The 72,089-nt window shown below is 34.7% G+C and overlaps 3 protein-coding genes, 1 long non-coding RNA gene, 1 other non-coding gene and 2 pseudogenes across 6 annotated transcripts; 3 read left to right on the top strand and 4 right to left on the bottom strand.

Annotated features, from left to right (window-relative positions):
* The first annotated feature begins 23,611 nt into the window (after positions 1–23,611).
* Positions 23,612–28,785, top strand: LOC141661160 (uncharacterized). Its single transcript, XM_074468145.1, has 9 exons — positions 23,612–23,991; positions 24,641–24,908; positions 25,459–25,560; positions 26,257–26,339; positions 26,434–26,550; positions 26,820–26,922; positions 26,997–27,657; positions 27,796–28,025; positions 28,358–28,785. The coding sequence occupies exons 1-9, from the start codon at positions 23,876–23,878 to the stop codon at positions 28,472–28,474; spliced, it is 1,797 nt and encodes a 598-aa protein (XP_074324246.1). The 5' UTR covers positions 23,612–23,875; the 3' UTR covers positions 28,475–28,785.
* A 4,113-nt stretch (positions 28,786–32,898) lies between these two features.
* LOC141679788 (small nucleolar RNA R71) lies at positions 32,899–33,005 on the bottom strand. Its single transcript, XR_012558184.1, has one exon. It is a non-coding gene; the product is annotated as a small nucleolar RNA R71 (small nucleolar RNA).
* Positions 33,006–40,170: 7,165 nt separating this feature from the next.
* On the bottom strand, positions 40,171–42,593 carry LOC141661145 (uncharacterized). Of its 2 annotated transcripts, none has more exons than XM_074468136.1 (3): positions 42,553–42,593; positions 41,512–41,587; positions 40,171–40,849 (listed from the first exon to the last, which is right to left on the bottom strand). In XM_074468136.1, exons 2-3 carry the CDS (start codon positions 41,534–41,536, stop codon positions 40,365–40,367), a joined length of 510 nt encoding a protein of 169 aa, XP_074324237.1. In that variant the 5' UTR covers positions 41,537–41,587; positions 42,553–42,593; the 3' UTR covers positions 40,171–40,364. The 2 variants fall into 2 exon arrangements, with proteins under 2 accessions (XP_074324237.1, XP_074324232.1); XM_074468131.1 differs by lacking the exon at positions 42,553–42,593 and adding an exon at positions 42,309–42,517 and having other exon boundaries at positions 40,172–40,849.
* A 4,099-nt stretch (positions 42,594–46,692) lies between these two features.
* Positions 46,693–48,893, top strand: LOC141714593 (protein FAR1-RELATED SEQUENCE 5-like; annotated as a pseudogene).
* A 918-nt stretch (positions 48,894–49,811) lies between these two features.
* LOC141719309 (uncharacterized) lies at positions 49,812–53,938 on the bottom strand. Its single transcript, XM_074521682.1, has 10 exons — positions 53,322–53,938; positions 53,063–53,229; positions 52,892–52,990; positions 52,661–52,750; positions 51,929–52,555; positions 50,883–51,060; positions 50,680–50,793; positions 50,449–50,587; positions 50,155–50,355; positions 49,812–50,053 (listed from the first exon to the last, which is right to left on the bottom strand). Exons 5-8 carry the CDS (start codon positions 52,108–52,110, stop codon positions 50,561–50,563), a joined length of 501 nt encoding a protein of 166 aa, XP_074377783.1. The 5' UTR covers positions 52,111–52,555; positions 52,661–52,750; positions 52,892–52,990; positions 53,063–53,229; positions 53,322–53,938; the 3' UTR covers positions 49,812–50,053; positions 50,155–50,355; positions 50,449–50,560.
* Positions 53,939–54,057: 119 nt separating this feature from the next.
* Positions 54,058–59,281, bottom strand: LOC141719304 (uncharacterized). Its single transcript, XR_012574069.1, has 6 exons — positions 59,155–59,281; positions 55,402–55,608; positions 55,145–55,210; positions 54,793–55,048; positions 54,624–54,707; positions 54,058–54,132 (listed from the first exon to the last, which is right to left on the bottom strand). It is a non-coding gene; the product is annotated as an uncharacterized LOC141719304 (long non-coding RNA).
* On the top strand, positions 56,488–57,938 carry LOC141718884 (flotillin-like protein 4; annotated as a pseudogene).
* Positions 59,282–72,089: the final 12,808 nt, after the last annotated feature.

Below are 72,089 nucleotides of genomic sequence, written 5' to 3'. Positions count from 1 at the left end.
GAGTTCTCGGGTCCTAATGTTATGAACAAAAGCAGTCTAAAGTAAATCGGACATTACGACGGCTATGTTTACGCGATTTCCCAATTTTATACCATTCCAATTCAACCACCAATCAATCCCAATTCATTCATACAATCAACATTCATCCAAAACACACTACAACAGTCCCAACACCTCAAGTTCTTCCAATTTATGTTATTCTCATCATGAACTTAAACTATACTTAATTCCTTTAACAAATCAACAAGATTCAACATTCATACCACTACCACTCCAACCCAAACTCTAAACAAACAAGCTTCATGCTTCACATATACTATAATACTCATAACCATTCCTAAATACTCAAAACTAAAGCTAGGGTTTGGAGTTTATACCTTCTTGAAGCTTCTTAATCAATGAAAGATCCTTGGAATGCCTAACACACTTAACATAATTGTTTCGTACTTCAGTTAGTCCTTTAAGGTCTTTAACCTATGTTTCGAAGTAAGGCGAGGGGTAATGATTCGTTCGCGAAACGTCGTTACTTAAAAGGGCCGTTTCTCCTAAACCGTACATCGGAATCAAACGAACCACATATCAAAACGAAGCTCGTAACATGAACTATCTAAAAATGGCAATGATCAAAACCTAGCAGGGAGTTCTCGGGTCCTAATGTTATGAACAAAAGCAGTCTAAAGTAAATCGGACATTACGACGGCTATGTTTACGCGATTTCCCAATTTTATACCATTCCAATTCAACCACCAATCAATCCCAATTCATTCATACAATCAACATTCATCCAAAACACACTACAACAGTCCCAACACCTCAAGTTCTTCCAATTTATGTTATTCTCATCATGAACTTAAACTATACTTAATTCCTTTAACAAATCAACAAGATTCAACATTCATACCACTACCACTCCAACCCAAACTCTAAACAAACAAGCTTCATGCTTCACATATACTATAATACTCATAACCATTCCTAAATACTCAAAACTAAAGCTAGGGTTTGGAGTTTATACCTTCTTGAAGCTTCTTAATCAATGAAAGATCCTTGGAATGCCCATGGAAGCCTTGATCTATGCTTAAGCTACCTTGAACTTTCATAAAAATCAAGAAAACCAAAGTTATTTCTTGAAGGTTACTATTCACCATCTTCTTCCTTAATTTATTGGAAGAGATTGTAAAGGAATTAGAAGTTTAAACTTATAGGATATCCATATCTATGTACAAGGAACCTTAGATAATTACCTTGTGATTTAACAATGTTTGGAACTTGATTTTTGATTTTTCTTCCTTTGAAAAAGAAGAAAAGCCGAGAGCAAGATGATGAGAATGAAATGATTTTGTGTTTTTTGATTTGTTTGGCTTAGCTTGGTTGTTTTTTTGTTTTGTTTTTGGTTAATTACCTTAATAACCTTATATTTGTGTGGTTATAAACCAACCACACCTCCTCTTTCCCTATGTCATGCTTGCATCACCTTATTGTGTCATCATCTCTTACTTGCCCTCTTCTCATTGGTTGGATGACCTCATCATCCCTAACCTCCTTGATTAACCTCCTAATTGTTTTCCTAATGACCGCTGATCTGTTATACGGTTCGCTTAACTTTCGTTTTCGTTTATCGTTTGAGGGATCATACCCGGGATCTTATTACTTGGGCTTCCTTAACCTTTCTCAATATATTATAACCCTTTTATGATCCTCTCTTATAATCCTTTAATTTAAATCCTTTTTATCCTGTTACCTTATACTCAATTCTTTCCGTATCTAGTGGATTTCCGGGAAAAATCAAAGTGTTCGGAATTGGATTCTGACGATCTTTACATACACTTATATACCATATAAAGTACTAATAAAATCTCAGAATATCCATAACAGAACCCCTACATAGTGTGGCATGAAAAATTTTTTCATTCAGCATAATCTGCAAAATCACTATTTATAAGGGTTTCAAAAATTTCCAAAAATTGGGGTTATTACAGTCTCCCCTCCTTAAAAGGATTCCGTCCCGGAATCAGATAGAAAATGAATAGGGATACTCTCTTAGCATTGCACTTTCTAATTCTTGAGTAAATTTTCCCACATTGTGGTCCTATCACCAAACTCTGCCTAGTTTGATAACCCTTCTCCTAACCACTTGTTCTTTTTCACTCTATAACCCTTCCTGGTTGCTCCATATAGGTTACGTCGGGTTGCATGTCTATGCGCTCATATGCCCCTATTTATCTGGCATCCGAATTACACTTCCTTAACATTGATACGTGGAACACGTTATGACGTGCTACATGTTCAGGGGTAGGGCTAGCTCATATGCTCACTTCCCAATATGTCTTAATACCTCAAAGGGTCCAACAATTCGTGGGCTTAGCTTTCCTTTCTTTCCGAACCTCATCCATCCTTTCCAAGGGAATACCTATAACAACACTAGGTCCCCTACTTCCTATTCCTTGTCCTTTCGTGTCAAATCAACATACTTCATGTTCCCATCTTGGGCTACTACCATCCGTCCTCTGATTAGATCTATTATATCCTTGGTCCTTTGGACTACTGCGGGTCCGAGCATCTTGCGCTTTACAACTTCATCCTAACATAAGGGAGATCGACATTATCTTCCCTCAAGGATCTCATAAGGCGACATCTCGATAATGACATATGATCTATTGTCATAAAAACTCAATCCGTGTTAAGTGATCATTCCAATTTCTTTCAAGTCTATTGCACAGACTCTCATTATAACTTTTAGCATTAGAGCTTTTGCTTCTCAATACCCATTCTTTTCCAGTTCGTAATCGCTACTACCTTCCGTTCCTAATATTATACTGGTTATACTTCTGCTCGTTAGCGTTCTATAACCTTTTAATAACCACGTCAACCTTAGTATCACGAATGTGTTTCCATTCCGAATACCACCATAACTTTACTACTCCTTTTTCAGCTGTTTTTATTTTTAAAAGCTTGATCCATCATATAGAAGTAAAAGAATTCATTGAGAGATCACTATGATCATGAACACTTGTTACATTGCATAGTTAGTACAGAAGGTGGCCAACCTTTAGTACTTGACAAGCAATTAAACAATAGCCGATATACTACTCGGCTTCTATCACACAGATAGATAGTCAATCGGCAATACCTCCTCTTCTGGAAGGGTTGTTCTTCTCAGTTTATATGAAATGAAAAGAAGAGAAAAGAACGAATTGAAGAGAATTGTAAATAAAAAATATACTGCCACAAAATATCTGGCTTGGAACCTACCTCTGAACTATAGAGGTTTGTCATAGGAGAACAAAATATATATGTATTTATATCAACATCAAGTATTATAGCATCGTATTTCACATGCCTAAATATTTTTGCTATTCCGTCCATCATTCTATGGACCCATGCTCTTCCTCGAGCTTATACACAATCACCTTTGAAACTCCCTCGATATCGAAAATCGAATCTGGGATCTCATTCTAGACATCATCGTTATTAGAATTCTATGCTTGCACCGCAACCTTCCTCATATAGTAATACGACTCTCTTTTCATAAGAAGGAATAAATATTCAATAGGTAGATACTCTACTTAATTAGTCTATCAATGATAACTTATACATTACCACGACCCGATTAGTGGTACTCAATCTCAACATCCATTCCAATACAACTCTCACGGTTGTAATCAGCTCATTACTCGCAGAATCATTGCTGCATTACTATGGTCCACCACTGACCTACTATCGTCATTCACTTTCCATGAAATCTTAATATCTAAACATAAACTCATAATCACATAAACCCGACTCGTATTATTATTATACACATAAACTCGTAATCATATAGTCACGTAGTCGGAATATTGTTAGGGTAATACGTATAATATAAATAAGTACATTTTCGAATATATTTTTAGGAAATTTGGCAGCATCTTATTTATTTATAAGACTACCCGTCGATTACAATCGACGCCCTCAATCACACAATTCACAATATTACTTCATCATTTTATACAACTTACATCCCAACACCAATCACAATTAATTATTTAAGTCCGAAAATATTTTACGAGTTTTGAGTTGACTCTTCATCTATTCTATGATTTTTGTTGACTTCAGCTTCATCCTCAGAATCATTATCAATATTGAGATTTTTAAAATTTAGGGCCTCGGCTTCATTTTCACCAAGGCATTCCAAGCCTGGACACTTGTCATCATCAAAAGTTACATCTGTGTCTTCCATAATTTTCTTTTGTTCAAGCACATAGACTTTGTAGGCAGTTCTCTCCAATGAATATCCCAGAAAAATTGCTTCTAACACTTTAGAGTCAAATTTTCCCACATATTCAGAGTTATCTTTCAAAATATATCACTTGCTTCCAAACACATGAAGATGCTTCACAGTATGCTTTCTTTTGGATAAGAATGAGTAGGGTGATTTGCCAAGATTCTTGTTAATGTATCTATTTTGAGTATAGCATGCAGTGTTGACAACTTCTTCCCAAAAAGTAGTTGGCAATTTGGCATCTTGCAGCATTGTTCTAGCATCCTCCACTAATGTTCTATTTTTCCTTTCAACAACACCAATTTGTTGAGGTGTCCTAGATGTTGAGAATTCTTGTACAATGCCCTTGTCTTTGCAGAATTCAGTTAAGATTGCATTTCTGAATTTTGTGCCATTGTCACTCCTCAATTTTTTCACATAATTCTAATCTTCATCATATTTCTCAATTTTCTTGATGTGTTCAATTATTATGTGTGGAATTTCATCTTTAGAGTGCATAAATTCTATCCATGTGTATCTTGAGTAGTCATTCACCATCACAAGTGCATATTTCTTTCTTGAGATTGATAAGACATTAACTGGTCCAAATAAGTCCATGTGAATAAGTTGCAAAGGTGCACTTGTGGAATTCACAGTTTTACTCTTGTGACTTGATTTCTTCATTTTCCCTTTTTGATAAACCTCACAGGCCTCATTATGTGCAAACTCCATATTTGGCATATCTTTCACTAACTCCTTTTTTATTAGAGTATTGATTGCTTTAAAATTTAATAGAGAGGTTTATATGCCACAACTTGCTTTGTTCTTCAGATGCCTTGGTGTAGAAGCAACAAATTCCATCCTTACTTGCTGAGTCCAGGTCTGTAACAAATAAGCTTCCTTTTCTTACTCCTTTAAGAGCAACTTCATTAGTCTTTTTGCTGATGATTAAGCATCCTCCTTTGTCAAATTTAACATTGAATCCTCTATCAGTGAATTGACTGACACTTAGGAGATTTACTTCCAAACCAACAACCAATGCTACATCTTCTATGACAACATTTTCAGAAATCAATTTGCCATATCCCATGGTGAAACCTTGGATGTTGTCTCCAAAAGTTACTAGTGAACCAACCAGCTCCTCAAACTGTGATAGTAGGGTCATATCACCTGTCATATGTCTTGAGCATCCACTGTCTATGATCCATATGCCTTTATTCATTTTGCCCTGCACACAATGAGGATTAAGTATTTTTAGATACCCAAGCAGTATTGGGTACTTTCATCTTGTTAACAGAATGTGCAGAATTGGAATGAGTTTATTCAGAAATAATGGTATTCATTGCTTGATTTGCATGTTCCTTTCTGGCTGCAGACCCAATGTCAATTTCTTTGAGGTCTACTCTCAGCTTATGGTAACTTGTCATTACTTTCATGTTGCAAGGAATACAATCAAACTTATCACAAAAGGAATAGGGATCTTCAGTCTTTGCTTCACCATACGTGCATGCTACCAATCTTGCCTCACTAACAACCTTTATACAAAGGTGAGTTAGATGATTTGTGGAGCTACATTTCTAACATTTCTTTCTAGGAGCATCAACAACAAATGCAAATTTCCATTTTTGTTTTTCTTCATCTTTCTTGCATCTTCAGTTTTAACTTCCTTAATTGGCTTCTTGGGAGTTTGATCAACTATGGGCTTCTTCTCAGCTTTAGAAGTTGGATTTGTTTCTATACATTTCTTTTCATTGTCCTCATCAACAGTTCTTGCTTTATGATCAACTTTTCTTTACTGAAATTTACTTCACGTGCTTTGAAATTAGGTCAACCAACCTTTCTCAGCATATCTGGGACATCTTCACTTATAGTTGATTTTCCTTTGTCACCTTCAACTTTCTTGTTTATGTTCAATGCATCATAATCCAATCCAATAGCTATGTTAACACATGGCTTATTTTTCTCATGGTATTGACCAACTAACTGAGATGTATTTCTGAATGATTTCAGTTTTACTTCATTCTTCACTAGCTTCTCCCTCAACAAAGCTTCTATCTCAGTAGAACACTTTAGCTTGTTCTGTAGATATTCATTTTCTTGCTTGGTTGTCTCAATCTCCACAAGCAGTAGATCAAACTTTTATTTCTCACTCTCAAGCTTCTCATTAGCTTTAGATAACCTACTGACCTCCTCAGTAGCTGCTACCATGCTAGTATGAATGTGGAACATTTCTATGCTCATCTTTTCAACAGTTTCCTTATATTGACTTTCATTTAAATCAATTGTGGTAAGAGTTGGTACCTTTGTTTTTGATGAGGATGACTCTCCCTGCTCCAAAGCCATGGGTGCGTAGTTTCCTACTTCCTCATCTTCATCATTTTCAGAATCATCCCAACTCTTTCCTTCTGTAATATAAGCTTTACTCTGTTGCTTTCTTTGAAGAGCCTCATACTTTGCCTCCAATTCAAGATAAGCCTTTTCCTTTTTCACTTTCTTTGACTTCCAGCATTCTGTAGAAAAATGGCCCAATTTATCACAATTGAAGCACCTGATCTTTGATCTGTCAACAGACTTCGTTTTGTAACCATTTTTGCTTCCAGAGTTATACTGTGTTTTTCCTTTCCAGTTGTTGTCCTCGTTGGATGTTTGTCCCTTATTTTTGAAGAACTTTAGCTTCTTTACTCTAATGTTACAAAATTTTCTTGCTAAATAAGCCATGGACTTATCTAACTTATCCAGTTCATCTAAGGTATAAAATTCATCCTCTTCAAGTTCAAGAATAACTTGTTTCTGTGGTTCCTTATTCTTTTGCTCATTGCTTGAGACAACTGGAGTCTGGATTTCCTGTTCATCATTAGATGACTGGATGTCATTAACCACTAGAGCACTTGATCCATCAACAATGTGCCCTTGACCAGCTCTTAAAGACTTTCTTTGAATCATTTCCAGTTCATAGGTTTTCAAGATACCATATAAAACTTCCAGTGTCATTCTGCTCAAGTCTCTCCCTTCTCTTATAGCTGAAATCTTCTGTTCTAAATGGTCAGGAAGGGTGAGCAAAAACTTCAAATTAACCTCCCCAACTTCATATTATTTGTCATGAAGCTGCAAGTCATTAATCATCTTATTGAATTTTTCAAAAACATCAGTTATACTCTCATTTGGTTTAGCCATAAAACCCTCATAATGAGATACCAAAATTCTCCTTTGATTTGACCTAACTTCCTCTATTCTCTCACATATAATTTCTATCTTCCCTCATATCTGTTTGGTTGTGTCACAGTTGATAATGTTATTGTACATTACATTGTCAAGTGACTCTATTAAGATCAGTTGCAAGCCATTATCCTGAGAGATTTTCTCCATTTTAGGTTCAGTATATTGTGAGGGATCTTTAGGAGCATAATGAGCTGGAATGACCATGTCTCCATCTGTAGATTCCTCAACTCTTTCCATGGGGTGAAAGGGTCATTCTTGAGAATCTGAATATATAATGGGATGACCATCTTTATAAACAACAACATTTTCTTTTTCCATAATGTGTAGTTAGATCTGTCAAATGCATTAATTTTGATACTGCTAATTTTATGTGTATTCATTCTTCCAGGATCTTTAATCTATTTGCTTTCAGATTCAACTCGGATACCACTTGTTAGGTAATGAATACAACATAGGGGGGTGAATGTGTTTTAGATATTTTAAAGATTTTTTGAGTGTTTGTTTGTTGGTGAACAAAGCAAATAAAAAATGCAGCAATATTATGTTAACTGAAAATAAACAGTGCAAATAATATTTCAAAACTCATTAATTTTGTATTAAAATCAAGCTAGTGTTTTGCTACAAATCCTGGGTTCATTGTAAGTAAAGAACTTAGCTTCTTTCTTGAGAGACTTACAAGAAATTCTAGATCTGTTTGATACAATTTAAAATTAAAGGACCAGTGTTTACTTTATAGATTAGTAAACACAGGTTTACACAACATTCGATATAATGTACTAAACCCTACTTTAAGTTATCTCTAAAGATTTCAATTTTTAGCTTAGTGTATCTTTGCAAATCCTGTGAATCTGTGACTTTCCTTTGTCAGTTAATCTTGGCCTTTGATCTTGTACTCTTCAAGCTGCTTTTGTAGACTTTTCAATCTAACTGATTAGATCGTTTGTTGATTGATAATCTTGAATATTTAACTTGTCTGCATTCTGTACTTGAGCTTCATATCGAGATCTCTAGTTTGATCTATAGAGAAATAACATCTCGATAAGTATAATGGCTTATCGAGATCTCTTAGTTCTCTATAAGTGTTTTGACTTGTCGAGGTCTCCATATGTATGCATGTGAAAGTGACTTGTCGATATCTCTGAGATCTCTATAAGCATATTGACTTATCGATATCTCTGAGATCTCTAATGAGAAAATTGACTTGTCGATATCTCCAATTTTCATATCTTCATTTTGACTTATCGATATTTCTGAGTTCTCTAATGCATAAATGACTTGTCGATATCTCATAGATCTCTATATGCATTTTGACTTGTAGATATCTCTGTGATCTCTAATGATAATTTGACTTGTCGATATCTCCAATCTTCATGTCTTCATTTGGCTTGTCGATATATCTGAGACGTCTCTATAAGCTGTTTTGGACTTCTTAATAAGTCATTCTGGAGTTCTCGAATGACTTCTCTATATGACTTGATCCATGACTTGTAGATATTTTGACTTAGAATATTTTTTCTAAAACAGATTTATCAACTCCAAACTTTTTTCACAATTTCTCTAAGGCATGATCTTCTTAATCTTCTTCCAAAGTTTATTCTTAGGCTTGAGACTGTTACAGAAAAATACTCTAGTATAATCTTTGACATTTTTACAGACTCAAGAAATACAATACAAAATACAAATTTAGATTATCATACAACCAATTCCTAAGATTGTCAATTTAACTTAGTCTTGTTATAGTACATGCATGTATTTCACAACATAATAGTAAACAATCACTCGATACAAATTTAATCCATTTAAGACATTTTTCAAAAATGAATTAATAGTGAGATTTTAAGATTTGACACTCCAATTTGTTTCCATGAATCTCTTTTATACGACACCTTCAACCTTGTAACCTTCAATATATATCTTGTTAATTCAATATATATGTACTAGTTTTTATCTAGTAGCAATCTCTGTTATTGGACAAAATATAGCCATGTCCCTTCATCTGAATATGAAAACTAACAGTCTTTCTGTGTAAATCGGTTTCACCTACGTTCGGGGAGAGTGAAGAGCCTTCTGTCGTATTCCTTATAATAGTATTCCTTTAAACCTTATCAATCTCATGAAATGCATATGATGGAAATGGAGCTAGAGAAGATACATGAGAGTGCGATGAAATAGCATGGGGAATGTGATGTCTTAGAAGGACTATCCCTCTAATCTTCTTGCCTAATGGGTGATGATAAATCAGTCATAGTCCTATCATCATCCAACGTTGTACTTTCCTCTCTATCAACAACATTGAATATTGGACCTTTATGAGCTTCTTAAATATCTTTTAGACCATGACCAATGCCCTTGGTCTTATACATATGCCATGCTATCAAGAAAAAAATTATAATTGCTAAATGATGGTGTGCAATATCGGTTAGCTATATACCCCCAATGGATCTAATCCTCCACAAAAATTAAGAAAGTCTGATTGAACAATTCAATTTTTAATTGTATGAATTTTGAATTTATTAATTATATGTGTTTTTTTATTATTTATGTATGTAAATATATGTCACTTACTGTATTGTATTATTGTGCACATAAAGAGGGTTTTCACAAAAACAACCACCTTACTTTTCCACTGGTAATATATCAATGATATGAACCTGTTAGGAATATGTGTATTAGTTTGATGATAAGTTAAGCAAAACACTTAAGTAGAAATCTAGTGTTTGTAGCCTCAACGGATAAGACCATCTTGGCTATCCATTGAAGGAGTAGCCTTACTTAGTAATAAGTTTGGTATTGTAGCACATTTCACTCTCTGGTTTCAAGCTGTAATTCTTAGATGTTGTTAGGAAATAATCAGTCATGTTGACTACTAATGGATGTACAAATAGGAGGGCTAATTGTAAATATTTCATGCCTTGTAATTTTGTATAAGTGAAGAAGTGTCAACGGATATTGAAGACCTTCAACGGATAAGAAACAAAGCTTCAACGGATGTCTCTAATGCTTCAACGGATAATATCCATCAACGGATAAGTGCTTCAACGGATAAAGCTTCAACTGCTAGAGCATCAACGGATAAAGCCATCAACGGATGAAAGCTTCAACGGATGCTCAGTCTCATAGCAGTTGATAGTGACAGTTAACAAAGCTGACAGAGGCACATGGATTGGCAGAGATGTGGTAGCCTATTTCAGGAACAGCATAAAAAGCAGCCGTTTTTAGTCTGGTTCAAAATGGAAAGTCAACAGATAATTCCACATTACACTGGATAAAAATGGAATAGAAACAAGTGGATAACTATTTTCTTATTGTACTTTATCTTTGTCTTCACTTGTAAACTTGGTGATATATAAACCAAGTAGTAGCTAGTAATTAGATGTGAATTTTCCCTGAGCTGTTTAGAAATATCAAGAGAGAAAATCATCTAGTTTGTACTAGGAAGCAACTGTGATTTAATTTTGAATCACAGATTTTCTGAAATAACACATCTCTAGTGGAACAACAAATCCACCAGAAAAGTTTTTAAGTTCTTTATGTTCATTACATTTGTGTTTGAATATATATCTGTCTGCATCAGCTCCAAGCAATTCACACACATTTGATCACTCAAACACTTAGCCTTACAAACTGCTCAAAACTTGAAAAAGTTTTGAGATTTACATTCAACCCCCCTTCTGTAAATCTCATTGTTAGTCCACTGGGAATAACAATTGGTATCAGAGCAAGCTCTTAACATATAAAGAGTTTAAAGATCTATTCTGCTAACATCATGAGTGCATAGAAGAACTCTCCTGTTACCATCATGAATAGGAAGGATATTGGTGTAAAGATTCCAGTCCTGGAAAAAGGATAATTATCATCACTGGAAAGTGAAGATGCATTTACATCTTCTTTCTCAAGATGAAAGCTACATCAACTGTATTGAAAATGGTCCTCACATCCCTCACAAGGTAGCCACAGCTGCTACTGCAACAGTTGCTGTTGGACAGTCTATTCCCAAGCCAAGAGCAGAATGGACTATTAAAGACATGGAAGAAATCCGCAAGGATAAGAGAGCCATGAACATTTTGTTTAATGGCTTAGATCAAGATATGTTTGACAATGTCATCAATTGCCAAACTGCAAAGGAAGTTTGCGACACTGTACAAATCATCTGTGAAGGTACTGAGCAGGTCAGAGAGAACAAAATGCAGCTTCTTATTCAACAGTATGAATATTTTCACTTTGAAGAAGGTGAATCATTAAATGATACCTTTAACAGGTTTCAGAAACTGTTGAATGGATTGAAGCTGTATGGTAGAGTGTACCAAGTCAAGGATTCCAACTTAAAATTTCTTAGGTCTCTGCCAAAGGAATGGAAGCCCATGACTGTCTCTTTGAGAAACTCTCAAGATTATAAGAACTTCACACTTGAAAGATTATATGGAATTTTGAAGACTTATGAACTTGAAATGGAGCAGGATGAGCTGTTGGAAAAGGGAAAGAGAAAAGGAGGAACAGTTGCTCTTGTAGCTGACTGTGAGAAGATGGAAGCCAGGAATGAGGAGAAGACAATGCCAAGTCTCAAAGTTGGCACAAGCAAATCAGAATCAAGCAAGGGTAAAGAGAAAGTTGCTGAGGATGAAGACAATTCCAGTCAGGATGAATCTGATGATATTGAAGAACATTTGGCCTTTCTGTCCAGGAGGTTTGCAAAGATGAAGTTCAGGAAAAACACAAAGTTCACTAAGCCAAACAAAAACATGGTGGACAAATCAAAGTTCAAATGTTACAACTGTGGCATTAGTGGACACTTTGCAAGTGAGTGTAGGAAGCCAAATTCTGAGAAAAAGAAATTTGAGCAAGTTGATTACAAAAAGAAGTATTTTGATTTGCTCAAACAAAAGGAAAGAGCATTTCTCACTCAAGATGATTGGGCAGCAGATGGGGCAAACGAAGATGATGATGTGGAATATGTCAACCTAGCCCTGATGGCTAATTCTGATGAAAATGAAACTAGTTCATCAAGCAACCAGGTAATTACTACTGATCTCTCTCAGCTCTCTAAACATGAATGCAATGAAGCCATAAATGATATGACCAATGAATTATATCATTTGCGTGTTTCCCTTAAATCTCTAGCAAAAGAAAACACTAAGATCAAGGAGAATAATGTGTTTTTAAGTGATAGGAATGCTGTGTTAGAGGATCAGGTAATTGAGCTTGAAAAGATAAAACTTAAATGCCTGACTATTGAGAGTGAACTAGCAGAAGCTGTTAAGAAAGTGGAAATTCTTTCTAAACAGTTAGAAAGTGAGCAAGAGGTAATCAAGGCCCGGAAAACATCTAGGGATGTCAGTGTTCAGATTGCAAAGGTCCAGGGAATTGAATCATTTTGTGAGGATGCCTGGAAGAAAAACAAAAAGAAGTTAGAATTAATTGATGGATTGTCAACGGATGTGGAATCAACGGATGATGAAAGTTATCCGTTGAAGAAAGAAAATGAGCATCTGTTGAAGGCTCATCAATTAAAACAGGCAAGTTCTTTTAAAAATAAAAATCTAAATAAAAAGAATGATTCAACTCTCAAGAACTTTGTCAAAGAAGGAGCTAGCACATCCAGAGATGTTAGTAAGGTGAATATAGGACATATGACTTTAGATCAGCTAAAAGATCGACTTAAGTTGGTTGAGGATAAGAAGGAAACTAAAAGAAAATCTAAAAGAAATGGGAAGGTAGGGATCAATAAACATAACAATTACACACCTGATAGGTATGCTCCTAGAAAAAGCTGTGTGCATTGTAAAAGTGTCAATCACCTATCTGATAATTGCAAATCTGTTAAAAATGCTCCCATGCCTTCAAATTCCTCCATGTCTAACATGTCTATGTCACCTCTGCATGCTATGCCTGTTATGTCTCACCAGAATCCCCATGCACATTTTGCAAACATGCCATACATTAACAATCCTTACTTTACTGCATTTAGTATGCCTCAAATGCCATACAATATGCCTATATGGAATAACATGTTTGCACAACCTATGCCTTATCAAATTCAATCAAATGTGTTAAATGATTCTGTGACTAACCCTACACTTCAACCAACCACATCTGAGACCAAGGTTGACCTAAAGTTACCTAAGTCAAAAGATGCAGGAGGAATGAAGTCTAGGAAAAAGACTAACAAGGGTGGACCCAAGGAAACTTGGGTACCAAAATCAACTTGATTGATTTTGTTGTGTGCAGGGACAAAGAAGGAATCTATGGTACTTGGACAGTGGTTGTTCAAGACACATGACAGGAGATTTCACCCTGCTCACAGAGTTTAAGGAGAGAGCTGGCCCTAGCATAACCTTTGGAGATGACAACAAAGGATTCACTATGGGATATGGCTTGATTTCAAGAGAAAATGTCATCATTGATGAAGTTGCATTGGTTGATGGTCTCAAACACAATTTATTGAGCATCAGTCAACTATGTGACAGAGGGAATACTGTTTCCTTCAATTCTGAAGCCTGTATTGTCACAAGTAAAAAGGACAATAAAGTGGTTCTAACTGGAGTTAGAAAAGGGAATGTGTACTTAGCTGATTTCAACTCTACAGATGCAGAATCCATTACTTGTCTTCTCAGCAAAGCAAGTCCAGTTGAAAGTTGGCTATGGCACAAGAAGCTGTCCCATTTGAATTTCAAGACAATGAATGATCTAGTCAAAAAGGACTTAGTTAGAGGAATGCCTCTAGTGGATTTCACAAGGGATGGACTGTGTGATGCTTGTCAGAAAGGAAAGCAAAAGAAAGCATCATTCAGTAAGAAGCTTGAATCTGCAATTGATGAACCACTGCAACTTCTACACATGGATCTTTTTGGACCAGTCAATGTATTGTCAATTTCAAGGAAAAGATACTGCCTAGTGATTGTAGATGATTTCTCAAAGTTTTCATGAGTTTATTTTCTTGGATCAAAGGATGAAGCTAGTGAAATCATCATCAATCATATCAAGCAAGTCAACAATCATCCTGATTTCAAAGTAAGGAATATTAGGAGTGACAATGGTACTGAGTTCAAGAATTCAACCATGAAGTTGTTCAGTAAAGAAAATGGGATCATGCATGAGTTCTCAGCTCCAAGAACTCCACAACAAAATGGTGTGGTGGAAAGGAAGAACAGATCACTAATTGAAGCTGCAAGGACAATGCTTGAGGAGTCAAAACTCCCAACTTATTTTTGGGCTGAGGCTGTTAACTGTGCATGTTACACTCAGAATATTTCTCTAATCAATCAGGCAAAATGCATGACTCCCTATCAATTATTCAAGAGAAGAAAACCAACTTTAAACTTTCTACATGTCTTTGGTTGCAAATGCTACATCTTAAGGAATCAATCTGATCACAAAGGAAAGTTTGATGCAAAGGTTGATGAAGGAATATTTGTTGGTTATTCTGCTGGAAAATCATATAGGGTCTACAATCTAAGAACCAACATTGTCATGGAATCTGTACATGTTGTGTTTGATGATAAAAAGATTGATGGACTAACAAATGAGGGACATCATGAAGGACTCAAATTTGACAATATTGAGATATATTGTGATGATAGTGAAGATGAGAATGATGAAGAAGGCATCTCAAGAAGAAACCAGAGTCTGCCTTTGGATAATGCACAGAATGCTGCATCCATTGAAAGTCATAATTCAGCTTCCGTTGAAAGAAGCAATGCAGCATCCGTTGAAAGACAAAGTGCATCATCCGTTGAAGTTCATAACGAAGCATCCGTTGATCACAGTCTGTCAACGGATAATCAATTCACCTCATCAGTTGATAGAACTCCCAATTCCTTTCAAAGGATCAGCAACTCAGGGGGAGTTTCAACAAATCAACATTCTATCTCACATCATGACAATACTGAGGAAACCTCATCAAGGGCTAATCTACCACCTCAAAGGAAATGGACCAAGAATCACCCTTTTGAACTGATCATTGGTGATGCTACATCAAAAGTACAAACTAGAAGGGCTACTCAAGATGAATGTCTGTATAGTAGCTTTCTATCACAGGAGGAACCTAAGCGAGTGGAAGAAGCTCTTTTGGATCCAGATTGGATTTTAGCAATGCAAGAGGAGCTAAACCAATTTGAGAGGAACAAAGTATGGAAGCTGGTACCCAAGCCAAAGAACAAGAGTTCTATTGACACAAAATGGGTATTCAGAAACAAGATGGATGAAAATGGCATTGTCATAAGGAATAAAGCCAGATTGGTTGCTAAAGGCTACTCTCAACAAGAGAGAATAGATTTTGATGAAACATTTGCTCCAGTTGCCAGACTTGAAGCCATCAGAATCTTTCTAGCCTATGCAGCTAATGCCAATTTCAAAGTCTATCAGATGGATGTCAAGAGTGCATTTCTAAATGGGGAATTGGAGGAAGAAGTTTATGTAAGCCAACCTCCAGGTTTTGAAGATCCAAATTTTCCAGACCATGTGTATTATTTGTTGAAAGCACTCTATGGACTAAAGCAAGCACCTAGAGCCTGGTATGAGACTTTATCAAAGTTCCTTCTAGATAATCACTTCACAAGAGGTACTGTTGACAAAACTCTCTTCTTTAGAAATGTTAATGGCTCTAAGATACTTGTACAAATTTATGTAGATGATATTATATTTGGATCTACAGATGATAAACTTTGTAAAAAGTTTGCTAAATTAATGCAAAGTAAATATGAAATGAGCATGATGGGAGAGCTAACTTACTTTCTTGGTTTACAAGTTAAACAAGTTAGTGGTGGAATTTTCATTAGTCAAACTAAATATATTTATGATCTTTTAAAGAAGTTTGACTTAATGGATTGTTCACCTGCAAAAACTCCCATGGCCACTGCCACCAAGCTTGAATTAAAAAAGGCTGAAAAGTCTGTGGATATTACAAGTTATAGAGGCATGGTTGGCTCACTTTTATATTTAACTGCCAGTAGACCTGATATTATGTTTTCTACATGTCTCTGTGCTAGATTTTAAGCTGACCCTAAAGAATCTCACTTAGTGACTATTAAAAGAATTTTCAGATATCTCAAGGGGACTCCAAATCTAGGAATTTGGTACCCTAGAGAGTCTGGTTTTGATCTAATTGGCTACTCAGATGCAGATTATGCAGGTTGCAAAATAGACAGGAAAAGCACAACAGGCACCTGTCAATTTCTAGGGAACAAGCTTGTATCATGGTTCAGCAAGAAGCAGAATTCTGTTTCCACATCAACAGCTGAAGCTGAGTACATTGCTGCTGGTAGTTGCTGTGCACAAATACTATGGATGAGGAACCAATTATTTGACTATGGTATGACTGTTGACAAAATTCCAATATTTTGTGACAACACGAGTGCCATTGCCATTACTGAAAATCCAGTGCAACACTCAAGAACCAAGCACATTGATATCAAGTACCACTTCATTAGGGAACATGTGATGAAAGGTACAGTGGAACTTCATTTTGTTCCAAGTGAAAAATAGATTGCAGACATATTTACCAAGCCACTTGATGAATCAACATTCACAAGATTAGTAAGTGAGTTAGGTATGCTCAACTATTCATAATCTATGTCATCTATATAATCTGTCTTGTAGCCTGAAATGAATTTGCTGCAAGAACAAAGTTGGCTTTAATCAAGACTTATCCTATCAACGGATATTCCCTATCCGTTGAAAGCCAAAATTGTTCTATCAACGAATATTCATTATCCGTTGAAAGACAAATACATTTCTGGTAATTTTATCCTTCAACGGATAAAATAGTGTTGTTCATCAATGGATAACTATTTACCTTATCCGTTGATGTGTCGCGTCAGTTACTATAAGTGAGTCACAGCCGTTGATTTTTTTAATCAACCGTTGATATAGATATACAGTGTTGTATGTATTTGTATTTACGGTAGTTTTCAGAATCTCTACAGTTTTATTTATTCCTGAATGGCTATCACTTACTTAAAAGTATCATTTAATTATTTTATTTATGTTTTAATTCAAGAAAGTATAAAAGCCCAATTGAATTCTTATTTTCACTTTACGCTTTCTTGCAATTATCATTCTCTTTCTCTCTCAATTCTCAAGTTCTTCTCTGCAATCTCTACTCACAACAATGTCACTAGTAGTCAAAATTATGTCTCAAACAGGATTTGTTTATGAAAAGAATAATTTCATAGTCTTGGTTGAAAAGAATGAAGCCCATTCTGATTATCACAAGATGATGGACTTCATCAAGAACTGCAAACTGAGCTATGCAATGCTGGAAGCCCCAACCATCTACTGTGAAGTGATTGAGGAAATTTGGACAACTGCAGAGTTCAACTCCACAGATATGACTATTGCCTTCTCTCTCAAAGGTAAGGACTATTGCATTAATTGTGATGATATACAATTTTGCTTTAAGTTGCCTGAGAATAATGCCATGACACCACATACTGATAAAGATGTCTCTGCAATGCTAGATTCCATAGGCTATGCTTTTGATTCTGCTAGTTTAGGTAGTATTAGAAGGAAAGGCCTTAGGAAAGAATGAAGTTTTCTTGGAGATGCCTTTATTAAGGTTTTCTCTGGGAAGATTAGCAATTTTGATGCTATCACTTCATCTCTTGTTAATATGCTCTATATGCTAGTTTCTGATAGGTACTTTAATTTTAGCAACTGTGTTATGCTAGAATTAGGTTCCAGATTAGGCAACAAAGCTAATAGACCACATAACATCTACTTTGCTAGATTCTTTATGTTATTGGCTAACCATGTTGCTGAAGGTTTGGTTATATCCAATGAGAATAATAAACTCAAATGCGGGGCACAAGAGAAAAGGGTCCTTGCAGACCTTTTGAGAATGAACCTCAACAGCCAGGTGCCATTGGTATACTTGCCAATCATGAATGCACCACAGGTAAGTGAGGTAAATGTTTCTATAACTCCTACTATTTCCAACCCCAATGTTTCTTTGCCTTCTAGTGTGGCTATGGAACCTGTGTCTTTGTCCAAACAGGCTCCTACCAAAGCCACCAAATCTAAAGTTTCCAAAGTCAAGTCAAAGAAACCTACCTCTGTTGTTTCTCAAAAGACAACAGTTGTAACAACTACCATAAACCCTGAAGGGAGTGAACAGGGTGTGAGTGGTGAGGGGAGGGGTGAACATCAAAAAGCCCCCCAAGATAAGGTGGAAGAGGTGAGTGGTACCCAAACCAGCCAAGCCACAGTCTCTCAAAAGACTGTGGTGGTTCAAAAGGAGTCCAGCACATCCCTAGTTGCATCCTCCCAAAATGATGTAACTATTGAAAATAGTCCCCAACCAGGGACACAGAACAAAAGAGGGAGGGACACTGAAGCTACACATTCACCAATTAAAGCTTTTTCAAGGAAGAAGAAGGCCAAAACCCTAGTTTCCACACAAGGGACACACACAGCACAGATACATCCACCAGTATCTGTGCCTTCTCAAATTCAGCTTGATGTGATTCCAGCAAATGTGGAATCACAACCCCATTCTCTTAATATAGAAACACACCATTCATCAAGATCTCCAACACCCTCTCTGGATGTGGATATGATATTCACATCAATTCCTGATTCTCCCTCATTAAAACTCAGGGAGGCGCCCCACTCAAAACCTGATGATCATCATCTTTTAGATGATTTGTTGGATCATCAGCCAATTCTTTCAGATGTAGTTGAAGAATCTGTGTTACCTCACTTAAAATCAATTCCCACAGATTCAACAATTATATCACTTTCTATCTCCACATCATTTCCTTCTTCAACGGATATCTCTCATCCGTTGACAAGTGGTTGTTCTTCAACGGATAAGCTTAACAGCAGTTATCCGTTGATACCATCAGTTTCTACTTCAACGGATACTCCCTATCCGTTGATGGCCTCTACACACTTAACATAAACAATTCCAACTGTAGAGGACATGGCAACTGTACAATCACTTTTAGGCTTGAGGGAAGGGAGTGATTTTTTGAGTGAGAGGCTGGGTTGCTCCCAGGCAAAAGGAGAGGTTGAGAGTCACCAAATGCATGCTATTTCTTCCAGCATGGCAAAAGTAAGTAAGAGGAGTGCCACCTTAGAAGGTGAAGGTGAGGGTGTGAGGGTGTGTGTGAGCCAGGGGGAGCCCCTGATGCAAGAACAGAGAGAAATTGAGAGAAAGGCAGGTACAGAAGCTATAAGGGTGGATCCAGCCATTGCTAGTGAGTTAATGAAAGTGGATGATGCAGATAAGGAAAGACAATTTCAGCAACATTACAAAGCTGTCATTGATAACATTTCCTTGGATGCTGACACTTTTACTCACCCTGTTTCAGCCTTTCAATTTTTGGCTGCTCAGGGCAATGTGGAGGCATAACAGACACTACACATTGTACACACTTGAGAATCTCTTCTCAGAGACAAAGTTGCTGTCAATAGGCTGCCTTCTCAAGCTGGTGAGCCATCTGAAGAATTTGGAGTAAATTCTAATGATGATGACTCTAATTCTTTGAATGAGAGCATGAACTTAGGGGGAGTAGAAGGCCCAAGTTCTGCTCCTGCTCTTCCTGAATGGGCACTGGCCAAATCACCAACACCAGGAGAATTTGGTGTCACTTTGGTCAGACAAGACATGACAATTCAGAAGGCCTTTCAGGAGACTCAAGATGCTGGTACCAAGGCAATTCTTCAAGCTCATCTGGAATCTCTGCATCTCTTGCAGTTGCAGCATTACCAGCAAAATCTAAGTGTGGATGAGCTCAAGCAGGACATTGCTGATCTGAAATCCTACAATGCTGAGAAATTGGATTCAGTTATACCCTATGGTACTATGCAAGATTTGTTGGGGAGACTGAGGAAAGCAACTGATGCTGACAAGAGGCTGGCCAGATTGGAAGATAGGGTTCAAATCATTGAAGACTCTATGGTCACCATTCTTCAGAATCAACAAACTCAAACAAATCTACTCATGCAGCTGGCAAAAGCACAAGGCTTGACCCCTACCCTTGATGATAACAAAAAGGGGGAGAATAAAGGGGAAGGGGAAGGAGAGCCATCTACAACAGTTCAGATTTCTCAAGTGCTAGTTCCTGTCATCACAACTTCTCCACCAATTCAAGTCAAAGGAAAGCTAGATGGAATTGATCTAATCCAGATAGCAGCAGCTGAATTGCAAGTCAAAGAGCAAAGGAAGAAGATTGATGAAAAGATGCAACTAATATTTGGTTCTACAACTTCTCAATCACAATCTGTATAGCATAGCACAAAAGTGGAATCAATTATTATGGAACTCAAGCCAGTAGGGAGGCATAAGGATGGGGAAACTTCTTCCAAAGATCTGCAACCTATGGTTCTCAAGCCCAACAACAGCTTCAACAAGGACTCTACAAAGAACCCTCTAAGCCTTGCTCAAATGAAAGGAGTGGATTTTCCTCTTCCAAAGCCTGATGAAGACAAGATTTTGGGTAGAAGTATCATAAAGCTCAAAGAGAACATGGATGAGGCTGTAAGGAGGAACATGGCTGTTATCTTTAGAGAGGGAAAGAGCATCTATGTGATGCAAGGACATCCCAAATTCTCAATAGCCAAGAAGGAAGAAACCAAGAGGTTGAAGGAAGAAGCCAAACAGCTAAAGGCTAACAAAAGAGCACAAGCAAAGCTTGAAAAATAGCTAAAGTTAAGTCAGACTGAAGAACAGAAAGAAATTGAAGACAAAGGTGAAGATAGAGCTATGGGGGACATGGTTGGTACTGAGATGGAGGAAAGAAGTAAGGAAGAATGGCAGAAAGGGAATAGAAAGAAGGTCAATACAAAGAGAAAGATGGTAGATGAGACTGAAGAAAACCAATCAATATCCAAACCACTACCCTCTATTCCTGAACCCATTGTGCTTGACCCCTTCATAAACATTCATGATGAACCAATCATTCCTAAGGAGGAACCAATTGATTGGGACACCATCAAATTGCCCACCTTCCTAACCTCTTTTACACCATCAAAGAAGCAGAAAAGAAGAATCAAATTAACACCCCCTAAAGCCTCAATCAAATTCACACAGAAGCCTAAGCCTAAACCTCAAACCTCTAAAGATGATTATGTTCACATCTGTGACATAAAAGAATTTTCAGACATTGAACTCTATCTGGATGAGCTGGAGGATGTAAGGGGAATAGCTGCCTACAGACAGCTACCAGAAAGACTAGTGTTCAAATACAAAGGAGCTGGGGAAAGAACATGGCCTCTTCACAAAATTCTGAATGAAGGCTACTCTACCTTGATTAGAGTCTACTCAGCCATACAAAAGGATTCTGGCTTTACCAGGACTGCCAGGACTGAGATTCTCAACAAGATTGCCAACATAAGGAAAACTTGGAGGGAGCCCAATGCCTTGCCTAGAACTTTACTCATTCAAGAGAGAGGTATTACAATTCACAAATCACCTCATTGGTTGATGGAGTTCAGAGACAACAAAGGAGTCAGAAGATTTTTCAGAATTGAAGATCAGCTAAAGATTACCAGTAATGAAACTCTCAAGGATATGCAGTCTAAGTTAGATATCAATGAAGAAGATGAAGCTGAATTCTACAGACAACTTCAACTTCAAATAGAGGAGAATGACAGGAGGCTAGGAAAGAAAACCAGGGATCAAAGGAAAAGAAAGTAATTTTCTCAGGCTAAAGGAGCACCCTTGGAAACAATGTATTTCTTCAATTTCATCTCAGCATATACACTTTTGTAGCACTTTTGAATTTCTGCTTTGTTACAGTTTATATATTTGTTAAGTGTTTTGTTATCATCAAGCTAAACCCAAATTTATGCCTACAGTTCTAGTAGACATAAATAGGGGGAGATTGTTAGGAATATGTGTATTAGTTTGATGATAAGTTAAGCAAAACACTTAAGTAGAAATCTAGTGTTTGTAGCCTCAACGGATAAGACCATCTTGGCTATCAGTTGAAGGAGTAGCCTTACTTAGCAATAAGTTTGGTATTGTAGCACATTTCACTCTCTGGTTTCAAGCTGTAATTCTTAGATGTTGTTAGGAAATAATCAGTCATGTTGACTACTAATGGATGTACAAATAGGAGGGCTAATTATAAATATTTCATGCCTTGTAATTTTGTATAAGTGAAGAAGTGTCAACGGATATTGAAGACCTTCAACGGATAAGAAACAAAGCTTCAACGGATGTCTCTAATGCTTCAACGGATAATATCCATCAACGGATAAGTGCTTCAACGGATAAAGCTTCAACTGCTAGAGCATCAACGGATAAAGCCATCAACGGATGAAAGCTTCAACGGATGCTCAGTCTCATAGCAGTTGATAGTGACAGTTAACAAAGCTGACAGAGGCACATGGATTGACAGAGATGTGGTAGCCTATTTCAGGAACAGCAGAAAAAGCAGCCGCTTTTAGTCTGGTTCAAAATAGAAAGTCAACAGATAATTTCATATTACACTGGATAAAAATGGAATAGAAACAAGTGGAGAACTATTTTCTTATTGTACTTTATCTTTGTCTTCACTTGTAAACTTGGTGATATATAAACCAAGTAGTAGCTAGTAATTAGATGTGAATTTTCCCTGAGCTGTTTAGAAATATCAAGAGAGAAAATCATCTAGTTTGTACTAGGAAGCAGCTGTGATTTAATTTTGAATCACAGATTTTCTGAAATAACACATCTCTGGTGGAACAACAAATCCACCAGAAAAGTTTTTAAGTTCTTTGTGTTCATTACATTTGTGTTTGAATATATATCTGTCTGCATCAGCTTCAAGCAATTCACACACATTTGATCACTCAAACACTTAGCCTTACAAACTGCTCAAAACTTGAAAAAGTTTTGAGATTTACATTCAACCCCCCTTCTGTAAATCTCATTGTTAGTCCACTGGGAATAACAGAACCTCCCTAGCAGCCGCTCCCATCGTGTCAAAAAAATAATCTAAATTCATTTTTAGTTTAGGGGTTATTATAAACATATTGGTTGATGTTAAATCCCTTCTTCGTTATTTTTCTCTCGATTTTATATTGTTTACCAATAAATCCCTATCGTTATGAGAAATTAGTATCCCGTTGGTGGGGTTTTTACTTATATTGGTGGGGTTTTCTACCTATATAACGGGTTTCCTTCTTTTTCCTCGTGGGAGTCGTTTTGTGTTTGTTTTAATATTCAGTATCGTAGATCTCCATGATTTCATTGATTCATTAATTTGGATTGTATGAGATTAAAATTGTCAATTGTTCGAAAACGTAATGACAAGTGAGGTATATATGTTTATCTAAAAAGAGGAGTAAAAATCAAATTTATTTTCCCTCTGGGACTTCCCGCCTTTGCAACTTTGTGCAGAATTAGCCTCCATTTATCCAGCACCGCATATCAAACACACACAGTTCCCGAGGCTCGGAGTGCCGTGCGTCGCCGGAGAAAACAATTATAAAATGAATAATAATCCGTTCGCGAAGATGATTTGTACTATCTGCTTCGAAGATCTGAAGCCAAACGTCGAAGATCTTCAATCTATCTCAATCTGCGGTCATGTTTTTCACGAGCTATGGTCAGCCACTCTATTATAATTTATTCTTATTACTCATATAAATGTTATGTATATTTTAATCTTTTGTCGCCAATTCGATATAATTGTTTTATATTTTTCAGTTTGAAATTGTCGTGACATAATCTATATGGATGTTGTTAGATTAATTTGAATTTATTAATTTATCAATTGTAGTTGTATAATTGTTTGCACAAATTGTAATCGTCTGCCCTAACCCCAATTTCACAGAGTATCTGCGCGCGTATGAATGAATCAATTTAAGTTTCTGTCTAATTATGGGGTCTTATTTGCGAATTAGGCGTACAATTCAGTTACTAGACGAGTTTGAATCAGAAATGTTAAAGTTTTGTTTTTTTTTTTTAATTTTGGCCAACACATTTACATTTTTATGTTAAATTCCGGTCATATACAATTATACATTGCTCGAAGACAGTAAAATTAGTTCCTAACTGAAGCTCTGTGTCTCGTTTATGTTGAATTTTTATGTATGCTTGTCCGAGTATGTCAAATGTGTTCTCAGTAGACTTTCATCACAATGGTTATCTTGATAAATAAAATACAAACATATATAAAGTTATCTAGTTTGTCACTATTAAATGATAATCAGGAGGTTGTGATAATGTAGTGTGGTATGTTTTTGACAATCTAGTATACAACAATGGTTCGAGTATTGTACAAATGGAAAGAAGAAGAATTGTCCTGTATGCAAACAAACGTGTTCAGAGAAAAATGTGAGTCGCCTGTATTTCCAGTCAGTTGGCGATCCCCATGATCAAAGCCTTAGTCAGAAATTGCAGAACTGTGAAGAAAATCCTGAAGAATTGCGTCAAGAGGCTACAAGATTGGAGGGAAAGGTATCTGCCTTAAGCTCAGCCTTGGAGCTACAAAAGAAAGATCTTAAGGAGATCAATGTCGAGGTATTTAACTAATCTATCGTACATTTTGTTAGTTAAAATATTTTAGTTGGTTAATGTTTAAAAAAATGCAATTAAACTGAAGTTGCTTTCTAATATAATACCAAGGAAATTAAGATACTCATAAGATTTTATCACATGCATTTAATTGCTTCTGCAGAGAATCACAGATACTAGTTATTTCATTTGCTTTCTAAAGTCTAAAGCAAACTACATGTTTCTTAACTTGGTTAAAATGAAGAAAAATAAAAAATTTTGATGCTTGATCATTTTCTGTGCTGGTCAATGGTAGTTTCGTCAAGATGCTGATATATATTTTACTTTTGGACCCTACTGCACATTATTACATGCATGTCGAGTCAATGATTTTTCTTCAAGAAACCAAAATCAAATTTAAACAAAAAGAAATTACTTATTACAAGAATGAGTGGAAATGCTCCCCTCCTCAAATTTACATGTTAATGGATTTGGTTTAGCAAAAGGAGCAGTTATACATTATAGTTTCTATCTATATCCTACTCTATTCACTTCGAACCGGCTCTACATTGTACAGCTGTCTACGTGCAAGGAGCAGTTGAAGAAAGAAGCAGCCATGAAAGATGATGCTTTAAAGCAAAAAACATTTACTCAACAATTGCTTCATATAAAGTCCAAGGTACATGGTCACCAATTTTGTGCTTGCCGCCATTAACTATATAAAGAACTACATATAATCAATACAGGTAATTCACTCTTGATTACGTGGCTAGATGTGGGAGATTATGAATTTGTAGGTGTATACTCTAGGAAGCAGGGACACTTAGGTAATCTGCCTTATCCCCGTGTCGGATTCTTGTTGGACACGGGGATTCTTCTACAATCGTACTTTCAAATTTGTTTCAGTAATTGTAGTCAAAATTTGTGTTAACGAACTACTTTATTAAATTAAGTATCAATGATTATATAAGCAAATACCAAAGTATTACAAAAGTATTGATCCTCATGTTCATTTTTGCATAAATGAAAAGACAATACTTATATTTTTGTGTTTTGGATGGAATTATGCATTTGATTCAAATTGCACACAGTTTTTGGTTCTGTTAGTTGTTTCAATATTTGTAACATATAAATGCAAAAATTTATATTTATGTATGTGTGTCCCCCGCGCCTGTATTCCCATATTTTCAAATTTGCCGAATCTGCGTGTCCCTACACTATGCACCCGCAACCGCACCCCCTCCCCCGTACCCGTGTTCTTGCTTCCTAGTGTAAGAATTTTATAATTGTGTTTTTTTTCCAAAATGAATCATAACTGTGGCTTACAAAAGCTAATTAAGAAGGTTTTAAATTTCTTCAACCAATTGCATGACAGGAACTTGATAAAGCAACTTCCGAGTGTTTGAGACTGCAAGAAAGGAGTATTGCTTTAGCCAAAGAACTTGCTGCTCTCAAGTTGTAAGTGGAGCATTTAAGGCGGAAGCAAACTGCTTTAGTATCTGTTCATAATTTGCTTATCGTGCTCAATATGTAAATTTTTGTTGGTGATTAGGGTGTGTGATTTGGATTTGGACGAAGAGGAGGTTCTGAAGCTCGCTTCTTTAGGCAAGGAGACCAACAATAAGGAAACAATAGATGTCCTAAAGAGGTCCCTGGTCATTCGCAACAAGTATGGCATTCTTAATTAGCTTTAGAATTCAGGTGGAATCTTTTGATTCAGTATGTTTAAGCAATGTTTTGGAGCTAAAATTTAACCTGTGGCCTGTGTGCTACAATTTCGTGAACTCAACAAATACATATGCTTGACCTATCAATCCTGCCGTTACAATAACTTCTTTGGTTGTCTATTATCTGCAGTTTTATGTGATCCTTGTAGTTGATATCACTTGTGTCTAGTTTTGCAGATCTTTAACGGTTTTCTGCTTATGATATCTACAGGAGTTATAAAGAATTAATGGCAAAGTGCAATGCTCTTGGTAGAGGAGATGCTCGCTCTTTAAAAAAACTCGAGAAGGCCAAAGAAAAGATACAAAATTTGAAAGTAAGTAGGCTAAATTTAAGATGTTTATCTTATGATACGGTTAAAATGTCTAACAGAATATTTTCTTTTATCAGACAAGGGTCCAAGAACTTGAGTCAGCTATTGAAGCAAAAGAGAATGATGCTTTGAGATCTTTGAAAGGTCTTAAGGAATCTAATATTGTAACGGAAGCTCCAGCTGGTGCAGATCGTGATTCAAGATTCTCATTTATTAACAAATGTTCTTTAAAGGACCAAATTAAGGAATGTGCTGCACCAAAAATTAGTACGAACAAAATGGAAAGTGCGCCATATAATTTATTCTCTTCCAGCCCCAGAAGAACAGAAGATCTCAGAACTTCCAGTGAGAAGTTTATTAAAAGTAGTGACTATGTTGTTATAGACGATGATGAGCCTATACTTTCCACATCTGTGCGTGATTTCAAGTTTGTCTCAACACCTATAGTTGCCGAGACTAAAGCTGCCAACAAAGACCCAGGTGCTGAGGCTAAAGCTGCAGACAAAGACTCAAGGCAAAGGAATGCTTTTGATGAAAAATACAATGTCAAACCACATATATTAGGTAAAGAATACTGTGATACAGGCTCAAGGAGTACTACTCACTGTAAAACTACTGAGACTATAATCCCGAACAGAAATGAAGACTCGGTTATACTTTTAGATGATAGTACCTATGACAAGCCGTTGCTTAATATTGGAAAAGATGCTACTTCAAAACTTCTGGAGTCCCTGTCAGGTATTTTATATGGTGGATAAGGAGTAACCGAGTATTTATATTATTTATGGAAGCTCTCCTTTTCAGTAGATTGAATATATTGATTAATAAATATCATATATATTATTAAGTGTCATCTGTTTTTTAAATGTTAAACAGAACCTTCCAAGCGACAGATAGAAAGCTGCTTCTCTGGCGGGTTAATAGGTCCTGATGGAAACAAATGGCACCTGGGAAAGTGGTGCAGACGAAGCCAAAATAAGGGGTCAATGGTAGGCTCGACGGGTGTGCAAGGATCAAGTCCAAGCACGGGTAATTTGATTGCTGTTGGAGCTGATGGTAGAGGGGGTAAAATAAAGGTTCTGCGATCGTTAAATCAATCTTCAGCGGTATGTCTCTGTTCTTTCTATAAGTATGTGTTTGAGTTGTAGTTCCTGACTTCCGGTACTTAAAACCCCTATTCTTAACCATTTAAGGCTTCTGTAATGTAAACCTGGTTTCTGAGTTCTTTTTTAATAGCTTTCCATCATACTACACTTTTTTTTTGTTTTGCTGATGTGTCATTGCTATAATAGACAAAAAAGTTGTTATCTTAGCACATTTATTGATTGGAGCTAGAAACTTTTGCTTAACTTGTTTTTACAGCAAAAGATATTCATGCCAAACATTTCACCACTTATATTGTAATGGTTCATTTAGCTCCTTATACTTTTGTAAGCAGGAAGACAGAGAAACTTCATCGGTGGCAAAGAAGTGCAAGACTGGGGTAAAAACAAGCACTTTGCAGTCTCGAGGATGCTTGCAAATAGATCATTACTTTGGAAGAACAAGGCAATAATTGCTGAGCTTCTTGTGTTCTCAGTACATTAATGACTTGAGGAAAGTAAAACCACAAGATTACAACTAATCAGAGAAATGCAAAAGATTGAAACGAGTAGCAGAAACTTACATTCTACACAGAAAACTCCAGGGAAATTTTGCGTGTGTTTATATACTTCCAGTTCCAGGTCTTGGATCAAAGTCTGTCATTATAGAATTGCTAAACTGTATGTGAATGATGACATCTTTTAATCCTCATATTGCTGAGATGATCCACGTGTGAGTACATCGAACACCATTAATTTCATATAATCACAATTTTCATGTGTATTTGAAAGTATTTGAAAGTAGGTTTTAAAGATTACGAGGTTTATACACCAACCTACAGTGAAATGGAGTGGTTAGATATTCTCGAACAGTTCCTTCACTAAAGTTCAGTATAGCAAAATGTTTACTTCTAAAAACAATATGACTGTAGATATTATCTGAATATTAATATGAGATTCTTGTGATCCTACCCCCGGATTGGATGAGAACTTGGAGCTTTGTGTTGATGGATGTTACAAGTTTGACTCTTTGTCATAGTCAATATTCTCATAATTAATTAATTATGATTACAACCGGCAATTTTTTATATAACACGATAATACGACACGAAAATAATAAGTTTGGTTTGATATTTTTGATATACGAACACGAAAATACATGTATATGAAAGTACACGGATAAATTTAGCATCAGTTTTGATTTATACTTGGATACACGAAATGAAATGAAAGTATAAGAAATAAATAAATATTTATTTTTTTTTCAAAATTATATGAATACATGTACCTTATAATAAAATTTTACATAAAATATTTACAGAAAATAGATATAAAATAGATTCAAATTTAAATTTTATAAGATTTGAGTTTTTATGACTTATTGACTTAACATTCGACTAGTAAAAATTTAATATATAAATATATATTTTATTTATCTTTATTTTTATTATTAATTTTAAACTATACAAAACACGATACGAAACGTACACGGAATAAAGGTATACGAACACGAAACGAATTCTTAACAGTTCGATTTTGGGTTAGGCATTCATGACACAAACTACAAAAGCACACGAAACGAACAAATTATCAGCTCTAATTAGTGCAGTATCTCTATAGTAATGCTTCAACCGCTGTCCATTCACCTTGAACACTTGGCCTGGATCATTCTAAAAAATCTCCACCGCTCCATGTGGAAAAATAATTTTGATAACAAACAACCCTAACCATCTTGACTTCAACTTTCCAGGAAAAAGGCGGAGACGAGAGTTGAACAAATGAACTTGTTGCCCCGACATAAATGATTTGAGCACAAGACCCCTATCGTGCCACCTCTTGACTTTCTCCTTATACATTTTGTTGTTCTCATACGCTTGAAATCGAAACTCATCGAGTTCGTTCAATTGAAGCATCCTTTTTCTTACCAGCTGCATCCATATCAAGGTTCAATTTCTTCAAAGCCCAATACGCTTTATGCTCTAACTCCACCGGCAAATGACATCCATTAACATAAACCAATTGAAACGGTGACATATCTAGCGGAGTCTTGTATGCTGTTCGATACGCCCATACAGCTTCATCCAGCTTCAAAGACCAATCCTTCCTTGATGGACATACAACTTCCTCTAGAATACACTTGATCTCTCTGTTAGATACCTCAACTTGACCATTAGTCTGAGGATGGTAGGCTGTAGCAATGCGATGATTCACATTATATCGCTGCATCATAGCAATGAACTTGTGATTGCAGAAATGCGATCCCTCGTCACTGATTATGACTCTTGGAGTCCCAAATCTTGTGAATATCTGCTTATGAAGAAAATTAAGCACTACCTTTGCATCATTCGTCGGTAAAGCCTTGACTTCAACCCATTTCGAGACATAATCAACTGCCAACAAGATATACTGATTATTGCAAGATGAGACAAATGGCCCCATGAAGTCAATTCTCCAAACATCGAAGACTTCAGCCTCGAGAAGCACATTAAGAGGCATCTCATCCTTCTTAGACATATTACCCACACCCTGGTAGCGATCACACTTCAAAACGAACCGATGCGCATCCTTAAACAAAGTAGGCCAGAAGAATCCCGCTTGAAGGATACGAGCTGCTGTCTTCTCTCCATCATAGTGGCCTCCATAAACAGTCGAATGACAGTCTTGCAAGATACCCTCCGTCTCGCTGTACGGAATACATCTCCTGATGATTTGGTCAGCTCCTTGCCTAAACAAAAATGGCTCATCCCACATGTACCACTTCACCTCATGAAAAAACTTCTTCCTTTGAGTAGAAAAAAAATCTGGAGGCATAATATTGCTCACAAGGTAGTTCACAATGTCTGCGAACCACGGTTCTTCCTCTTTCACCCCAAACAACTGCTCATCGGGAAAAGACTCATTAATCAATGTCATATCCTGTGAAGTCGTACTCAGATCATCCAACCGAGATAAATGATCAGCGACTTGATTCTCAGTACCTTTCCTATCCTTGATCTCCAAATCAAACTCCTGAAGTAAAAGAACCCATCGAATTAGTCTAGGCTTCAAGTCCTTTTTCGAGACGAGATAGCGAATATCAGTGTGATCAGTGAAAACTGTCACTTTCGTCCCAAGCAAATAAGATCAAAACTTCTCAAAACCATAGACAATGGCTAATAGTTCTTTCTCAATAGTAGTATAGCTCAGTTGAGCAACATTGAGGGTCTTACTAGCAAAATAGATCACATGAAGTATATTGTTCTTCCTCTTCCCAAGAACTGCTCCAACTGCATAGTCACTTGTATCGCACATCATTTCAAAAGGTTTATTCCAATCAGGTGTAGTTATGACAGATGCTGTGATTAAACTCTTCTTTAGGATCTCAAAAGCAGCTAGACATTCATCATCAAACTTGAAAGGGACATCTTTCTCTAGAAAATTGCACAACGGTTTAGAGATTTTAGAGAAGTCCTTGATTAACCGCCTATAGAAATCCGCATGGCCAAGAAAGATGCGGACTCCCTTAATAGATATTAGTGGAGGAACGATTTCAATAACCCCCGCCTTGGCTTTATACACCTCAAGACCTTTAATAGAGACCTTGTGCCCAAGAATGATGCCATGTTGCACCATAAAGTAATATTTCTCCCAGCTGAGAACCAGATTGGTCTCAACACACCTTTTAAGAACCGCGCCAAGATTTTGCAAGCACTCGTCAAAAGAATCACCGAACATAAAGAAATATTCCATGAACACCTCCACATTCTGACCAATTATATCTACTTGGAACGCTTCATTACAAGCTTAAGTTGGTGTTTTGGACTCAAGTTGGTATTTTTGATGTGTTTTTTGTGTTTTAGGCACTAGTTGGAGGAATAATGGAGTTTTTGTTGAATGCTGAAAAGAGCCAAGAATCTTAAGTCAAGGCCATTCCCAAATTGTAGAGGATCTCGAGAGCTTCGTGTGGACTGCTTATTCATCAAATTCTGACGAGTGGCGCAAAAGTTACAACAAAAAGAAGAAAATTCAGAATTCCAACTACAGTAGCATGGCGCGCCCGCGCGCAAGGCGGGGCGGCTGCGCCAGACTTCCAGAAACAGCGCGCACCCGCGCTGGTATGCGGGGCGGCCGCGCTGGTCCGTTCGGCCAGATTCCTGTTTTGAGTCTGTTTTGGAGAATTTGAAACCCATGTCTACCAGAAGTCTATATATACTCAATAATAAGTCATTTTTAATAACAAGGAGCGAGAGGAGAGCAATAAGAAGACTTATAGAGCACGAGACGGCTACAGAGAAGAAGATTTTTGTATTTTTCAATATAGATGATACTTGGATGCTTGTTTTCTATTTTTCTATGAACCCTAGTACTCTTATATTGTTTATTATCATGCTTTCATTGGAACCCATGGTGATGATGAGTTCGGTTATGAACTAATCATTATCACGGGGTTCCAACGGATTTACTTATGGATTTCTATAGTTAATTTGTTCCAATATCTTGGTGTTTGGTGATTGATTGATATTCTAGTATTGGTTTTGCTTATTCGTCTTATGTGCGTAGCTAACATATAAGATAACGTGTTAATCTTTATTGAAGCGACAGTGAATATAGAGATTTAGACGCTTCAATAAAGATTTAGAACTTGCCATGCTAGCATAGGTTCATGTATTTATTATGCATGATTCATAGGTAATTTTAACCATCTTACTTGCCCTATATAATCAAGATAGATAAGATCCGTGACACCTTCAAGTTCAACAATATTTCTGAAGATGCTGTGAAGCTGAGACTTTTCCCTTTTTCTCTGAGGGATAAATCTAAGTGCTGGTTACACTCTCTACCGGCATGTTCTATCACTACTTGGGAGGATCTCGCTCGGAAAATTCTTACTAAATTCTTTCCTATGGCGAAGATAGATGCAATGAGGAATGCTCTTACTCAATTTACGCAGCAATCGGGAGAAACTGTATGTGAAGCTTGGGAGTGCTACAAGGAGATGCTTAGGATGTGTCCTCATTATGGAATTCCTGATTGGATGATCATCAATTTCTTTTATAATGGTTTGGGAGCACAGTCTAGACCCATGCTCGATGCAGCATCAGGTGGATCATTATGGGCAAAGAGCTATGAGGAAGCTTATGCTCTAATTGAGATGATGGTTGTGAATGAATATCAGTATCCAACCCAGAGATTGCCACAAAGCAAGGTAGCAGGAGTTCTTGAAGTGGATACAGTTTCAGCTATAGATGCTCAGCTAAAGGCGTTATCTATAAAGATCGATTCTCTGGCTAACTATGGAGTTCATCAGAGGATCAGTGTTTGTGAGCTGTGTGCAGGTTCACATGCGATGGAGCAATGCGCTATATCTAGTGAATCAGCTCAGTTTGTGAGCAACTTTTAGAGATCACAGCAACCAGTTCCAGACACTTATCATCTTGGCAACTGGAATCATCCTAACTTCAGCTGGAGCAACAATCAGAATGCGGTGCAACAGCCTTATCAGCAGTGTGCAGCAAAGCAATTCAACTCTCCTGGTTTTCAACAACCGAAATATGCACCAAGACAATAACTCCAACTTAAACAACAAACTCATGATGCAGGTTAATCTTCGAATGAAAAATATGAATTGGAGGAGTTGCGGCTTATGTGCAAAAACCAGGCTCTTATATGCCAATGTCAGGTTGTTTCTATCAAGACTCTGGAGAACCAAATAGGGCAAATTGCTAACGCCTTATTGAATCGACTACCAGGAACGGTTTCTAGTGATACAGACGTAAATCCAGGCAAGAGGGAAGTTAACGAATAGGTGAACGCCATCACCTTGAGATCCGGAAAGGTCGCAAGCCCCCAAATTCAGCAAGACGAAGTGTATGAAAATTATGTCCAGAATGCAGGTACGTCTGCACCCTTGCCAATTCCAGAAAATGAGATTGTAGCTGAAAAAGTGGTGCAGAAGGATGACGAGGTGGAATCAAGGAAGAAAACTGTGGAACACACTCCTCATGAGGGTAATACAGGGGGAAACAGGTCTATCCTCCACCTCTTTTTCCTAAGAGGCTTCAAAAGCATAAGTTCGACAAGCAATTTTCCAAGTTTTTGGAAGTTTTCAAGAAGCTGCATATCAACATACCTTTTGCTGAAGCTCTAGAACAGATGTCGAGCTATGCTAAGTTCATGAAGGGTATTCAATCTCGGAAGCTAAAACTTGAGGAGTTGGAAACCGTTGCTCTAACGGAAGAGTGCAGTGTTGTGCTGCAACAGAAACTTCCTCCTAAGCTTAAAAATCCAGGAAGATTCACGATACCTTGCACCATTGGCAATCTGTCATTTGACAAGTGTTTGTGTGACTTGGGAGCTAGCATCAATCTGACGCCCTTGTCAGTTTTCAAGAAACTTGGACTACCTGATCCGAAACTGACATACATGTCATTACAACTAGCTGATCGTTCCATCACTTATCCGCGAGGAGTAGTGGAGGATATCTTGGTTAAGGTGGATAAGCTCATCTTCCCTACTGATTTTGTCATTCTAGACTTTGAGGAGGATAAGAAGATTCCCATTATCTTGGAAAGACCATTCTTGGCTACATGACGAACTATGATTGATGTGCAAAAAGGAGAGGTTATAATGAAGGTTCAAGATCAGAAGGTCACTTTTAGTGTGTTCAAGGCAATAAAGTTACCCGTAGATAAAGAGCAGTGCTTTAAAGTAGAGTGGGTCGATTCTGTCGTGAATTCAGAGCTTGAGCAATTGCCAAAGTCAGATATCTTAGAGAGATCCTTCATATAGAATTCAGTTATTGAAGATGAAGAATGAGCAGAGCAACTGTAGGTTTTGAATGCACCTCCGTGAAAGAGGAAGTTGGATATGCCATTCGATTCTCTTGGGTTAGCAGAGCTTAAAATTTCTCAGGAGTGTCTCGAACCGTCGATTGAAGAAGCTCCCACACTTGAGCTCAACCCACTGCCAGATCACTTGAATTATGCATTCTTAGGTGCACCCCCTGACAAGGGGTTGGAATATATCTATGATAATCTAAAGGGTGACCGGCCGGTTCCTCCCGTGCTTACAGATGGTCCCTATCGTGCACCACATACAGTTGATAGTTTGGTCTTGGTGATGCGCAGTATAAAATGTTGATTCAGCGTATTGAGGCCATGCATGATATCCACCGACGTTTTGCTGAAGATTTGACACACGCTCTCGGTACTGTTTTCCGAGACACTGGTGTCGAGGTTGATTGGCCACCTGATCCCCCACCCAAAGAGGGTGATCCTCCCGACGACTAGGTATGCCTAATATCCTTATTATTACCTGCAATGAGGACATTGAAAATTTTAAGTTTAGGGGTGATAATGTAAGGATTAGATTGTGTGTGTCCATATAGATTCATATTACATGTATATTTGTTAAGTCATTCGTATTTTTGCATGATAGTTCATATAGGTCATATTTGTTTGCATTTTTATTTGTGTTTTTATGCGAGTTCATATAGTTGCATGTGCATGCATATACCATGATCCCTTAGGTTGAGCTATTTCTGATTGATTGGTTGATGTTGATGTGAGTGTAGTGATGACGAATAGAGGGATGTTTAAGTCTTAATGAATTGATTTGCATGCCAGGAATTTTTTTTCACAAAGTCTTATAGGATTGCTTTTGAGCTAGATCATGATCATATTTGTTTAGTTGTTGAGATTTAATCACTTGGTTATATCTAAATTTTTTGGTATATTCGTAATGACAAAAGAACACTGAATTTTTAAACTGGAGAAAAACTTGGATTTCATCGCTAGTGAATAAGGCTAGGCGTCAAATGGCTAGTAGCCAACTCATATTTTTATGAGTAGTCCAGGGTTGAATGAGATGGAGCGAAACACACTCATTCAGAAATTGTTGAAAAAGGAAAAAAAAAGAGAAAAAAAAGAAGAGAAAAAAAGAGAAAAAAAGAGAAAAAATATGTGTATATGCATAATTGATCAAGGGTGAGCTCTTTAATACTCGAGTTATTAAGTTCTTAGGGGACTTTGTGCCTAGTGACCTAAGGCTTTTATAGTCTGGGATCCGAACCCCTAACGCTCGCTATATGGATATTATTATATAAGTCTTTTGGGACCTCATTCATTGCACGGTTAAATAAACATATTTATTATGTGTTCAATAATAGCATGAATCCTTGTATACATCTAGTAGAAAGGAGGTGTTGTGAGTTATTATGCGTTTAACGTCTATACTAGTTATAAACTTGTGATTGTTTTGATGATAGATAAGTTATAGTTATTGATCTAGTTTCGAGAGCATATCTGTTAAGCATCCACACACACACATTTCTGATTTGTGAGTTGGTTTGTGGGGTTTATTCAAACTCTGTTTTAAGTTGTTGCATTCTTAGAGGCGTTGGCTTATTCATTTCGTTATGGTTATTCTGAGGGGATCGATTGCATTGTCATTTAGTCGCATTTACGTAGTTGCATTCATGCATTAGGTTTGTTTTATAGATTTGAGTCTGTTTATGCTTCAGGACAAGCATCGATTCAAGTTTGGGGGTGTGATAAGTGGATTTTATATCTACTTTAAACGCTTCATTACAAGCTTCAATTGGTGTTTTGGACTCAAGTTGTTGGTATTTTTTTATGTGTTTTTGTGTTTTTACATCTCAGGCACTAGTTGGCAAAAGAATGGAGTTTTTATTGAATGTATGTTGAAAAGAGCCAAGAATCTGAAGTCAAGGTCATTCCCAAATTGTAGAGGATCTCGAGAGCTTCGCGTGGACTGCTTATTCATCAAATTCTGACGAGCGGAGCAAAAGGTACAGTAAAAAGAAAAAAATTCAGAATTCCAACTACAGTAGCACGACGCGCCAACGCGCAAGGCGGGGCGGCCGCGCCAGACTTCCAGAAACAGCGCGCGCCCACGCTGGTATGCGGGGCGGCCGCGCTGATCCGTTCATCCAGATTCCTGTTTTGAGTCTGTTTTGGAGAATTTGAAGCCCAGGTCTACCAGAAGTCTATATATACTCAATAATAAGTCATTTTTAATAACAAGGAGCGAGGAGAGAGCAATAAGAAGACCTAGAGAGTACGAGATGACTAGAGAGAAGAAGACTTTTGTATTCTTCAATATAGTTGATACTTGGATGCTTAATTTCGATTTATCTATGAACCCGAGTACTCTTATATTGATTATTATCATGCTTTCATTGGAACCCACGGTGATGATGAGTTCGGTTATGAACTAATCGTTATCATGGGGTTCTAACGGATTTACCTATGGATTTCTATAGTTAATTTGTTCCAATATCTTGGTGTGTGGTGATTGATTGATATCCTAGTATTGGTTGTACTTATTCGTCTTATGTGCGTAGCTAACATATAAAATAGCGTGTTAATCTCAATTGAAGTGACATTGAATATAAGGATTTAAAACTTTCCATGCTAGCATAGTTTCATGTATTTATTATGCATGATTCGTAGGTAATTTTAACCATCTTACTTGCCCTATGTAATCAAGATAGATAACTTGCGCATTAAACCTTTATGTTGTCAAATTCAATAGACATATAGGGTCTCAACATAATTGGTGTCTATTCAACTTCTATCTCTTTTGTGGATGTCTGGTAGTAGGGTATTCGTACAACGAAAGTTGGCGTTTACTAGTTTTGTGTTATCTGATTAGTTGTCATCACCTTTGCATGCTAAGGTTAAGAACAATGACTTTGAATGAAGTAGTAATGAAGTTAGAATCCCATATTTGTCTCGTATAAGTAAGTCAACCCTCTTATTCTCTTAGTTAAAGTTAGTTAGTATAATTTCTTAGTTATAATCAAAACCCAATTCGTTATTGTCTTAGCATTGAGCGATAACCATACATTGTTGCATAAGTGCATAAATTGCAGTTAACCTAAACCAGTCTCTGTGGGGATGAATTTGATTTATATCTTATACTACTTGCGAATACGTATACTTGCGTGTAATTCAACGCGTGTTTTCGCACTAACATCCACCTTTGGACCAAACATGAATTTTTGAATATTAAGGTACGAGAAATATTTATAAAAGAAAAAGTAGAAAGAATTGCGACTTGAGGCTACCAACAGGACACGTAATACACTAAAAAAAATTAACTACAACCTAGTGGCTTCTACGGATAAATAATATGGGTTTGTTGATAGACAATTATTATTATAATGAGAATTGATAATAATTGTATGTGTAGACAAATAATTGTAATCGAATTGTATATTAATTGTATGGGTAAATAATTATTATTGTAATCGGATTAGGTATGTCTTTTTGGTTAAGTTTTGGATGACTATATATACATAATAATTGTTTTGAATTTTGATTATTGAAATTGTATTGGGTTGAAGGGGAGGATTGTCGGCTTTAAACTTAGTAGGTAATATGGGCTTGGTGATAGTCTATTATTACATAATGAAAATGGATAATAATTGTATGTGTAGACAAATAATTGTCATAATCGGATTGGATAATAATTATATGGGTTGATAATTATTATTATAATCGGATTAGGTATGTCTAGTTGGTTAACTTTTGGGCGACTATGTTATTATTTTGATTTATGTTAAAGAGATGTAGTCGTCCTAGATATCAGTTGAGAGATACTTGAGCATTGATTGACTTAAATATCAGTTTGGGGACACCATTGAGATGTTATGTATTGATATATTATTGATAATTATTTTGATTAATAATACAAGTTATAACATAAATTTTCCAAATAAAATATATTATTATATTTATATTCCGTATTAATAAAATTGAATCTCAACTACGTATGTTTTTTACTCAAATTCTCCCTACAAGTTCAACAAAATGTTTTCAAAACCTGCGGATTACAATTACCACGAGAAAGAAGGTGAGATGAGTTATAAACTTTGTTCTAAGAACTGACAATTTATTTAATTAATCGATTAATCAAATGTTTTTTATTAAAAATATTTATGAGTGCGTAAACAAACTTTGATATTCTTTTTTTATTAAAATATACTTTTCCTCCAACCAATACTCTAATTAGTCAATATATCGCATTTACGATTAGGAATCAAATATTAAAACTGAAATTCTGTTAATTTAGAAGGGTTCATAAATTAGCGGGGGACATTGTGCTAAAGGTTGAAGGTGCATAGTACGTGTTGATTACTAGACTAGTCCCACTCCCACTGCACCGATACAAAACGTACGATCAACTATTGAAAACCATCTGGCGTAAAGAATTTTAAGTACTATTATTGCATGCATATTAAGTACGCCAGCAACAGATTGTTTAAACACATGCTAGCAGTAGCAGCTACTGATACCAACGTAGATTCTCAAACGATATTAAGCCACAGAAATCATGTGGAATGAACTAGCAGAGCTAACTCTGCCAATTCATTATTCTTCTCAATAACCCTCCAAATCATAAATACCGACTTGTCTTATATTATTATCGTGTTCTGCAGCTCTCATAAGCTGGCAGGATGTACGAACAGGTAATCATGTATGCGCCATTATCGCAGTTATTTTACCTTGTGAGCACAAGTATACAGAATCAGAGCAGAGGGACTTGTCTCGTATCATGTATCCGAGGACCAAACTAATTAAGGGAGGGGGACGGATTAAACAAAATAGAACAAGAGATGTAGAAACTTTTAGCCATATGCTCAAAAGTCCGTGATATTCAACAACAATGGCCGTTCCAGAACGTACTTATTCAACAAACTTCACACCTTCATACTCAGAAATGCAGGTCCCGTGTGGATTGTCCGGAGATATTTACATATAATTTGTTCACCCTTCTCGTATATAGGTTTGCTTAACATCTGAATTTCATTCTGGACTTCATTACTGTAAAAGGGAAATTATTGCATATAGTATCTTTTCATTGCAGATCTCGGGGCAAGTGTAATGCAGAGCTACATTTGGTTTTATAGCTACAATATTGAACCAAATCTACACAAATCACTTTAATCCCTAGTTAAATTAAAAAAAAAATGTATATATTTAAAAATCAAGCATATTGATCATGTGGTTTAGCACAAAAAAGTCACTCTTTGTTTTCAAAATATATCAATGGGCAATGGTTAGAGCCATTTTACCTTTAGCATTGGACTTGCCCACGCACCTTAAGATTAGCGTGAAAAGGTCCGATGACACTTAGAAGGATTAAAGGAGCAAAGGAAACATGCTACTGAAATTAATAATTACATCAAAGTCTTATTTATTATTATAAGCAAAAATTCATTCTACACAAATTTAAAATAAAGCAGCAAGTTTATATACAAGGCGATGATTCTTTGTTCTTCAGACCCTTGACCATATATGATGTCTGATCCCCATCAAAATTAAAAAAACAATGCCATGTTTTCTTACCATTTATTATTTAGCATATTGTACACGTACTTGGACTCTCTTCCACTACAGGCTGAGCGTAGTAATTTGTGTTAACCGCAGGGTTGTAGTATGCGTTCATCGGAGGATAATATGTGCTCATTGAAGGATAGTATGAGCTTACTGGAGGATAATATGGTCTGTATGGCATAATAGTTGCCACCATAGGCTGTGGTGGCTCTGTCTTTTTCTCCCCTTCTTCCTTTTTAGTCTCTTCTTTTTTTCCCTCTTCCTTCTTTGGCTCCTCCTCGATGTTTTCTTTTTTCGCTTCCTCCTTCCCTTCCTCCTCCTTTTCCTCTCCCTTCTTAGGTTCTTCTTTCTTTGGCTCCTCCTTCTCAGGCTCTTTTGCTGGCCCTACTGATATTATGTCTGTTGACCTCCAAAATTTGCGTAGTTTGCTCACAACACTAACAGGATCAACTGTTCCAATCACCGTCAATTTCTTATCCTTCATGTCTATGGAGATCGTATCAATCCCTACAAAAATATGACTGTCAATTATTCTGGCATTAAAAAATGATCAACTTACGAATAGGCTTCAAAATCTTTTATTCTTCAAGTTCTTTCCTTCAATCTTAAGGTTCCTCAAATTCAAGCATAAGTTCACACTTGTAAAGATGAACGAAGACGAATGAATATAGAAAAATTACACAAAAGTACTATAAATACTATATTGAACCAGATCCATTATTCCATTCCAGTAATTTTTCAGAATGTCAGCCCTTGTAATGCTTTATGTTATGTTATTGTGGGTTACCAGCACATCCGCTGCCAATTACACTATAAAACTTTAAGGCTACATCTCACTATTCCAAAAAAAAAAAACCAGCCTTACCAGAAAAGGTAAATGCTTTTTAACTATATTTGTGTTACTGACAGTGGATGATTTTGCAAAACACAAAAGGTCTGACGAGACACCGTTCTTCCTTCACTTTTCCACCCTTAAAGTTTCTATCTTCTGAAACTCGAAAAGTAAGCAGGGTTCGGGCAAGGACCTCTACTCTTATACTCACACACATTACTCATAACTCTGCGGAGTCTTAAGCCCTCAACCTCTTGTTCCTTAACGAATTTTCAAAAGAAGTGGAAACTTTGTCACAATAATTATGGTATAATAGGAATCATAGAATATGGGATACCTGGAAGAGTGGAGACAGTCTTCATGGCCTTCCTCTTATCTTTGACATCTTGCACCTCCAATTTCAGAATGAATTTCTGGTGAAAACAAAAACAGGACAAGCTCTATCTTTATACCAGTATACAATGTACTTGCAAACAACCATCAACTCAATATCTATTATGTATTCAACCATATAAAAACAATCAAGATCACTTATTAGGATTATACAAAGGATGTAGCTAATGATTAAATTAGCAAAAGGTCTCTGGCTGTTTGCCTATATGCATGTATGTGTAACCAGATTACGAGACCAAGCAAAACATAACCAACTAAAGCCAGCTCACAGAGAGTAGGGTCTGGGATGAGTAAGATGTACGGACGATGCTTTTGCGGTATGCATCTGGGATGCATGTCTGTGTGCACACTGTATATTAATATAAGTATATGTGCACAAAACACAATCAGAAACTTGCAGGTTGGCCAGATGCCTCGAGAATTATAAATAAACAATACATAGTAGAACGCAAAAAAACATTCTAATTCTGATTACCCAAAATGTGAACCAAAGTTACTAAACTACACCATGTAATTTACTCTGACCCACAAAAAATCATTTTAACTAGAAAATCAATCCAGATAAAAACCCTACAAAAGATCATTCTCTTTATTGTACCATAAAACTTAAAAGAATAAATGTGATTATTCCAAAAGGTAGCAACTTACAAGATACAAAAAGAAAGGAATATCGATAATCAAACTGAGGAATAAAAACTGAATCAGAATCAAAGTACGCATGTATAAAAATAAGAATCAAACCTTCATTTTGAAAACTGAGCTATAGAAGCTTAAAATGGGATAAGAACTAAAAGTATAATTTCTAGAGGATAAAAAGAGGTGGATGATGATAAAGGAGGGGAAGAAAATAACAAAACGAAGTATGATTTCTCTATGAATAAAGAGATGAGCAATGAAGAGGTCCTCAGAAGTTACAAGAACAAAAGTACCAAGAAATATATGAATGAAAACAAGAAATACAGAGTAGGATAGAGAAAAAAAATACCGAGAGAGAGAGGATGATTGTGTAACAATGCGGGGGGCAATAAAAATGGATTTTGTATTTTTATTCAAAAATTTAAGTACTATATTGTGGTTATATATTCGGAAATCAGAATTATTCAGTCGAGTTATAATTTGTGATTTATTAGATAATTTTTTATAAATTAGATAATTTATTAGAATTTAGCAAATTGGTTCATATTTTTTTAACGATTTATCGATAATTTTTAAAAATAGGTCAATTTTTACAAAAAGAGCGATGAATAAAATTTTGTATCTTTTATGTTTTCATATGTAAAAACATATAATTAAAGACCTTTATTTTCTTCAATTGAAAAATTCATATATCAACCTTTAAAAAAAATAAAATAAAAATTGAAAAAAACAAAAAAAAAAGATGCTACAATAATGTTGTCATAAATTAATAATTTCAGTATGAGAGGAATATAACTACAAGTGTTACCTATGAGAACTGTAACTAATTGTTATGGACTTATGGTTACATTTACTAAACGTCTCGCACCAATTTTGTGCCTGTGAAAATATGAACGATAAAATTAGTAAAAAGTTCTTTTTCGATAAGAAAATAAAACACACCAAAAAATGATAAGAAATTAACCATAAATTACGGGGTTCCTTTGGTTTGATCAGGTTGAAATTAGTAATCAGATTAGAGTGGTATGGATATCAGGTAGGTAATCATGTGTTTGGTTGAACAATATTTTTAATTTAAAATATATTAAGTCAATAATTTTATTTTAATTAAATATATTAATTTTATTATTATTTTAATATATTTTAGGTTTATAGTTTTCTTTTAGTATTAAACATGTATATTTAATTGCTTAAATAGGAATTAAAATAGTAAAATTAAAGTTGCCTCGTATTTGGTTATAAAAAATTCATATCTCGAAAATTTGAGAAATATGTATGAAATTTAACCAAACATGAGTTGGAATGACCGAAACCTATATTTTATTTCAGAATTTGATGAACCAAAAAACCCCTTACATATTTTGCACACAACCCCGCTTTTCAAGTAACCCAAGCATTCAGACCTTTTGATGAAATTACTATATTACCTTTGATTCACATTTTTATGTTACGTATAGTAAGTTGCCTATAATTTAAAAAATAAAAAAAGGGATTAATAAGGTGTCAATTTCCTTGCAGTGTGGTAATTAGTTTCGGTGGATCTTCATAAATTTAAAAGGTTAAATCATAAATTTAAAAAGTTAAATCAATATTATTATTATGTATATATTTTTATGTTTTTGGATTATAATAGTCAAGAACAAGTTTAGGTGCTTAGTAAAAAAAAACGAGTTTAGGTGTAGGACAAAACAAAATGGACACAAAATCGATATATACACCGAAAGTTATACTTTAAATTTAAATTATGTAGATTAGGAAGTTTATTAAGAAAAATGGAACATCTAATCTTATTGTCTTTGTTTTTTGTTAGATATAATCTTATTGTTATATATTCAAAGATTTATATATATTGTCGTTAGATTAATATATATATATATAATTTTGAAGTTAAGTATTTTACATAGAAAAAGAAAATAATTTATCATAATATTGTAGAGAAAATAATTTCTCAAAACTTTCCATCCGCTTTATATTTGATGGTTATAATTATGAGATGGAATGTATGGTTGGAGTGATATATTCGGATGGCCCATCAAGTAGCCGCCCATCTAGCTTAAAAGTTGTTATATATTTGTCTGATATCTAAATATTTTTACTTTTTTCCGGTCTAGACCCATAATTTTAAATGAGGGGATTATTATGTGTCCGTTTAGGAAATCTTAAAATAAGTAACTTATGACTTAAAGTGAATAAGTAAGTAAAAAGTGATAAGTTAATAAATATTTATAAGTTATATAAGTGTTTGGATAATTTAACTTATAAGTCAGAATTGTTTTTATTTAAATGAATTAAAATAAATAATTTTTATATATAATTATCTTAATTCTTATATTTTAAGTTATATTAATATTTAAAAAAATATATTCTAAAATTAAAATTGATAAAAAAACGAAAAATCAAAAATAAGTTGTGAAAAAATACGTCGTTACCAACATTCAACTTATCAGCTTATAAGTTGTAAATTCAACTTATAAGCTGGGTCGACAAACACTCGTCAATAAGCTGTTACGGGCTTATAAGCGAATAAGCCCAGTTAACGGAATTGCCAAACGGACCCATGCCCATCTTTGTTTTCTTTTCTACCTTCTTACCGGGTCCTGCCATTTGTCAATTCTGTCTACAGATTATTTCGAAACTTCGCCAAATTTAAACCCACGGTTTTCAATTATCAAAACAAAAAGCTTACCATTCAAATATCCACTCATTTTTTAAAATATCAACATTTAAGATAAAAGATCATTGATATTCATAATGTTTAATTTAAATTGATTTATCATGCGGATATATATATATATATTATATATATATATTATATATATATATAAGGGCTACTCCAATAATAACCCATCTAGAATATAAACTAGAAATCAAATAATTTTTTTTAAAAAACTAATTCGAAATATAACACATATGGTATGCAAATCGATATTTGAGAGATGTAGAAAAATATAGTGAAATCGGATTTTAAAAAAAACTTACGGTTTGACGGGAAAAATCAAATTAAAAACGGAGGGGAAAAGCTGAAATTGGGTGCGGAGGGTGCACAGTAGTTGGGTGGGGTGATTTAGGGGGGTCATTAGATTATATAGATCTAATTGCTTACATTGGTTCCTAGTTTCTATTTTAATTTTAGTTTGTATTTGATCATTCCCCTATATATATATACAAGATTTTGCTCAAATGAGAACCCTTTTTAATATGAGATATGAGATCAGATCTCAGCCATTCAAATTTAGTGCAATCTTTAAATCTCAGCCATCCAATTATTAAATATATATTATTATACATTAACTATTATTAGACAAAGATTACGCTCATTAACTCTGCCTAACCGTTTTTTTATCTCTCATCTCCTCCTTCTCTCTCTCTAACTTCATCATTGATCACTGAGCTCCATCAAACTTTCGATTAAACTGATATTCATCGAATATTCTTAACGCCGATATCATTGAGGTCATCGTTTTCAGTTTCAATTTCGATTCGCCGGTTTTATGCTTTAGTCATGATTTCTGAGGATTTATTGAAGATTAGCTCTAATGAAGGTAAATCGAAGCTCCTGCTTTCACTTCATATTGATGTTTTGATGCAACTACCTTTCGTAGTTGTATATATTTTCTCATTATCTGATTTCTAGAAATCTTAGTAATTTTCTGGTTTTTTATAGTTTTTGGTGATTATTAGTTGTGATTATGTTATTTTTCATGTTGATACATTGATTTTCTGATATTTGTTTTTAAATTGTTATAATTTAGTGATTTTTCATTTACATCGGTGCTTTTTTGTGTTTTAGACTTAGGATTCTGTTCTATTGTATATGATAAGTGATTATGTTATTTTTTTTTTAAAATTCAATAATTTTTTAACAAGATTTAAATTTTATAATTGTTCATTAATTTTATCCTTATATCGGTGATTTTATATGTCTTACCTTTAAGTTTAGATTATTAGTCTTGATTATTATGTAGATTATTAGTGATTTTAATATGTTTGTACATTATTTATTGCAGCGGTCAGTTTTGTTGATAATACTTCTGACATTAGTCATAGTATTGAAGGTAATGAAAACGGAGAAGTTGATTCTGGTTTTTCTGTTAGTCCCGGTGGACATAAGTATTATGTTCCTTTTTCTGTTGAAGATGATGCGAAACCGTTTGTGAACAAAGTGTTTGAAAGTTTGAAATCTGGTATTGAATTTTATAAGATGTATGCAAACTTATGTGGATTTGAAGTTCGTCGTAGTACTGAGAAAACTGATGATGATGGTACTGTAATAAGTAAGTATTTGCTTTGCAACAAATCTGGTTTTAATGAAAATAATAGCAAATCAGTTAAGAAGAGGAGGACTAAGTCTTTCAGATGCGGTTGTGATGCTAAAATGATGCTAAAATTTGTGCCTGGAAAGAGGTATTATGTCTCCAATTTTGTTGAAGTACATAATCATCCATTTGTTCCCAAAGATTGTAGCCATTTCTTGAAAAGTAATCGTCAAATGTCTATATTCTCAATGAACTTTGTGTTTGATGCTAGTAAAGTGAACATTGGTAAAAGTAAATCCTTTAGATTCATAAAGGAGTTGGTTGGGGGTTATGAAAATGTTGGAGCTACGTTAAAGGATTTCAGTAATTTTGATCGAGATTTAAAATCTTATGTTGGTCCTTATGATGGTCAAATGTTAATTGAGAAATTCAAGGTGAAAAAAGAAACAGATCCTTCTTTTTTTATGACTATGAAGTCGATTCTGTTGGCCATATTACCAAACTGTTTTGGGTTGATTCGACGTCAATAAGGAATTATGAGCTTTATGGTGATGCGGTCTCATTTGATCCAACATTCAATACAAACAAGTAAGAACCATGTTTAAATTATGATTAGGGCTGCAAGTTTAGTAGTGATTTATTATTGTTTTTCTATTAACTGTCATTTTATTACTGTTATTGCTAGGTACAACATGGTTTTTGCTCCATTTACAGGTGTTGATAAACACAATAAGTGTGTTACGTTTGCATCTACTCTTCTTTCAAAAGAAGATGTAACACATTTCACTTGGGCGTTTAATATTTTTTTAAAGGCTATGGGTCGTAATCCAATTTGTTTAGTCACTGATCAATGTCCGGCTATGAAGCAGGCCATACCAGCTGTTTTTAAAGCAACCGATGATCTTCCTGCTACCAGGCACCGCTTGTGTATGTGGCATATAACTGAAAAGTTCCCTGTTAAGGTATATTTATTTTGCTTTGTTTATATTTTTTATGAGAGTGGCGATTTAGTTGTTTAATGTGATGTGGCTGTCCTTTTTAGTTGTTTATTTGTTTGACTTTTGTATTTTTAAAATTTTTGTAGCTAGGCAACTTCTTGTGCAAAGAAACTGATTTCATGGAATAGATTAAAAAGGTTATATGGTCCACAAGTATAGATATTGATGAGTTTGAAGAAGGTTGGAAATCAATTATGAAAGAATTCAAGTTGAAGATCATGTTTGGTTGTCTGATATGTATGATATGAGAGAGTCATGGATCCCTGCATATTTTCGTGATAAGCCAATGCATGGTTTAATTCGGACGACGTCTAAATCTGAAAGTGAGAATTATTTTTTTAGTCATTTTCATCAAAATGGCAGTACATTATCAGAGTTCTATATTCGCTTTGAATGTGCCATGGATAAGCAACATAACGAAATAAAAAGATTGAATCATGAATCTACATCTGGTAAACCAACTACTGTTACCAAATTCTTCCTTGAGGATGATGCCGTGGAGTTATACACGCGTGAAATTTTTTACAAAGTGCAAGATGAAATTGTGGCAGCTCGTGATGATATGCGAATTCAAACTATTGGCCCAGAGATAAATGGAATTAAGTGTTATGAAATGAGAGATGTCAAAATGAAAGACATGATTTTTAAGGTAATTTTTTAGTTCATGATATTTTTGTGATTAATCTGTATCCAGTCAAATTTTTTTTTCTCTTATCAGTGATTAATCCATTTCTTTTGGTGATTTTTTATGATTTGTTTAGTTTTGCATTGTAACTCTTTGTTTTGTGTTTTAGGTTGAAGTCAGTAAGACACATGCTAATTGTTCTTGTAAGAAGTTCCTTTTGTGCGGCATTTTATGCAGACACGCGTTTTGTGCTCTTAATCATTTTGAAGTGTTCAAGATACCTAGGCGACTTCTTCTTAATCGCTGGATGAAAAATGCTGAAAGTAAGCCTTCGTCACAAGTTGCTGTTTCAAATGAAGTTCTGAATATGGAGATTGTATCTGCGGAAGTGACAAATATATGGTTTAATTTCCATAAGTGTTTGAGTAAAGCAGGGAGTGATCTTACTAAACTCGAGCTAGTTAGAAAAACAATCACAGATTTACATTCTTCTCTGGGTGATGATGATTCTGTTTCTACCAAAAAAGATTTTTTGGCAACTTTGATAGGTAAGCAGCTAGATGGAGAAATTACTATTCATCCACCTCTCCAGTGTAAAAACAAAGGTTCCGGTCTAAAGCGGCTTCTTAGCGAAAGGGAAAAAGCCGTAGTGAAAGCCAAGAAGAGGAAGAGGCAGTGCTCATTATGTCTTTCGTATGTGCACGATAAAAGAGGTTGTCCAAAAAGGGAGCAAGTTGCAGCTTGTACCAAAAAGAAGAAACACCTGGCTGTTTGATTGGAGCAACATTGACCTATTAATATACATTTTTAGATAGCAATTATTTTCATTTTTTTGTAAGATGTTTTTGTGGATTGTAAGTGTTTCGTTTATGTAAATGACTTCATCGATATTAAAAATAGGTATATTAAAATTTTTTCTAACAGAATGTTTTTGTGAAGTATATTTCTTTTTTTGCTATATTTAGTTTTCTGAATTTGCAGAACATTTTTGTAATTTGTCACTTATGTAAATGGCATCTTTCTATTTTGACATTTAATATAGGTTTTTAATACATTATAATATTGGTGATTATTTCAGTTCTTTGTGGTGATTTTATGGAGTTATGTCTAATTTGTCATAATCAACAATACGAAAATGACATGCATTATTAAAAGTTTAAAAATCTTTGTGGTGAACTTGCACAATATGGTACAAAATAAAATGGTATCACGGTATAGTAAAAGAGATTATATTTTGTTGCATTTCAGTTTTAGTATCCAAGTGTTACAGTGGCATTCCATGAGAGAATGTTTTAAGTTTTCTCTTTGTACCTTTCCTATAATTTAAGCATATCATGTTCCAATATTTTATACATGATAAGATATATATGACCAGAAGTCCTATTATTAGAACTCCTCCAACATGAACAGATGAGAGCTTTTTATCTTATGAGGCTAAAGTGAAATGAACCTTTCTCCTGGTGATTGGGGATCCTATCTCAGTACCAACTCAAGATATGCTTATTGGATGTCTGATTTTCCTGTACGAGCGAGATTCATCAGGCATCCTTTTAATTCATCCATACAAAATGATCACAAAAATTAAGTCAATATAAATTTTGATTTTCATTTCATAGTTATAGAAAATGTCAACATCTCAGATGATGAATTTAATTTTTCAATCTTTAAACCAGATCAATATTGAAGTAGTTTTAATGATATGAAATTGATTCACATTTCAGGTGTGTCTTATTCTGGGGTGTCGTCATCTTGGAATAAAACCTTGCCTTTAATATCTTTCCTTCCGTGGATAGTTGCAATTTTGCCTTCACTTGCTGCAAACACTATGCTCATCATTTTCTCTGATGCCTTTTTGTTGTATAATTTTTTTACTTCATCCAGTACGTGGTTTCTTTTTTCGTTGAGAGAAGATGTTAGAATGGCGTGACAGTACTTTGCACGAAGCTTTAACATTTAAGCTGATTGGGCAACCTGTTTAAAGAGTAAAACCAGAAAAAAGCATTTCAGTTTAAAGAAAGAAAATACGACATTTCTCACAATGATTATGTGTTTCTATAAGAAAACGTGCTTACACTTTCAACTTTTAAATCAGTTATCCAGGTTTTTGGATCCCCTTTGTACGTTTCCATATGCCTGATCAAGAATATTCCACAATCCATGTAATTGCCTAGTGTTTGCCAGGGCATTACCATGTACTTAGGCGTGACCTTTTTCAATGAATGTGCAATGTACTCAAGCTTATTTTCCATCAAGTAATTCACAAAGTGTCGGAGCTGCATTTTATAATTAATGTTACACTTTCGATTTTAAGATTAGTAAAATTAAAGAGTTGATTTAAATAACAATCTAGTTTGACTTCAACTTACCAACATTTTAGGCTTTTGACCATACTGCTTTGAAGCAGTTCTCCCTCGCCTAATATTGTCAATTACTTCAAATGCCGGTTTCTTTAAATTGAAGCTGATCAAGTACATGTGTTCATATACAAGCACCGGGAAAAAATATCTGCATATTTTTTTGTGTTAAACAGTTAAGTCTGTAGTTCCAAAATAAAAGTTCCAAAATAAAGAATATATTTTTATGCATCAGAGACATACCAAATCAGCATTTTCTATCCTTATGCTTGGGTATCTTTCAAAATAATGCTTCATATCATTTTTAAAAAGTTCATATTGTGCTTCTCTAGTCTTTGTTTCATCCAAAAGTGCAATCTGGATATTTTTGAGATTATCAAGTTAATACATTAATATAATTATCACAGAAGCTCTCAAGAAGATAACAATAATACACAAATGCTTACCGAAAGACCAATATCCATATAGAGACGCATTGGTGATTCTGTGGATTTATAATTTTCTCTAGCATTCATCAAAATTGACCATATATCGATAACAACACATGACAACTTTTCTTTTAGCTTTAGTGTCTTGAGCACTTCTGCGAAACATGTGTAATCCCCAGAGACAAAAACTTTCGCTCTGTAAATAATAAAATGATTAATGTTGTTCTTTTAGGTGATTAATGTCTAACATGTGGTGCTTTAGTTAATTTTGTGTAAGTGATTAGTGTATTCCAGTAGGTGATTAATGTCTAACATGTAGTGCTTTACTTAATAATATATCTCATTATTAACTAGGACATATATTTTTTTCAGTGAAAATAATGAGCAAGAAAATATAATCTCTGCCTACTAAAAGTACTCATTTATAAACTAAAAGTAATTCCATGTCCTGGTGTGGCACTGATGAATTGATAATTAGGTGAGACACCTCTGTGGCGCACTCTTAAGTAAATTAGTTGTGAAATCTTGGAGATTAAGATAAAATACTTTTGACTTAGCAGACAAGGAGGAAAATTGTGGCAGAAAAGAAGAATTTTAATCATTTAAAAAGAGTGTTTAATACAGCAATTAGCAGTATTAAGATAGGCTCCTGAGTGTAAGAGTCACTTAATGTCACCTAAAATTGACATGCAGCTAGTATGAATCATTTATTTAGTGGAATTTAATAACGACTACTTTTAAGAGCTAGGATTTGAATATACTACTGATTATACTAGTTAGGTGCCATTAAGATATTATTTCATTGAAGAATATCAGGAGACTCGATGTACTAACTGTTAAGCACTACCGTTTAAGAGATGCCGGTTAATATTATAATAGCCGGATTTGTCATTGTCATTAATTGCATCGTTACATAATTAAAATAAATTTTGTGTAAGTGATTAGTGTTATTATTTTAGGTGATTAATGTCTAACATGTGGTGCTTTAGCTAATTTTGTGTAAGTGATTAGTGTAATACAATATGTGATTATTATAATACAGGTAGTGATTTGTAGAGACTTACGTGTCATCCATATTTTCATCAATCATCCACCTGTAGACGGCAATTTCTTGCCTAGAGTAACTTGAATTGATGTCAATGTTTCTCTGTATGTATGGTGACCGGAAAGCTGGTCCCACCTTGATCTCTCTTTTTGTCCGGTTCTTTTGGTGGCATTGGGTTTTTGTTTTCAATGTCGCTTCCATGTTCTTCCATCACTTCTTTGCAGACTTGACTTATTCCAAGAGAGAATGACAGACAAAATTGATCTTCATAATGTTTTTCAATCTCCAACATCCCTTCGGGAGATTTTAACCAATCTATAATATTCATATAGTCATCATGATCTGGTGGTAATTCACCTTTTTCAACTCCAGCAAATGTATCAATGGGAGCTTGCTCTTCTTGACTTGGAAATATTGGAATGCTGTCATTTTTATGAAAATCATCTTCATAACTCTCACTATCCATCCATTTATTTGCTTTGAACAAGCCTTTAATATTCATCTCGATTTCATCAATTTTCTCGTCATTTGGATGCAATTGTTTTGCTTTTTCCAATTCAGATTCATATTGACTCTTGGCTTCAATTAGTTCCATATTTGCCTCTATCAATAAAGTTGCCTTCATACTAAGTGTGTTCCATTACTCCTAAAGAACAAATTACATTGTTATATATGGTAAAATCTATTGTGTGTGGCAGTTAGTTTGACAATGCTATGATAGTATTTAAATAAAAAAAATGAATTGATATACCTCATGTGCTTCGTTCTGTCCATTAACATCTTCTACATCGTCTTTTACCATTTGGGCCACTCACGTCTCAATTTCTGAAATATCATTTTCCTAAACGAAGATGTTAAAAGTTAGCCATATATAAACCTATATGGTTAATTATCTGTCTTATGGTAGTTAAGTGTGTTTGTGGTGGTTTTGTGTGACATTGTGATGATCAATTAAAAAAAAGAATTAAATGCATGAATATACCTCATTTGGCTTGTCATTTATGTTCTGTCTATTATTGAATCTTGTATCTTTGTTTTCATTTTCAGGAACTTCTTCCTCATTTTCTGTATAAGCTTTTCTCTAAACATGCAAAAAAAAATTGTTAGAAACAAATTACATTGGATAATACACAAATATGTGTACTGTACTTACCTTCCAAAATAATCTCTCATTTTCTTCCAATTCTTCTATTGTTGCCAAATTCAAAATTACTCCAGAACCAAATGCATTGTCTTCAACTTCCATCACTTCCATTTCCTTCAATTTCTCTTTTGTCCATCCTCTAAAAGCTGGATAAAGTCTTAGGACAAGTTTTTTGCCTTGAAAACATACTCGATCAACGTACATTATTTGTCAAAAATGAACAAGTGGTCAAATAAATTTTGTAAAAGTTCAAATTCTATCTACTTACATATAAACAAAACTTACGAGCAAAACAATCATTGGTCCGGTATAGAATAATGAAGAAGTCCGCAACCACCTTTTTTTTGTGATCACTAAACTTTTTATCAAATATGCTGCCCAGTTATAATTGGCGCATTTGTCAAGGTTATCTTTGAAAGACAGAATCGTTTGGCTCACAAAATTATTAGTGTTTGATCGTATCAACACGTTTGTTATCACCACCAGAAAGTTCATCTTAAAAATTTCGTTGACCTCCCCTGTTTGTTTAATGCGATCAATCACTTCACAAGCTTTTACCAAACTCTGGCCTTCAGTGATCGGGAACTGCGATCTCCAATTATCAATTCTTTTACTAATCATTTCATCGTTTCCAAACTCAATTTCTGCTCCTCTACATGGCAGTCCAATTACATCGTGCACAGATTGCTCAGTGATTTCTATATCCCCCCTTTTCAGTATTAATGTGCAACTTCTGTCATCAAATGCTTCAAGAACCTTATAAGCTAGCCTCTGGGGGATTTCCACCAACTCAAAATTTAAGAGACTCTCAAAACCGGCATCTCTAACCCATTGTTGTTGTTCATCTGACAGTGCATATATCATGTCAGTCAGCAACCTAGGGGAGTTGCGAATTTTTGCAATGTCATCATCCCGCACAACGTAAAAAGTTACGTTTCTACATGTTGTAATATATAGTGCTGATTTTAATGTGTATTCAATTAAAAAGGTTCTCATGATTGTACCTTCTTTGCAATCTCAGTTCTTTGCTCAATTTTTCCTTTCGCTATTCTTCTTTCTGGTTTCCCTTTTACATTCCCCTTGAAATACATTTACAAGTATTAAACATATTAATACTTTTTTCATCCGATTTTATATATTTTAAAATTTATCAAATTTGTAAAAAAATTATAATATAAAATTAATTACACTCATATATATTCATAACTATTTTTCTCTACATTAATTTTATATAAAAAATATTAAATATTTCCGTCACTTTATTCACATTTCTTCATTTTTCTTGTATCATTTCATTTTTTTAATATCTCGTATCTAAAACAGATGTACACATGGTACCAAAGGAGTAGTCTTACACTCATGTACTAGCCTACCTATAAACACAACACTTTCACAGTTTCATTCATGTAAAATCTCACCATAAGTCTCTTAAATAATCACTTCTCTCTCAAAAATATGAAGACCCCAAGAACAACAAAGTACAGTGAGGTGGGTAAGCTAGCAAGCTACATAGCGCAGCATAGATACGCACCTATAACTCAATCCTAAAATTTTAAATGCTACAAATTACCTTTTTCAGATTTCTCATCTTTCCCTTCATTTCTGCTTTGTTGTTTACAATTTTTTGTTGTCCGGGAACATCTTCATCAGTTTCCTAAACAAAATATGAAGTATAAATTCAATGGTGAAATGTTTTTTACTATTAAATAATCTCTGCAAATCTAAGGTGATTTATATACCTCATCTATGATTCTTAGCTTCTTTTTTTCTTTATCATTCCCGCAATTTCCTCTTTGTTTTTTCCTTTGCTTTTCATCATTTCCCCCTATAAAATCAGACAATTAGTTAACTGGTTAATACCCAATAGATTATCTGATTTTACCTTAACTGCAAGTCTTTTGTTGACTTTTTTTGATTCACAGGCATCATTTTTCTTTTTCGACCACGGTGCTGGATTTACAAAATCATCATCCGAATTATAAACAACAACTTCCCCTGCAGAAAGCAATATTTTAAGGCAACTCAGCAGTTTAGCAGTAATATTATAACAAAATATTAGAGGATGATTTTATAAATTAAAGAAGCAAATACCTCCTGCTAGAACATCTGTTTGTACATTGATAATCATCTGCTCAGCATCATTTTCTATTTCAGGTTCTGCAACAAAATTAAGTAACACGACGGAATAAACCACACTCCACTTTTAATATCAAAGAATATCACTAAACTCTTCAAATTTATGACACTTATACTGCTAAACATCAAACCACTGTAATATAAGACAAGTACTAATATTATGGATGAATTTATAAGACAATAATTTTATACAAGAAGAAATAAGGAAATACCTCTTGCCGGTTCATCAGTTTGTATATTTCTAATCACCTTATCAACATCATTTTCTATCTCTTGTTCTACAACTATATTATCTTCTACATTATTGCCTCCCGCGTCAATAATTTCAACTTTGGCTTCTTCCAAATTAATGTAAATTGGGCCAGCAACTGGTCTGCGTAGTTTATGTAGTATAAGGCGTGCACTCCGTCTTATACTACCTGCAAATATCATAATCCAAGCATCATATAAGTCTCAATATATCCAAAAAAGATACATAAAAACATTTTTGCGTAATTCTAAGCCTATATGTAAAACAAAAGATTATCAATAATCAGAACTAATCATTACAGAATTGTAAGAATAATAAAAAATCATCTGCATAATCACCACCTCATTCTAAAAGTCATAACTACTCATACTAACAAAATCATTACTAAATCACCAAAATCCTAATCATAACATCAATAAATCACCACCTCTGATAACATTATCAAGGTGCTTATATGCAACGTGACCGATTCGTGATAACATTCTCAGTGAAAGGCGAATGTAAAAAATTAAATATGAGGAGGGCATAAGGCTGTAAATCATAAATATCTTTTCTAAGTAACATCTTACACATAAAACATACAGGAAAGAAATTAAGAGCGATGATTAGACACTTTCTTAGCACTGGTAAAGCCCGGTTAGATAGATATGTCCAAATGTCTCTTCAGTTTCCTTGTAATTTCATAAATGGAAAATCATAAATAAACGTAAAGTCACATCTCAGGTCAACAATATTTTAGAATTTACAGCATATATTAAAAAGGCTGCGTTTCAAAACCGGAAACATTAAACTGTACCAAGAAAATATAGAATTATAGTAATGAGCAATGGACTAAATTTATTCATAAAAATTAATTACCTGGTGACTATTTAGAAATAAATCAAAATTGGCCTCGAACAGCTGCTTTCTAGTTACTCCCACACAGGGATTTACACTATATTTTGTTCTATAAAAGGACTATTCTACTTTCTACTTTCATTTTATATTCATCTTGTTTTCCCAAACCTACAATTTTTTCTTTTATTTCTCCACAACTTTTCTGATCACCATGTATAGAGTTGCTAGAGCATCAGAATACCCAGTCATTCATGGCTTAGGAATCACCGACATAAAAATTTCGAAAAAAGCATGGATTCTCCCTGCTGTCTTCACCATTGGCCCGCGCCTCGACAATGACAACCTTTTAAAGTATGCCAAACTCATTTCTCCCCATGACAAGCTCTCAAACCATGTCAAAGAGATTGTTCAGGGTATTATTGACAAGCTCCCAAACCATGTCAAAATTGATGCAGAGACGAAGATTATTTCGACACAAAGGCAGGGGCAGGGGTGGAAGGAGGAGATAAGAGGAAAGGCGGAGGTGAAGGTTTTTGAGAATGAGAGGGAGGCTGAAGTAGCTGGCGAAGAGGAAGGCAGGGTGGGCGAAAGACGCACATGTGGCTGAGGTGGAGGTAAAGAAGGCAATGGCACTACGGGAGGCAGATTTGCAGAAAGAGGTGAAGATAATGAATGCATTGACTCAGACGGAGAAGCTCAAGGCTGAGTTCTTGAGCAAGGCTAGTGTTGAATATGAAACCAAGGTGATCAATATTGAACTTTTAAAAACTTGCATGACATACATATTAACCCCTTGTCATAACACCCTAATTTTAAGAGCCTAAAATCGTAGAAATTTTAACTACTTCGCACATAATCACTTTGTCAATCTAACAATTAACGTCATTTCGTACCTTTTACACCTCCGAACTTTAATATAGACAATTCACAATACCTTTTTCTTCTAGTCCTTTCTATTTTCCCCAACACTCTTTTGTCTTTTAATTACATTCACAATTCTTTATCATACATTTTTTTACATTTTCTTTCTGCAAAAGAACAAATTAGTGATCGATTTTCAGTAGTATCACTCTCAATCTATAATTAGATATTTATCACTGTAATTTCCACTTGCCATTTAATTAAAACACAGGTACAAGAAGCAAACTTGGAGTTGTACAAGAAACAAAAGGAGGCAGAAGCAATTCTATACCAAAAGGAAAAGGAAGCAGAAGCTCAAAAAACCATAGCCGATGCAACATTTTATACCCGACAACAAGTTGCAAATTATATGCAAAACAAAAGGAAGCCCAAGGACTAGTCGCGCTATCACAAGCACAAGGCACATATGTAAGCACACTTTTGAAAGCCGTAGGAGGCAATTACAATGAATTAAGAGATTACTTGATGATTAATGGGGGAATGTACCAAGAAATCGCAAAGGTTAACAGCGAAGCAGTGAGCGGATTGCAGCCTAAGATTAGCATTTGGTCTAATGGAGAAAATAAAGGAGATGGGAATAGTATAAAAGGAATTGGGGAAGTTTATAAGATGCTGCCACCTTTGTTTAAAACGGTTCATGAACAATATTATTCTAAAAATCATCTGCATAATCACCACATCATTCTTAAAACCGTAACTACTCATACTAACAAAATCATCAATAAATCACCACAAGAATAAATTACAACAATACTAAATCACCATAAATCTGATTATATGACTGTCAATACAACAAAAATTTACCACATTAATCTAAAAATCTTCTGCGTAATCATATACAACAAAAAATCACCACATTAATTTAAAATTAGTCAATAAGATTTGGTCCATAACAAATATTAAAACCAAATCAGACAGTTCAACCAAGACCATATGATGTGCTACAGAGGTGACATTGCAAACAAAGAAGCTGATCTCGACCCGTAAAATACAGAGCACATTCAAAGTTCATGTTAAATGTAAAATGTAAATTAACCATATAAATCTGTATTTTTAGAAATGCTATAAAAGGTTAAAGCGGCTACAATTATCGGTTTAAGTACATAAGAGCAAGAATCAGAAAACGAAGATGTCCTTTATATTTACTTTAATCCCGCGGTACATACATGATCCATACTAGAAATTACACAATAATTCATCATAATACATGCGAAAAATAGAACAAAAAGTATTTTTATACCAAACTAAACATAATACAGCTTCTCTGGAACCCAATTTGAAGACTCACAACTATCAGGACTCATTACACTATCTGCAAAAATCTATTCCTAATTCTTTGTTAAATAAGCCCTATTATAGCTGCTCCACAAAACATTTTTTTTTTAATAAGAAACATCCTAATTTTTTTAAACATCCTAAATCACCACAAACCTGATTATATGACTGTCAATACAACAAAAAATCACCTCATTAATCTAATAATCTCCTGCGTAAATATATACTAACAAAATCATTACTAAATCTCCACATCATTGTGTAAGCCTATATTATAAGCAAAAAATAATCTATAATCAGATCTAATCATCATACAAGTGTCAGTTAAACAAAAAATCAAGGCACTACTCTTAAATAATATTTGTAATCCTAAATAATAAAATCACCAATAAATATGGAAAAAAGAATCATCATAAGAGTGACAATATCACAAAAAATCAACAAAAATAAGTACTCTACTTTAAAAATAAAAAATATCAACAAACATATTGAAAAACAGGTTTAATAATAATAAAAAATAAGTTAAAGTTAATTTTTGCATACCTCCAGGAAATTCATCCATAATTTCCTAAAAATTACTTAGAAACAGGTCGATTTTTGAAAATAAAGAGTATAAGTACCGAATTAGACTATTAAACTTGAAGGAAAATCAGAAAATCACTTAAAATGTGTCGATTCTTACCTTTATTCGGAGTGCATCGTCGATAATTTAACAAAGAGAAGTGGGATAGAGTGAGAGAGAGAGATATTTAGTGAGAGATGCCGTTAATGGTGTGTGTATTTGTGTATCAGTTTGTTAGGCAGTAAATGCGTGTGTTCAAATGTGTCTATAGGCGCGCTGTTTTAAATATAAATGTTAGAAACTCCCACTGATTTTTGATTTATTTACAAAAAAACTACCAAATTTGTACTGCATTTTTTGCTAAGATGGATGGCTGTGATGAGATCTCATATCTCACCAAAAAAAGGTTCTCAATGGAGCGCGACCCTATATATACATATATATATATATATATATATATCAATAAAGAGTTATGTTACAAGTTTAAAAAAATTCATCATATTTCCTAACACATATCGTAATACTTTTTTATATGTATTATCAATATACCTAGATATGTATCAAATTAGTTATTACGTGTGAAATTTGTTATTATACGACCATAAAAAAGTTTAATGACATAAAAACGTGACAGGTTGGTAGATACATCCAGAAGAAAGTTTTTGGCCATGAGAATCTAGTATAGAAATTATCAAAATTAATAACTTTTTTTAGTTTTTTTCAATTTTAATATTTTTTGAAATAAAATTAACCAGACATACATCTCGTTATATCGATTTTTTTAATTACATATAAGATTACATGAATTTGTAGAAACTCGTCGAGATGACATATGTTTGCATCGAGTTCCAGAAAAACGCACTTTTATAGAATAATTTTGAAAAATAGTATTTTTAAAAAAATAAAAAAATAGTTTTGCATTTTTTTAAAAACATGGTATTTAATTTAGATTTTAAAAAGTTCTTTAAAATGTGGAGGTATTCAATCTAAATTTTTAAAAATACATTAAAATTATTGTAACAGCCCGACTTTTCGGAAAATATATTATATTTAAATGTCAAAACTAAAACTACAAATTTTATTCATATTTAAAATAAGTTTCTAATTGTCCATAAAAGTCTAAAATTCAAGGCATGAATAAAATCATCTAAACTGGAAATAAACTCAAACCCAGGGAGAAATAATTTCCAATACAAACATAATCACTAAAATATTATTGCAAGCAAGCTCAAATCAGTCCACCCTTAAGATGATCCAAAAGCTAAACACCTGAAAATTTGTAAGTAATGAGCCAAAGAGCCCAGCAAGAAAACTATCGAACTAACCAGAGGATCAAGTGAGTTTGTTAAATATTTTATAAATCATAATTCAGAATATCCGTCGTCCATAAATCACAGTTTCAAAAATAAAGATATTATAAATTCCGTAGTTCGCTACGATCACGAGTACCTGGTGACACAGTATCATAGGTTCATATATGTCGGTAATGCGTCTCTCACTAAGGTATCATAAATTGTGCGAAGCACGCCCTAGCAAGATATCGTAATCTAGTTCCGGAACTATACACAATTACTAACGGGTTCAAATGTCATAGCTGACTGGGAATGGGAATTTCTTATATCTAAAATATTCCTTGATCCAAATTTACGTAACAAAAATATTTTTAAAAAATTTAAATATAAAAACATTTAAACAATATTTAGTAATTACGAAAAGTTAACTTACCTTATTAGGGAGAATCACACTAACTGAAACCTTCCAGAAAGGAAAGTCAAAGAAAGCAAGTCACAGAGGTACTGACACATCTTCCATAACTGGTGTTCTGCAATTATTGCACATGGATTTATTTGGACCAGTTAATGTCCTTTCGATGTCAAAGAAGTGTTACTGTCTTGTGATAGTTGATGACTATTCCAAGTATACGTGGGTTTTATTTCTTCACTCTAAGGATGAAACACCACAAGTTGTGATTGATCATATCAAGATGATTGAGTTAGATTCTAATGTCCCTGTTAGAGCAATAAGGTCAGATAATGGAACAGAATTCAAGAATTCACTTCTCAATGGATTCTGTACAGACAAAGGGATTACCAGACAATTTTCAGCTCCTAGAACCCCTCAGCAAAATGGAGTGGTAGAAAGGAAGAATCGTACATTGATTGAAGCTGCAAGAACGATGTTAAGTGAATCAGGTCTTCCAATGTACTTTTGGGCTGAAGCTGTCAATACTGCATGTTATACTCAGAATCGAACATTAATCAACAAAGACTTCATGAAAACTCCTTATGAGATTTTGAATGAACAGAAACCTTCTATCAAATACTTTCATGTATTTGGTGCCAGATGCTTCGTGCTCAAGGATGGAGATGATCGTCGTGGTAAATTCGAGGCAAAGGCATATGAGGGTATTTTTGTTGGATATGGAAGAAGATCATACAGAGTGTATATCATTGATCAACACAAAGTAACTAAAAGTGTCAATGTTACATTTGATGACACTAAACTCCCTAGTATCCAAACTGAAGATCCTTCTGAGAAACTGAAGTTTGATGATATGTCAGATTCAGAATCAGAACATGGTCAAGAACCTGAGGTTGTTGCTGGTGAAGAACCTGTTAATCATGATGATACTCAAGGTAATGGTGATGGAAACTTTGGCAACAATGGAGATACCACTGCTATTGATGGAGAATCTTCAAGTCAACATGGCAACAACTCAGGGGGAGATGCTGAAGGATCAACTAGTAGGACACAACATCCCAATGAATTTCAAGGCGAATCATCAAGATCAAATCTTCCAAGACAGACTGTCTGGAATAAAGCTCATCCTTTTGAGTTGATTATTGGTGATCTAGATGTTGGAGTCAGAACTAGACGTGCTACTCAAAATGAGTGTCTGTTCTCAGGATTTTTTTCTGAGATGGAACCTAAGAAGATTGAGGAAGCACTGACTGATCCAGATTGGGTGATTTCTATGCAAGATGAACTCAATCAGTTTGAACATCAACAAGTCTGGAAACTGGTACCTAGACCTACACATAAGAAAGCTGTTGGTACTAGGTGGGTATTCAGGAATAAACTAGATGAAGATGGTGTGGTTACAAGAAAAAAAGCAAGACTGGTAGCTAAAGGCTATTCTCAAGCTGAAGGCATTGATTATGATGAAACCTATGCTCCAGTGGCTAGACTAGAGGCCATCAGGATATTTTTGGCATTTGCAGCATTCTCTAACTTTAAAGTTTATCAAATGGATGTCAAGAGCGCCTTTCTGAATGGAAAGCTGGATGAAGAGGTATATATAGAGCAACCTCCTGGTTTTGAAGATCCAGATCATTTGGATTTTGTCTTCTTTCTTTTCAAGGCTATCTATGGACTCAAACAGTCTCCGAGAAAATGGTATGACACTCTCTCTGAATTTCTTATTGAAAATAGCTTTATTAGAGGTGTCATAGACAAAACTCTCTTTTCTAAAAAGCATAAGTATGATACTATATTAGTCCAAGTCTATGTGGATGATATAATATTTGGGTCTACTAATGATAATCTCTGTAAGAGATTTGCTAAGTTAATGCATATCAAATTTGAAATGAGCATGATGGGAGAGCTGGAGTTCTTTCTTGGATTACAAGTAAATCAAAGATTAGATGGAACTTTTATTTGTCAATCCAAGTATCTCAAAGAACTCCTCAAAAAGTACAATATAGAGGATTCTACATCAGCAAGGACTCCGTCAACTACAGCTGTCAAGCTTGGACCATGTGAAAACTCCATTAAGGTAGATGTCACAAGCTACAGAGTTATGATTGGCTCGTTACTCTATCTTACTGCAAGTAGACCAGATAATATGTATGCTACATGCTTATGTGCAAGGTTCCAAGCGGATCCTAGAGATATTCATCTCGTTGTTGTTAAACGAATCTTAAGATATCTTAAGGGAACACCAAATCTAGGTATTTGGTACCCTAAAGAATCTAGTTTTAACCTTGTTGGATATACAGATTCAGATTACGCAGGAAGTGTTGTTGATAGGAAAAGCACCTCAGGGAGTTGTCAATTCCTAGGTAGCAGACTAGTCTCATGGTACAGCAAGAAACAACAAACAGTTTCAAATTCAACGGCTGAGGCTGAATATATTACTGCTGGAAGCTGCTGTGCTCAGATCTTGTGGATTAGGAATCAGCTACGGGACTATGGCTCTGTATTGAACAAAATACCTATTCTATGTGACAATACAAGTGCAATAGCCATCACCAACAACCCTGTACAGCATACAAGGACCAAGCACATTGACATCAGGTATCATTTTATTAGAGAACACGTAATGAATGGTACTGTTAAACTATTTTTTGTTCCAACAGAAGAACAAATAGCAGATATTTTCACTAAACCTCTTGATGAATCCACATTTACCAAATTAGTTGGTAAATTAGGTATGTTGAATAGCTTTAGTGATTAAACTTGTGAATATCTGAAATCTGTTCTTGAGTGAATTTACAAATGAATTTTTCATAAATGAAAAATTCATTTGCAAATTTATTTTATCATTTTCCAAATTTTTTTGCTTATTTCTATGTAATTTTTATTATCTTATCTTATTTATTTACTCAACTTGTTAATTTTAATGTCTCAGAATATTTTATTTTCTCTAAAAATATTTTTCTATGAATTTAATTTATTAAAATTCAAAAGAAATCTATTTTTGGACTGAAAATATTATTATCTCTGAAATATTTTAATTATTTTAATTATATAAATATTTTCTGCCATATTTCATTTCAGTTTTTTGTGTTTTTAACAGTTTTTATGTTAATTATTCAGTATATTTAAAATACTTAATTTATTTTATACTAGAATGACAATCGGCAAGACAATTGAAATTGTCCTGCTGAAAGTCATTCCAGTACTAATACTTGTTTATTTTTAAATCAGTTCAATTTTATAACTGGCAAGACAATCGATATGACTATTGATTGTCATGCCAGTAATAAAATTAATATCAGATATATTATGTTTTATTTTGTACTGGTATGACAATCGGTATGACTATCAGATTGTCATACCAGTTATATATTATTATTTATTTTGTTTTTTGTTTTTTCTTCAAAATTGCCTTGTATGACTATCGGTATGACAATCGGTAAGACTATCCCGAATTGTCATACCAGTTGTCTATTTAGTGTTTCTTTGTCTTGTTAAAATCATCCAGTTCAGTTTTTGTTAAAAATTCCAACAGTCTTTCAAATTTTCTCTCTTATTTCTCTCTCTCTCTCTCTCTCTCTCTCTCTCTCTCTCTATTCGATCAAACTCAAAACTGCTTCCTTGTCTTCCTTGCTCGAGTTTTTACTCAGCATACAAAAATCATCACTCCTGTGATATATACATACAAGTATATACATACAGAAGTGCTGTCGAATTTTTTTTAAAAAAATAAGTTTGTGTTTGTTTGATTTTGGGTTTTTTATTTTAATTTTGTTTTAAAGAACTTTAACGAGATACAAATCTTTCTAAATTTTTTGAATATAATTGATTTAATTCGAATTGTTAAATTAATTTAATTAATTCAAATTTTCTTAATATTACTCTTAAAATTCTGAAAGTGTGTGTCTTATTATTTTTTTAAAAAATGGCTCTCAATTTCCAAATCATTTCGCATAATCTTGTTGGTTATTTTAATCCAGATAAATGTGATGTAGAAAAATTTAAGCTGTGGATTAGATTTTTAAATGACCATTCGATTGTTAGCTCTGCTATTAAATCAAATGTGATTTTAAATGTTGATCTGCTAAGACTGATTTGCACAACCTCTACTGTGGCCGATGATTTTAAATCTTTTTCATTTACCAGTGGCAAACACACAGTATGTGGTTGATGAAACAGTCGTCAATCGAGCTTTAAATTTTCCTATGGACAATTTCTGTAATTTGCTATTTCAAACTTTTTCCATGCTATTCACTATCAGGGGGTAATTAATTTAACCAAGTTATCAAAATCCAATTTGGTGTCTGAATGGGACATTTTCTTCGATACACTTTCTAAAGTGTTTGTCAACTGCACTAAATCCAACTTTCACAATATCACTTCCACTCTGCAGTATATTGGTCTTGCGGTTGTTTTCAATCAAAGGATCAATTTTGCCAAACTACTTTTACCCATTCTCTTGAGACGTCTCACTACTGCTTTACGTGATCATTCTACAAATCGTAGGGTCTCGTGTTACTATGCTCGTTTTCTCATGCTCATAGCAGAACATATTCTCTCACCTGAGCATAAAGCCCTTTTTGCTAACTCCGCAGTAACCGAACCCCCTCCTGTAAGCAAAAAGATTTACACCCGCCAAGACACAACTTTCAAATTCATGCAAGTTCCAGTACTTGTATCTGCTTTCATGGCCACTTATATTCCCTTACCTATCTTCAATCTTCCCGGTCATGAATAGCAAGCTCAACCTCCAGTGGTTCAAACCACCCAGGCTCAAGCATCAGATGCTCTTCCTCTACAGGTAATAGTTCCTACAACTCAACCTATTCCTACTTCTGTTGAAAGACCCCCAGTGGTTGATAGGTCTGACCATGAAGTTGTAGAACCACAGCTTCAATCCCAGGTCATAGAGCTAAACACAGAGTCACAACCTATCTCAACCTCTCCCCCACTGTCTAAAATGTTGCCTAAAAGGTTAATAGGAAGTAGTTTGTTGGTAGATGTGAATGAACCCTCAACTCTGCCTCCTCCGAAGAAAAGAAGAACATTTACTGAGGCATCTGAAAGCCCATCCTTGTCCTCCCATCAGGACATGGACTTTGAAATGGCCACTGAACAGTTACTAGAAACATCCTCTCAACAGGATGAATCTATTGAAATTCGCCATAGGGCCATGGTATCCTGTACTGAGTCAAGCACAATTCCATTACTCACAATGGAAGCATACAGACCAGTAGATGATACTCAGGACACGGAGCGAGGAGTGCACATAGAGTCGGTTACAGTGCCTGCCATAGTTACGGCAGAAGAGCAGTCAAATGCTTCTGAGGGAAAATCTGACTCTCAGTCACCTTTAATAGAGTCATTTTCTCCCCTCTCAGATCCAACACCTCTGGCTCCCTCACGGGATTCTCCACTCGCAGATTTATCTGGAGAAAGTGGAGGGCAGCTCGGTCAATCTATCCCTGAAGCAATTCAGACATCTATTTCACATGAAATGATAGGTTTGACTGAGGATCGGGACTCGCGAATTCCCATTGCACCACCACTGACCTCTCTTGAAGAGGCTAGGGTGATTTTAAATGCAGGTACAGAAGATCAGCCTCAGGAAGACTCCTCACAAGCAATTATATTGAGAGATACACATGCACGTGAGTTGAGTGAATTAAACAGGAGAGATATTCAGATGAGCGCACACACAGACACAAACACTGAAAATCTGTTAGCTCAAATTGCTGATCTCATGGAACAACTTGCAAAAAGTCAGACTGAAGCTAAATCATTCAAAGCACAAGTGGTTGAACGGTCTTCTTCTTCCACCTCTGTCAATAATCAGCTGGCTATTATCAGGACTGAAATATCAGATTTGAAGACATCTGTTGTACCAAAGCTGAACTCAATCCAGGAATCTCCAACGTTATCAGCTGACGACATTTCAAACTTCTGCTCTCTACATACAAGAATGACTTCTCTTGAAGACTTGGTTGAAATGAATCATTCACTAGATTCCTCCAGATTTCTGAAGATAGAGACGGGTATGGAACATCTGAATGAAGGGATGAAGCACCTGTACTACATGATCAAAAATTCTCACTGTCCCAATGAAGAACAAAGGACTTTCTTTGAAGGGCCGTCTGGTGGAGGCTCAGGCTCGGGAGGTGATGGAGGTCATGGAGGATCTAAGGGAAAGTCTCTAGAGGATTCCTCAACTAAGGGGGAGAAGAAAGGGAGAAGTGATAAGGGAAAAGAAAAAGAGTCGTCTGCTGGAGGCACAGGGAAGCCTGATGATATCTACTATAGTGGAGAACATGATGACTTTGATATTTGTGACGTTCCCACTGAACCAGTCTTGGAAGATAAAGATAGTTTCTTTGAAGCTGAGGAGGAAAGTGATTTTGGAGAATGGGAGGAGGAAGCTCCAGTGGATCCTCTGTTTGAGAAAGAGTTTCAGCAGCAGCAGTCAGAGATGAAAAGAAAAGAAGCTGAACTTAAAAAGGTCTCCCAGATCATTGACATGAGGAAAGATATACAAAGAATATAAACTCTTCAAAAGCAACGTCTTCATGACATTAAGGCTCAAGAAAGGAGAAGAGATGTCAGACTGAAGATGGGTGAAAAATGGGATGAAGCTAGGAGAGTACTTGATATGCCTCAGCTGAGCACAAATAATGATAGGCAGTTTCTACATCTTCTGGACAAGCTGGAGATCTCTAATCCAAACAATGACATGTACATGAATGCTATAAAGACTGAAGTCTCAAGGATCACAGCTGCCTTTGACAGATCCCTAAATGAGATGAGCATATTTGTATATTGTCAGAGCGAAGGATCTTTCAAGGTGTCACTTCATCTGTTTGAGAATCGTTCTTTGTCAAAGATTTGGGTTCTTCTCAACAAAGTAAAAAGAAGCTCAGAATTGAATGAAGTTCTTCAAGAAAGGCTCAAAGAGTTTGCCAGCAGGGCTAGTCCTCAAGTGGTCAACAATCCTCATCATGTAAGATTCTTTAAGTCTGACTGTCTTCAAATCTGCCAGCTCGATTCACAATCTCTTAAAGACTACTCAGCTAAGCATCTGGTCTGGATGGAACATCACTTAAGAACTGCTGGATATTCATCCATGTTGAAAACTCAAGCAGCTGATCTGATTCAAGCTTATTGTGAAAAGAATATTAAAAGGTACAATCAACTCAAGAATAAGCTAAAGACAGTTGGAGTTCAACCAGTCAGGCCAGACAGCTTCACTTCAGAAAAGGATCGTGTCTTTGACAAGGAGTTGCTTCAAGATTTAGAAGAAGGTGAAGTCAGAAGAGAGGACAACTGAATTCAATTAGCTCAAAACACAATGTAATATGATTAGAGCTTTATGAATCAAGATAGACTAATGTAGTTACATGTTCAGGCTAGAGGAACATCTATCTTGTATTCACTTGTAAATTTCGTTTGGAATCTGGAAATTGTTTAATATAATCCAGAACTTTTCTGCTATTTACTTTGCATTACTGTTTATATCTTTTTCTTATTTGTTAGTTGAGTTATCCTATAGGTATTTGTTGTTATTGTCTATCAAGCAAATAGGGGGAGATTGAAAGGCATATGTTATAGCCTATTTGTTTATTCGAGGATTTAACTCAACTCAAATAAGAATGTAATAAGTAAATAGTGGATCTATCGTCAGAGAGATCTCACAGAGTAACATATGTCAAAGGATTAAGTAACATTGTTCATCTACAGACTTGATGACTTAATTCACTGGAAGAAGCTCAAGAAATTGATCAAGCCTCAGTGATATAAATCAAGATTGTGGATTTAATCAAGTGACAAAGATCTCGTCAGGATATCAATTATTTACAAGGATTTAGTCTGAAGAAAATCAAGAGTATCAAGGTCAAGGCATGAAGAAGCGTCACGGAAGTTAGTCACTCATGAACCAGACAGTACATCGAGTGTCAACATTGAAGTGGTGGAATTGATTCATATATTTCAGTGATTTTCAGAAGATATACAGAAGAATGGATGCTGCTCAAGATTAGTATTAATTCTCTATTAATTAATTAATTCATATAATTTAATTAAGAAAATAAATTATATCTGCAAAGATTAATTTATTTGATTAATTGATTAATTAATTCTGAATTAATATTAAGAATTTTCAGAATTTAAATTGGTTTAAAAATCTGTTTTAATTCATCAAGACAACTGATTGTATTAGTATGACAATCGGTATGACAATCAATAGTCATACCGAAAGTCATGCTAATTCAAAAGGATTGTCTTACCAGAATTATTATAGGATTTAAATCTATTTATTTTCAGCAAAAAACAATCTGATTGTCCTACCGAAAGTCTTGCTAGTTCATTCTGATTGTCTTGCTAGTTCTAAAAGATAGTCCTACCGAAAGTCTTGCTGAGCCAAAGAGATTGTCATGCCAGTTCATTTTCATTCGGTTGGTTGATAAAAGAAGCAGAAGCTGAACATTCATCATATCATACAGAACACAGCATTGAATATTCAACAGCAGAACACAGAACAAAAGAAACCAGCAGAGAAATTATTGCAAATTCACAGATCATTTATTTCTAGTATTTATTGTTAAATCCAATCCACTAGAAATACTTTTCTTGTTCTTGTGTAACTATCTAGCGGATCGAAATCCCTAGAACTTAATCTCAAATCGCTTTTAGCATTTGATCTTTTTATTGCAAAAATAGAAAAAGTTCATGTCGAATTTATTCTAGATTTGTAATAATTGATTTGAGATTAATCCCTTGTAAACGATACCGTTGTTGTAACACCTTTCAAGTTTAATAATAATTTTATTTAACTTGAATTTTGTTTCACCCTTTTTTTATTCCGCGTTTTATTCGATTAAACGGTATTGTTTGTATTCAACCCCCTTTTACAAACATATTGAGACCTAACATGAACTATAGCAAGTCAGGACTCAAGCACTATTACACCCTTGCCTAATTTGATAAAATATCATAATCATCTCCTTTTTTTTAAACAAACGTATTTTAGAACTAATAAATTATAACTAAAAACATCATATTGGTTGAGAAATTATTTCAATAAGATCTTTTAAAAAAAGAACTCAAATATAAGAGGCAAAATTATTTTAAAATTAAATTACAAAACTTTTGACAACATCACAAAAATCACATTTAATTTACATATATATATATATTCATAAAACAATTACAACTCTAACAATGTATAACCGAAAATATTTGTTTGATAAAACACAGAAGATTATTCGGTTTAGTTTGACAACTCATATAGATTTGTATGGCATTACTTATATTAATATATTATACAACTAACACAATACAAAATAATTAAAAACAATCATGTAGAATTCTTATATGTGCATGCAAAAGAAAAGAGTGAATAAGGAGAATCGTACCTGGTTTCGTGTACTCGTGAATGAGAACTTCTTATTCAATTTATAGTAGTTATGAGATAAGAGTTTGATTTGTCCTACCTAACTAATATATTTATCCTATTTTAAATTTGAAAATATCTCAGAACCACTTTCACTTATCCAAATAAACAAGAAGTACATATCTTACTAACACACAAATTTTAAACATGCATAGAGAAACACGATGTTAACATGATAAATACAAGTAAAATTTTAAATACTAACTTTTGATTATTAATAATAGAAAATGAATATAATAAAATTCAACAATTTATATCGTAAAATTACTTATAAAAATATTGGGTATTACAATTATGTTATTCAATTTGGATTTTACAAAATTATTGAAATCTGATGATATTTGTCGTGAAATAAATTTGGTTACAACATCTCGTGATAATCGTGCTTAAATTACTGAATATCCCTTAATTTTCGGGCTAGAAGCTGCCGCTACAACCATGTTTATGGTGGTGTGGCTGCGGTAGCGTTGTTGTATAGTGTTTGAGCTGAATTAGAAAAGATACCAGGTATCAATAGCTGAGAAAGTTCTTTTCAGTCCGACCAAAAGTACTCGAAAAATGATCATTCTGATCATTGTGATTACACGTGCGTAAAAATCCGAACCCCTTTGCCAGCACCTATGTTATGCTAGACATGCCTGTACATAACAAGACTAAGTCATCTTGTCAACCCTAAGTATAAGTTGTATGATAATCTAATTTTGTATTTTGTAATTGTATATCTTGAGTATGTAAAAATGTTAAGTAGATTAGACTGGAGAATTTTTCTGTGAACATCCATTAAGCTAAGGAATAAACTCTGGAAGAAAATCAATCCTGATCATGCCTTAGAAAAAAGTATAGAAGCTTAGAGTTGAATAAGTTTGTTCTGAGAAAAATGTTTAAAGTCAGATATTGACGAGTCACAAATCAAGGGATATCAAGAAGTATGTCGAGAAGTCTAAAATAACTTATAGAGAAGTTCCAAGAAATATCGACAAGTTAATCTGCATGTAGAGAACTCAGATATCGACAAATCAAAAAGCCCATGTAGAGAACTGAATATATCGACAAGTTAATTCTTCATATAGAGATCTAGCGATATCGACAAGTCAAATCCTCTTGTAGAGAACTGGAGATATCGACAAGTCAAACTGGAGATATTGTCAAGTTGTTCTGCTTGTAGAGAATTGGAGACCTCGACAAGTCATTAACACATGTAGAGAATTCAAGATATTGATAAGTCATTATACTTATCGACATGTGACATCTTTACAGAGCAAAAGAGATCCCGACATACTACTTCATAATTCAGAATGCTGAAAAATTAAAGGTTCAAAATTATCAATTAACAAACAATTATATCACTGAATTAGAAAGACTACAAATGCAGTTTGAAGAATACAAGATTAAGGGACAAGATTCACTGGACAAAGGAGGGTCGCAAACCTAATAGATTCTGTACAGATGTGCTAACACTAAAAATGGAAATGTACAAAATAGCTTTAGAAACCGTGTTAGTCCATTTTAGTGCAATTTTTGAAAACCCGTGCATGTTGATCTATAAAGCATGTCACGTGTCCTTTGTTTACATGTAACAAACAGATCTAAGAATTATCTTGTATTCTCTCTCAAGAATTGTAGCCGAGTTCTTTTTTTAAGAACACAAATTTGTAGCAAAATAAATTTGATTTTAGTAAATCAAGTGAGTGTTTGATAATTTCCTGTGTGTTTTGTATTAGTACTTTATGTTTACAAATTTATATATTTGTCTTGTTCTAAATAACCAAACATTTTCACAAGTTAACTAAAAGTCAAGAAAATACATTCACCCCCTCCGTGTTGCATTTCATACCTAACAAGTGGTATTGGAGCAAAATCTGAAAGTAAATAGAAAAAGATCTTGGAAATATGAGTGCACAGAATATCAGCAGTA

This window comes from Apium graveolens, chromosome 1 (genome assembly GCF_009905375.1).
Source record: "Apium graveolens cultivar Ventura chromosome 1, ASM990537v1, whole genome shotgun sequence".
Classification (NCBI taxonomy): domain Eukaryota; kingdom Viridiplantae; phylum Streptophyta; class Magnoliopsida; order Apiales; family Apiaceae; genus Apium; species Apium graveolens.
Note: the sequence above shows the minus strand (reverse complement) of the source record. Positions and strands in the feature narration are given on the sequence as shown.

Excerpts from the sequence above, each read along its gene's own strand:
- LOC141661160 (XM_074468145.1), top strand. The coding sequence starts at position 23,876 with ATGAATAATAATCCGTTCGCGAAGATGATTTGTACTATCTGCTTCGAA. Across the intron at positions 24,909-25,458 it reads TTAAGGAGATCAATGTCGAG|CTGTCTACGTGCAAGGAGCA; the intron begins GTATTTAACTAA and ends TACATTGTACAG. Across the intron at positions 27,658-27,795 it reads ACTTCTGGAGTCCCTGTCAG|AACCTTCCAAGCGACAGATA; the intron begins GTATTTTATATG and ends AATGTTAAACAG.
- LOC141661145 (XM_074468131.1), bottom strand. Across the intron at positions 40,850-41,511 it reads GACTGTCTCCACTCTTCCAG|GGATTGATACGATCTCCATA; the intron begins GTATCCCATATT and ends ATATTTTTGTAG.
- LOC141719309 (XM_074521682.1), bottom strand. The coding sequence starts at position 52,110 with ATGGAAGCGACATTGAAAACAAAAACCCAATGCCACCAAAAGAACCGG. Across the intron at positions 51,061-51,928 it reads GATGAAAATATGGATGACAC|AGCGAAAGTTTTTGTCTCTG; the intron begins GTAAGTCTCTAC and ends TATTATTTACAG. Across the intron at positions 50,588-50,679 it reads GGATAGAAAATGCTGATTTG|ATATTTTTTCCCGGTGCTTG; the intron begins GTATGTCTCTGA and ends AAAAATATGCAG.